General features: G+C 34.0%; 1 protein-coding gene across 1 annotated transcript; it reads right to left on the reverse strand.

Moving 5' to 3' along the window:
* Positions 1-13,387: 13,387 nt before the first annotated feature.
* LOC124352814 (homeobox protein ceh-30-like) lies at positions 13,388-30,010 on the reverse strand. The gene is made up of 3 exons (XM_046802505.1): positions 29,336-30,010; positions 16,429-16,607; positions 13,388-16,328 (listed from the first exon to the last, which is right to left on the reverse strand). The coding sequence occupies exons 1-3, from the start codon at positions 29,568-29,570 to the stop codon at positions 16,149-16,151; spliced, it is 594 nt and encodes a 197-aa protein (XP_046658461.1). The 5' UTR covers positions 29,571-30,010; the 3' UTR covers positions 13,388-16,148.
* Between the last annotated feature and the right edge of the window lie 42,079 nt (positions 30,011-72,089).

A 72,089-nucleotide genomic window follows, 5' to 3' on the forward strand; every position in this document is an offset into this window, starting at 1 on the left:
GCAAAGATCTGGTGAGGTCTGAAACCACGTTGAACCAGATACCTGAGACGTACGAGGCTTCCAAAACACTATGTTTATAAAGTTTTACATATATCAACATTTCCCTTTTTTAAAAGAGCTATTTTGTGAATTACAAAATTATACTGTTGTAAGCTTAGTTTACTAAAAACATAATGGCTTTATCTAGCAATGGTCAAGTGCATGTAAGATTAACACTACCGTTATTTATTTGTGTTATATTATTATTTATTTTATCTGAAGCAGATTTTGCAACATTCTTGATTCAGTTGTTTTTCGTTGATTCCAGGCAAACGATTCAACACATTTTATAGAGATTATTCAGTTTTTTAACAGATGTTTTTATTAATTTTTAACATATTCCCTTTTGTTATTGTTATGGTCCTCTGAACAGTATTTTACGTTGATTTTCTGTCGGCTCCACAAGGGCGCAAGGAACCGCATATTAATATTTACTTATATATATTCGCAACCCTGTTACTCGTCACTGGTTAATATTATTTTTCTCCGTCGTTATTGGAACTACATTCTTGGCGGAATAATAACCTAATTAGCACGCGTAGTAATTTTTCTCTCTTGAACTAGCCGATCTACAGCTCAACGGTTACGCACTTTGTAATAACCCATGAAAAAATGTAATTAACATGAAAGCGAGACATCTGTTTTGAATGTATTATAAAGTAAATTTGTAAATACTGTAGTAAAGTTTTCTACCTTCTGACGAGACCACGTTCTCGTAATTATAAGTTGTCTTGATAAATGGCTAATCCCGTTGCTATTTTGTTTCAGTTAAGTTCTAGTATTACAAATTCGAGCCCAAGTACATTTTCTCTTCCAGTACTATTTCGCATTCATGTTCTAATCTTCTAGTTTTGTAATCTTCCTTTCTGCGACTACAGCTGCAATGTCGAGTCAAGCTGCTGACGCCGCGCGTGTGAGTCGAGATCGACGTAAATGGAAGTGAATTTTAAAGATTCTTTAAATGATTAAGTCAATAGGTAAAATTCCGAAGACCATATGAACCATTTGCCCCTCCCCCTCCAGATATAATTTTAGTTTTATTACTCTGTTTGGGGCAACGTGGAATTTTTTTATTTTTATTGTTTATTTCACATCTAGAAGTGGTGCTTGTAAGTTTTATTTACCATAGTTAAACTTATAAGTAAACTTTGTATATCGAGTATTTATTAGTTAGACCTCAGAGATCTCCACCCCATGTGATTCATCAATTCGGTATGTTTTAGAAACAAACATGTACCTACTACAGATTTAAAAGCCATCCGAAGCAAACAGAAATAACTTATAAAACTTATTGGCACATTGGTGTATTACCAGACATGAGACTTTTGGTAGTCAAAGTGTTAAATTTAGTCTAATAGTTTGGTGACAAATTCCATACTTTAGGTAACCAAATGTAACCCAGCCTTTTATGTATCCATGAGTGGACCTCTTGTGAGTAAAAAGAACTCCGTCTTGTGATGAAAGATTGAAGCGGTGCTAAACGAGTGAATGATTAGTCAAAATTCACAGACCTATGCCACTATAGATTACTCTTGATGGATTTTTATAGATTACAGTAGGAATCGACGAACCAGTGGTTGATTAGTCAAAAATCACAGACCTATGCCACTATAGATTACTCCTGATGGATTTTTATAGATTACAGTAGGAATCGACGAACCAGTGGTTGATTAGTCAAAAACAACAGACTTATGCCACTATAGATTACTCCTGATGGATATTTATAGATTACAGTAGGAATCGACGAACCATGGTGATTAGTCAAAAAAATCACTGACCTTATGCCACTATAGATTACTCTGATGGAATTTTTATAGATTACAGTAGGAATCGACGAAACCAGTGCATTGATTGTCAAAAAAAACACAGACTTATGCCACTATAGATTACTCCTGATGAATTTTTTATAGATTACAGTAGGAATCGACGAACCAGTGCTTTGATTAGTCAAAAAGTCACTGACTTATGCACTATAGGATTACTCCTGATAGATTTTTATAGATTACAGTAGGAATCGAACGAACCAGTGTTGATTAGATCAAAAACACAGACTTATGCCACTATAGATTACTCCTGATGTATTTTGTATAGATTACAGTAGGGAATCGACGAACCAGTGGTTGATTAGTCAAAAATCACAGGTGACTTATGCCACTATAGATTACTCCTGGATGTATTTTGTATAGATTACAGTAAGGAATCGACGAACCAGTGGTTGATTAGTCAAAAAGCACTGACTTATGGCCACTATAGATTACTCCTGATGGATTTTTATAGATTACAGTAGGAATCGACGAACCAGTGGTTGATTAGTCAAAAAAAATGCCACTAGACTTGGATTTTTATGCCACAGTGGTTGATTAGATCACTGACTTATGCACTATAGAGTACTCCTAACAAAAAAGGTCTAAACCATGATACACCTATTTACAGCTGGTGAGTTTTAATGACTTCTTTGTAAATATTAATGATATTGTAAATAGAAAAAATAGTGATAGTGTAAGCACTGCTTGTCCTATAGATGTATTGAAATCAGCGGGTATTAAATCACCCAATTCACCATCATTCACTTGGTCTGAAGTGAGCATTGCTGACGTGTGTAATACTGTAAATAAGCTAAGCAATTCTAAATCTGAGGACGTCTTTGGCCTCTCGAATTTTGTGCTAAAAAAAAATTATTGAAAAACATATCCTGTCCATTAACGTATTTAATTAATTTTATTCTTAGCCATAGGCATTTACCCTCAATGTCTAAAAGTTACTGTCACTGTTCCTATCCACAAGAAAGGAGATAGGTCAAATATAAGCAATTATCGTCCAATCGCCCTTGTGGCTGTTATATCTAAAATAATTGAAAGTATTATGAAAAAGAAAATTGTGAATTTTTTTGAGCATAACCACTTGTTTACACCTGCTCAGTACGGATTCAGGAATAACTTGACAACTGTTAAGGCAGTGGAAAAATGTTGTATCTCATGTATTAGAAAGTTTTGAAAACAAGGGAAGAAGCCTGTGCACTACTTTTAGACTTAAGTAAAGCATTCGATATGGTACCTCATAATGAACTCATAGAAAAGCTAAGTTACTATGGTGTTGAGCACAAGGAACTGTCTCTGTTCATTTCTTACCTGACTGATCGTTTGCAGTATGTGAGGGTGGGCGCAGACCTGTCTAGTCTTTAAGCATGTTACTGTGGAGTGCCTCAGGGCTCCGTCCTGGGCCCCTTCTTGTTTACTGTTTTTGTAAATGACTTGCCTGCCTTTGTGCCTAACAAAACCATACTCTATGCAGACGACACAACTCTGTTAACATCAGGTAAGATTTCGTAACCTGAATAAATGTAATTTTGAATTACATGAAAGAAAGATCCCACATAATGGTTTCATGCAAACAAATTAAAGGTTAACCAAGAAAAAACAGAAAACATTGTATTTAGTTTAAGTAGTAGACCTTAAAGGCTCTGAAAATAAATCTGTGAAACTTCTAGGAATTAATCTAGATTCTAGCCTTACTTGGGGTGTTCATACCAACTCAACTCTGCTCTCGCCTTTCTAGAGTTATCTTTTGTTTAAAGAAACTCAAGTTATGTACCAAGTCCTAGTATACTTATCAATGCCTACTTTTCACTTTTTCACTCTCACCTTTTGTATGGCACTATTCTTTGGGGCAACTGCTGTGGTGCAAAGGAAGTATTTAAATGTCAAAAAAAAGCTATTCGATGCCTTGTGAACATAAGTGAAACAGATTCTTGTAAACCTTTTTTTATAGAGCTAGGCATACTAACGCTGCCAAGTATTTACATTTTGCAAAGCCTGGTTTTTATCAAAGAAAATCTGACTTCGTTTAGCCTAAGGAAACTCTGTACATTCTTATAATACCAGATCTGTAAACTTAATTGATGCGTAAATATACTAGGCTGAGCAAATCCCAACATAGCTATATCTACATTGGTACAAAACTATTTAATAAGTTACCTCTCAACGCCAAAACAATGAGCACTAAGAACTTTAAGAATATGTTAATTAAGTGGCTAAAAGTGAAAGCCTTTTATTCAGTTGAGGAAGTTTATTTAAGTGATTTTAATAACATTGAATGTTGAATTTAAACTAGTTTTAAGGAATTTTAATTAGTTGTAAATGTTGAATTTTAAACTGGTTTTAAGGAATTTTAATTAGTTATAAGAAATGTGACAATTGATGTGGCCTAACTCATACCAACTCTGACATTGTTAATACTTTTAAGTGGGACAACAATAAAGATTCTTGATTTCTTGATTTCCTGATGAATTTTTATAGTTTACAGTAGGAATCAACGAACCAGTATAAAAAAAAACACAGACATATGCCACTATAGATTACTCCTGATGGATTTTTATAGATTACAGTAGGAATCGACGAACCAGTGCTTGATTAGTCAATAAAGCACAGATTATGCCACTATAGGTTACTCCTGATGGATTTTTATAGATTACAGTAGGAATCGACGAACCAGTGTCAAAAATATCACATACTTATGCCACTATAGGTTACTCCTGATGGATTTTTATAGATTACAGTAGGAGTCGACGAACCAGTGGTTGATTAGTCAAAAACAACAGACTTATGCTACTATAGATTACTCCTGATGGATTTTTATAGATTGCAGTAGGAATCGACGAACCAGTGTCAAAAATTACATACTTATGCCACTATAGATTAATCCTGATGTATTTTTATAGATTACAGTAGGAATCGACGAACCAGTGGTTGATTAGTCAAAAATCACAGACCTATGCCACTATAGATTACTCCTGAGGGATTATAGATAACAGCAGTACTCCACGACTGATTAATTAGTCTGAAATCAAGCACTATGCCATTATAGATTACTTCAGAGGCGACAGATTACAGTAGTACTCCAAGAGTGTTTACTTAATTTGAAATTATAGTAATACCCGATACGTATATTAAAAACTGGTAATAATGTGTCACCGCTAAAAATCTTATGCATAAATCGTTATTCCGGGAGCCAAAAGCCAATATGCATTTTGTTAGCACACAACCTGGGTTTTCTTGAAATCGATAGAGAAACATACTCTAAGTAAGAAACTGAGCCGCGGTAGTTTGTGGCTGACACAATGTGATATCATTAAAAGGGTTATATGAAATGCTCATTATACTACAGTTCATACATTCTCTAGCTTGACACACTTCATACTAACAGTCAGACAATGTTATAACCTTTAAATCAGTGACAGCCAACCACATACAGACTCGGAATGTGACGACTGTCAGTCTCTTTATCTAGTTATCTGATAGTGATATATTGCGTATTGGTCTAAGGTCAGTTTTAAAGCTGTGAAGTATATAATTTGAGAACAAAATTATTGTTTCATAACTATAACCCTTTTGATTCATTTTCATTTTGACTTCCATTAAATCTAGCGCAGCTGACGATTGAAATTTTTCTTAGAAAAAAATATTACCGATTTTAAAAAAAAACCGATCTTTTAAATCGATATAAAGAAATCTGATGCTGTTACTTATTGCACAATCTTGACAGATGAGACAATGAGAATACCTCTTCACCTAGATTGCACTACTTTTTATTGCCTGGGCGTCTCTGATGTCAGGGGGGGAGGGTCGTTTTAAGCTTCTTCGTCGCCAACTCTTTTTGGATCCCTTCAGAAGAACATGACTCCAGATTTCAGGAGTCAAGTCTGCAACAGTATCATATTTCAGATGCTGCACGTAAGAGGAAAATTAACTCAACTCAACATTCGCTTGAATCAGTCCTTCTCAACATAGCTGTTTTATGTATAGACTACTGTCTTATAATAGCCAAATTAAACAACGTCGTTTATAAACTATCTGCTGGTAAAGTGTCGTTTTACGAGTAGAGTAAAAGTGACGTGAGTTGTTCACTCACCCACAAATTAGAAAATCCTGTACAACGCTTCATCTAAAATGCTTGCTTGTAATGGAGATGAATGTATGTCACATGACTAACATGGGAATAAACATCTTTACAATACGACGGCAAGGATTGGCGCCATTCCTGATCTCCTGATCCCATGGTAGCACTCAGCTAGTGGAGCTCCAGACTTCATTCTGCTAACCTGATTGCCCCAATTAGATAGTAGCCGCAGACGTCGCTAATTTGTCTGCAGTTTACAGCCAGCAGTTAGCCCCTCGCCGCTCCAGGGCCGTAGCCAACTAGTCATTTTGGGGCCCCATGGTAACTATATATGAATATCTATAAAGTTTTAGTTCAAAGAAAATATTTTCAATAACAACTGTCATTATAGCAGATTTATTATTACCTATTCGAACTCCACCTTTAACAATTGGAACTTAAACAGTGATAATGATAAATTAGGTCACTCTTAAGTAGCCTACAAACAAATCTGAGCAATTTCTTGTTTCTACTATTTGTATAGCAATAAAAACACTCAGAGAGAAGCGAAAGGTTTTGGAATTTTAAATTTCGTTTGTTAACAGTGGTTTTCGATATTAGATTAAACATCCACTCAAAATATAAACCACACCGATCTCCTTATGACATACAGTATATTCTATCCCAACAGTCAAGAATGTAGACGATTTCCATGAACTAACTAAAAAAGAAGACCGGGAGAGAGACTTTCACAAGACGAACTCAGTATTAAGTATAATTAGTTCCGCTAAATTATTATACAGATCCAGTGTACACAATTTTAGAACAATCGAAAAGGTGATAATTATCGCTATCAATAAACTGATACAATATTTTAATAACACGACGCTGTATTCGATTATTAAGCTATTTCTGTCTTCAGAAGAACGTTTACACTCACTGTAATAAAGACTTATTCATTCGTAACAATGAATCAACACTCTCAAAAGCCACTTTAAACCACGTTATTACAAGGATACTGTCGGATTCCAAGTCTTAGCAGATCCCGGAAGGAAATCGGGTGTTGGGCCACCTTCGTAGAAAGAAACCGAACCAGGAAGGATGAAATGTGTACCGATCTTGACCCCAAGAACAGGTTTTATGTAGGTTTAAAAAACATGTTTGTGTAGGGAACGGTATTGTACTTGCCGCGATTTTGAATGTGGGAGCAATATTCTTTTCTAAAATGTCTCAAAGAGTTCACGAAGCAGTAAAATTTAACTACGTATATAATGTTTGAGAGAATTTCTTGACAAAACTTGCATTTTTGAGGAATTTGGTTGTTTGAGCAACAGCTTTGTACTTGAAGAGAGAAATCATGTTGAGTGTTTTCTTAAGGGGAGATGTGAATGAAAGGCCTGCCACAAGGAATACATGTAATACTAAGGTACATACAGGGTGATTCTCATGAAGTTCTCCCCCCACTTCTACAAGCACATTGTACTAGTAAAAATAATGAAAAAAATGTTATATAAACATAGGTCCGAAAAACGCTTCGTTAGCGAGTTACAGCTAGCGAAAGATTTCGCCTGAATTCCTGGGTTTAAAGAGTAAAATAAAGCCATACTGAACTTTTGGAAAGGTTAATTAAGTAAGAAATATCGTGGATTCTTATGTATTTTTACCTGATAAAGCTAATAAAATAGGTTTCAGAACTGTACCTGTAGTAGTTTTTGAGGGATTCAGGGTTAAATGCAAAAAATTGGGCACGAAACAATGTTTTTTTAAGTTTGATGTACAATAACTTTGTTAAATTGGTAATAAATACATAAAATCAACAAACATTAATTGTAGAGAATTTAATTCTGAGAAAATTGATATAATCAAAGTCTAAAATAACACAGAAATAAGTACCAAAAAAATCGATTTTATTCAGTATAATACATTACTAGCTGTAAAGAAATACCGTACGGTATTTAGTTAAAATAAAACAAAAAACAAAATGTTTGTTCCTTAATGATGAGATAAATTGAGGAAAACAAGATTAAATGTTAAATAAATTTATTTGTAAATAATAATATCATGTTTTATTACGTTGTATTTTTTTTTTTTTATAAAAATTTACATCCAATGTTCGAAAATAAATGAAGCAAACATTTTCCCATTATTGTTTACTAATCATCGAAATGGCAGTTTTTTGTTTTATTAATTTCTAAAGTTGGTAAACGCACGAATAACAGCTGATCGACAATGGTATTCTGTACTGTTACGTTAGAACTGCGTATTAGTGGTGTTTTGCAAGCTACAGCAGGAGATCGGGTTCTGTGATTGTGTTATTAAATGCAATTTTTCTGTGAGTTATAATTCGATTGTTTATTCAGCGAAAAAATGCCTTACTTATTTACATCAGAGGAATACGCTGATATGGTTTTTATTTTGGGTTCTGTAATGGTAATAATGCTAGAGCTGCTTTAGAAGAATATGAACTACGTTACCCTAATAGGAGGATTCCAGATACCAAAACAATTTCAGGAACTTTTCGTACTCTTCGGGAAACAGGATCACTACCAAGTACTAGAACCAATTATGAACGAGCTGTCCAACTTGATGATGATATTGTTATTTAATGCTGTTCATCGCAGTCCAGGTGTAAGTACACGACGTATTTCTAGGCGGATAGGAGTTTCGCAGTCAACGGTGTGAAGGTCACTTAATCGAAACAAATTTTATCCGTTTCATAAAACAAAAGGTTCAACATCTACAGCTAGGGGATGGTCCGCTTCGCTTGGAGTTTTGCAACTTTTTAAATATTAATAATCAACTCTACAAGCGTATTTTGTTTTACGGATGAGGCACAATTCACTCGGGATGGTGTCAATAACTTGCACAATGAACACTCATGGGCAGAAAGAAATCCACATGAGGTCGTGGAACAGAACTTTCAACACACCGATTTTAGCGTCAATGTCTGGTGTGGCCTTTTGCACAATCGGCTGATTGGACCTTTCATATTACCCTGGACGCCTAAATGCTGTGTTCTATTTGCATTTCTTCAAGAAGAGTTGCCGCAGCTGTTAGAGAATGTTCCTTTACATCTCAGAACAAAATTTGTACTTCCAGCATGACGGAGCACCTCCCCACTTTTCACGTGCGTTTCTGCTTACTTAAATCATCAATTTCCTGGACACTGGATTGGTCGTGGAGGGCCTCACCCTTAGCCACCAAGATCACCAGATCTATCTCCATTGGATTATTGCATCTGGGGATGGATGAAAAAACATTGTATACAAGACAAAAAGTGAATTCTCGTGATGAATTAATTGCCCGTATTATGGATTCGGCTGTGCAGATACAGGGAAGTCCTGAAAAAATTAAGAAACGCAACAAAAGCAATACACAAACGTGCTGCAAAATGTATTTGATAATGATGGCCTCATTTTCGAACATCTATTATAAAAAGGTGCGTACGGTTGGCCCAACCTGATTAATTTTGCTTAAAACTAGTAATGTATTATACTGAATAAAATCGATTTTTTGGTACTTATTTTGTTTTATTTTAGACTTTGATTATATCAATTTTCTCAGAATTAATTCTCTACAATTAATGTTTGTTGATTTTATGTATTTATTACCAATTTAACAAAGTTATTGTACATCAAACTTAAAAAAAACAATTGTTTCGTGCCCCAATTTTTTGCATTTAACCCTGAATCCCTAAAAACTACTACAGGTACAGTTCTCTGAAACCTATTTTATTAGCTTTATCAGATAAAAATACATAAGAATTCACGATATTTCTTACTTAATTAACCTTTCCAAAAGTTCAGTTATGGCTTTATTTTACTCTTTACCCAGGAATTCAGGCGAAAATCTTTCGCTAGCTGTAACTCGCTAACGAAGCGTTTTCGGACCTATGTTTATATAACATTTTTTCATTATTTTTACTAGTACAATGTGCTGTAGAAGTGGGGGGAGAACTTCATGAATCACCCTGTATATCTTGGGAATGAATTGAGCTATCCCACTTGTAATTTTTACCAGGTATATAGTGTGCAATACTAATATTGAGTAAAAAAAATTAATGCCTTGCAATAATCATAAATTAAAATATAAAATATTTAAAAAATTAAAAAAACAAAAAAAATTTAAAGTTTTTTCTTTGTGTTATTTTTTTAATTATTTTATTTCTTAAGAGAGGTCGATCTCTATTAAGCCTTATTCTGCCCGTCCTCATGGGCCAGTGGCCTGTGTGAGGATCTTATCAAGCAGAATAAGAGGAAGTCGATACAGTGCAAGGTCGATGGTGACTACAAATAGTGCTACGGTTACATTTGAGCTATTTATAAGATTCGAGGTCACATTTGTGTTATCTATAAGATTCAAGGTCACATTTGTCCTATCTATAAGATTCAAAGTCCGCGTTTAGAATGCTCGGCTATCGGCACTCCCCAAAACCCATAAGTTGACCTGGTACAAAGCATTGCAGGCTGTGTGGTTGTATTATAAAAAAACCGTTGCATAGTTAACTAATTACATTATATTTCAAACAACGGACTATGTTCCACAATATAATAAATCATTGGACTCCAGTCTGTATATATAGCTACGCCCAGGGGAAGTATCGATCTACTGCTTAAAACTCTACTGCTGGTATCCAAGCCTTGTGTTTCATTACCCCTGAAGAGCTCTATTTGACTATGGATGCAGCGATAAGATGTAATGGACAATAAACGTGGTTTGAAACCAAAGCAATTATCCGTTATAACAAGAGATATACAAAGGTCTGAAAAGAGCTTTACTAAACTGTTAAATTTAAACTGAAATAATTTGAATATAACTGTTGGGTAAATTACTTAAAATAGACATAATCGTAGCATTTCATTGTTTGCTGTATATACTTAATGGTTTAAAACTATCCCCTACTTTCCGCAATTCATTCTTTAAAACAAACCTCTACAGTTTCAAAAAATGTATCCGATTTTTTGCTGTACTTATAAATCTTTGGCAACAACTAGTTTCATGAAAAAGATCATATTACATTAATTAACCTTTCGGATTGATAAATAAGTTTACTAAACAATGCAGAGTTGATTGTTACTATTTTAAGTAATTTAAACAACAATATATTTAGTACAGTCTAATTAACATTAGGGTTGAAGTAATCGTATAGCAAATAATAGGTTAGATAAGTGTTCGAATAAGATTAATACATTTTATGTCTCGATACCTGTATAGCGTCATTTAAGAGCTGGAGTGAAACAACATTGCGTATTTACATTTATAATAACGTTTTATACGTTTATAAATACATTTGTGCTCTCATGCATTTTTACGCCTTTATTTTAGATCGCAACGTTATAAGAGGTGTCTACATTTAAATGATATAACTAATACGCATAAAAATGCTTTTTGGTCTTTTTATAGCGTATAATTTTGAGTATGTTAACAGTAAAGAAAAAAAGATTTGAAATGGGTTAACCCATTAAAAATATATTCAAACCTAATTTAGGGATTGGATTCATATTAATTATACTTTAAAGACATCTCCCGTGAATAATTTAATAACCAAAAATAAGGCCGTAAAAGTGCATGAAGTTTAACTTGTTCTAACGGGACTATAATAAAAATGGCCACTAGAACAGCCGGTTCTTAAAATTGTGTATCATAATTTGGGATTGGGATTACATTATGAGTTGATCTCCATCCTTCCCCTAGCCCCTTGTCAGTCCAAACTAATTGGCCTACTATTATATACACCACTTTAGACATATACATGTGGTAAATACCACCTGTTATAATATGTTTTAATTGTCAGTAAAATAATTTCATTGTTATTATATGTGTTAATAAATGTTAAAATATCTTCAACTACCGTAACTAACTGTACTATTATAGAGAAGAATGCGTTATTGAAACAATTGATAATGAATTGGCACAGACTGATAACCGCCCTGACAACAGATTATATCTAAATGAATTCCAAAAGTTCCCAAAGCTAAAATTTAATTTTTACAATCAAACTAATAGTTTCAACAGATCTGCCCAGGGCACTAAAATAACTAACTACAGCACTGACGTCTCGCAGTTTTGGCACCGTTGCTCTCTTAACAAGTCAGCAATTAACCTCGCCCGCTCCAATCACGAGCTGTAATTTGGCTCATCTGATGTGGTTTGGGATCATTCACATTTTTAGCACAGTTGTTGGACTAAATATTGCAATAAGTCGCAGATACCACCTGCCAAGGCTTATGTAGCAAACGTATTTCTCATAAATTCTATTGGGAGGAGTTAAGAAACCGTTACGATTATTATACAGGGTGTAAATTAAATCCTGACGGTTTGATATATCGATGTACAACCTTCACCATACTTATTAAATTATGTTTTTAGATTTTGTTGAGGGTAAACAATTTTACCCCACTTTTTCACAAATGGGGGTTGAAGAGGGTAAAATAAAAAATTGTCAAATTGCAACCTTGTGACATGTCATATTAAAGGTCTATTAAATAGAAACACATTGACACTAAGAAAACACCTCTACGCCGTTTCTAGCAAAAGTTATGTGCGAATATCGCAAAAACAAAAATCTGTAGGGACTATGCTAATTTCTTACGCATATCAACAAAATGCATGCTTGGCACAGTTTAGTAAGACTTTAATGGGCCCAGCCTATCCCCATTACATGTATCAAACGTTTCTGGTGTGCGTAGTTTTGGTAAGAGGTGTCTTTTTCTAGGGGGCCATTAGAATGTAAGGGATTATTTGCCCTTAACGTTTGTTAGTATCGTCGTAAAGATGTTTTGTTCATGGCATTGTGTTTCCATTGAATAGACCTTTAACATGACATGTTACAAGATAGGGGTTGCAATTTGAACATTTAAAGTTATCCCTTCATACCCCCTTTTGAAAAGGGGTGTGATATTTTTAACCCTCAAAAAATCCCAAAAAATAATTTAATAAGTATGGTGAAGGTTTTACATTGATATCTCAATTGGTTTGGAATATATCCAGGTGTACCAGGACTTAATTTACAACCTGTATGTGAGAAACCCCGATATTTTTTGTGCTCATAATATTATTTATCTTTTTAGTGGAAACCAATTTTTTTATTTCTCTTCAAATCTCTTTACTGATAGCTGTTGGGAACAGTTGCTAATATGTGTACACAAAATACAAAACACTATTATCATGATTGATTCCAATTGAAAGACAAGCTGAGAAGTTAAGATATTTTATTTTAAATCGTGGTAGCACTGCATCCACGTGGAGGAAGTACGGCTACTCTTCCTTCAGTTGTCACAACATAATTTTCACTCGACGTTGTGCATTTCTTACCATGAAGACTCTCCTACTAAATGTTGACGATAAACCCCCCTCCCCCGCCACACCTACATCAGAGTTGAGCAGGTTCGGCCGGTTGAAATTTCGGTCGCTTGATGAGCTCGCTTATCAATAATCACTTAATGAAATAAAGGTAAAAAGAACTGTGTTCGTCTAAAGATATTTGACATTTTTATTGTAGTGTACTACTATTTACAACGTACAACAATTATAAGCGTATTAACACACAATAAACTAATTTATAGACAGTGAAATAATGTCTTTACATTGAAAACGTCAAAATGAATTTCTCAATATTTGATAACACTTGAAGTATTGTTACTTGAATTAATTATTAGTCTATGAACAATTGCTTTATAACCATCGTTTAAAATAAACTGCTATGTTAGAACATTGTTCTAATTACTTTCTAATTATATTTTTACAAACATGACAAGTCCGTGTGCATACATATATAGGTTACTTACAAATTTTCAACTTTTATTAGAAAAACAATTTTGTAATTAATAAACGAACAATCGTATTAACACTACGAAATCTTATTGTATTATAAGCCCCACATAAAAAATTACTTACTGATAATAGAATTTATAAAATATCAAATTATACTATGCACTTCAAAAGTTAACTCAATCTTAACAGTATATTAAAACGGTGTATATTTCTATACATAAGTGCATATTTCTTAACATCTAACCTCAACGTTATACAATTGAAAGGAAGTAGTATACATTGTCGCAACTGTTTTGTTACCAAAATCTAAATAATTGATTGTGACCTTATATGCAGGTATTTTTGTCAATTTTCCAGGGTAAACTAAGTACACGCATTGCTTAGAAATATAATTATCCGTAGTATTAAAAAAAATCGCAAATTACGCTGTAATGTTTAAAAAAATACAAAAAAGTACACAGATTTTGTAACCCTTTGAAATAAACTGTAAAATAATTTTTTCTGGTTTTAATAAGGTGTTCATTTTCAACCAGATTTACATTAAGTATATTCCAAAATAGGTATAAAATTATTTTTAATGCAGCAATTATAAAATAAATTAAAATTGTTATTTTTTACTCACCACAACGATTATAGTCAGATTGTAGCCATGTGTTGAGCAGCTCATAAGAATTTAATGGCTGTATCATTAAAAACTTTTGAGATATTAAGAAAACATCTATTAAAAACAATAGTATATACAAACAACAAAAAAAACAACAGAACACAATTATTTTTTTTAAAAACGGGTAAAATGTTTTTGGTAACTACATACTGTAATTAGTTTACCCTGCAAAAATTGACTAAAATACCTGTATTTAAAGTCATAATAAAGTTATTTAGTTTTTGGTGGTAAAACAGTTGCGACAAAACTACTTTACAGACACTTTTGCTGAATTTTAATGACACCAAATGTATGTGTTTGTTGAATTGAATAATCAAAACAATTATGTGTCATAAACAAAGATTCATGTAATAGTAAGACGATTACATAACTATATTTAACTACTTAAAACTATACAATAAAACTGAAAAATAAGGAACTTCGATCTTGTTATATGAATAGTTAATTTAGGGCTTACTGTGTATTTTTCAAAAAATAATTTCCATTGTTTTTATTTCCTAGTAAAACAAGTTTTAAAACCATATATTATTACGGTAAATACAGTCCTACTAATTATTTCATTGAAAAATTACACAGTTGTTTAATACTTGCTTCCTAATAAGTAATTCGTTCAGGAAATGTAAAACACTCTTATCTTAAAACGACCATACCCTTCTCAATGATATGGAACTATTAACATACAGCCATAATAAGTAAGTAGATACTTTAATATAGTTAGTACAACAGCGTTTGCATAATTCAGTATTATACAGTAGTACAATTGCATATGTACATAATTACAAAAATAATAACAGATGAAATTAATAGAATGTATTAGATAAATTTTCATATTTTTTCCGAAAGAATAGGCTAATTATTTCTCCAATCCAATCAGTAACTTTTCATTAATAATAATTTGTTTTTAAAAGTAGCAAAATCTGTTTGTGAACTTTACATCTTTAGAAATAAATCATTCATATTTCATTATTAAAAAGTAATAATTTTATATTTATAACATTGAGTACTAAATTAGCACGCATTGTATTTCTTGTAAAGGTCTTTCTGTGACCTTACTGCGTGAATTTACTGATATTAAATACTTTTATAAAGTTCATAGAACTAATTTTAGTGGATATTGAATCGTAGCACTATGACAATAATTTAAAACAACAGAAAAAGAGAGAAAAACAACAGAAGAACCTAAATATATACATTAATACAATAACTTACTTAAACACATATACACTGTTTAGAAGGTCTGTACATAAAATTAGTTGACAAAGCTCATAATAAACATTTTCACAAGTTATGATACATATAAACATTCAACGATAGTAGTAAAATCACCGAGTCTGCAGGATCGTAACCTACTCAAGAGTCTCTATTATAGTTGAACACCATAATCAAAGAGTACAATGTTTACATTATAATTAACTATTAAGTTTTACAAATTTAAATTGGATATGTTTGCTACAATAATGTACAGTTTCCAAAAGTCTAAACAGCACTGCTTTTTAAATAGGGCGGAGAGGACCTGTCGAAAGATCTCTTTGATAATCGTGTCTATAGTCCAAAAAAACAAATAGCGGTTTAAAATATATAACAAAGTATATATTTCCAGATTTAGGATGAATTTTGTATATTAAAATCCATATAGTCTATCAAAAATTATGATCTGTTACGTTTTTTACAAAAACAATAACTTTTCAAAGTACTACGCCTTGGAATTTCAAATCTGGTCCAGCATCATATCCAAAACTTTGATAGCACTCCGCCCTTAAAGCTCGTCACCTTGCAGCCACTATCGCTCTGTCCTCGTCTATTCCTGAGCCACCATAAAATGTTGCTGCTCCCCTCTGCTGTTCTCCTGATCACTCTCCAGCTCTTGGTCGTGCTGAAGCAAGTGTTGCTGCTGCTTCAGCGCCGCCAGCCTCTGCTGTTGCAGTTCCAGGTGCTGTTTCCTCCACTTTATCCTTCTGTTCTGGAACCACACCTTCACCTGGAAGAGAATTTTGTGTAAGGCACACGAGATCCCACGGTAATTACAGTTAGAGAAATCAGTTGATCATAAGCATTTTTTTGTAATTTACACAACTTACCTGGGCTTCTGTAAGTTGCAGGGCGTGGGCGAGATACAGTCGCTCTGGTCCCACCATGTACTGCTGTCTCTCGAACTCTGCTTCCAGCCTCTCCAGTTGCTCGGGTGTGAAGATGGTCCTGACCCTCTTGGACTTCCCGCTCTTCCTCCCGCCAGATGTGCAGTCTCCACTTTTATCCTCTGCAACATGCCCATCGGTCATATTACTTACAGTTCACATTTGTGGAACTACCTTCATGCCACTATTCCTTTTCAGTATTCAGTTGCAGAGTTTTCTGATTATCACTCGAGGTACAAGACCAACGTGGTGTCCTTCTGCTACCAGACAGGCACAACACACAAGTGAGAGACTTGTAATACAACTCTTTCTAATAGTGGATAAGTTATTATCTCCGAAACACTTATATGATTAGATTCAAATCGAACGTTGTTGTAACTGAAAGTAATGTAAGAAAATTAAGATTGCTTATGACAAAATTATTTTTTAATAATTTGTATTTAATTTCATATCATCTAATTTTCACCTTCGTAACATCAACTTCGATAGAAAATGTACTATTAAACTAAACCTGAAGTTGCTTCTACTGAAGTTTTTTACAAAAGCTGGAAAACAAATTCAACTAATACCACTAGTGAATTACAAAACCAATTCCAAAAATAATTTAATTTTGCGAGGCCTTTCAAAATCGAGGATTCCATAGTCAGGCAACATTGTTTGAAGTTGCCTGAAGATGCAATCCTCGATCTGAAAAGCCTCGCAAAATTAAATTGAAAAATTTCCAATGCTCCAAGAATCTTCCTTAAAATTCAACTAACATTTTTTTATTGTATATGTTAGGGAATTTAGTTTCAAGAATTCTTAAATACGGTGACTGAGACGCACTACCGCGTCACACTACGTACTTGTAGTAAAGGTCCCTATAGTACAGTATAGAGCAGATAGTGTTAACACTTTGTCGTAGGCATAACACTATATTTCCTCAACAAATTAATATTAGTCTCCAAAGTGTGTTTTTTATACACATCGGTTTCTCCGAGGAGTAGTATATCGGTTAGGAATCGGGACTTTGGAGGTTATCGGGTGTATACCTATATTACAACGTGTACACATTATAAAACTACTTATCGAGGGAAAGAATGCAGGGTAAGCGTCGTCGATTCAAAGTCAAAGTCGGTGGCAAAGCGGAAACAGAATCACTCAATGAAACCACACACTTTGACCTGTAAGGGGAGAGCACACGTTATGAATTAATCACACAATACTTGCCATCTCTAACAAAGATGTCGGCCTCTATTACTGCGGCTACAATGTACAAAGCACACACGAACAGCAGCAGTGGCGGTAGTGGCTGCTTGCACGTGCGAATTGCTGTTTTAATTATGCGTTTTATCATTTTCCACCACATTAGCTCCTTTGAAAACACATGTAAAACTAATATGCGGTCGGGACGTAGCATCCGGTCCGGCGAATCGGCCACTTCCGGTCCACTGCTTTCATTAGCCTTGATTAATTGTTGTCAGGGTAAAGGGTTGGGGCTCGGTACGCGGCGCGGTGGGCCTTCCACCCCATTTCTTGCGGTAATTCACTATTCACCGTCCCCCCACTTAGCACCATTTGCTGGTCGATTTGTAACTGCAACGGTTTGTATTAGGTGTAATTCGCTCTCACCCGCTAGTGTTAGGGTGATATATTTAGCTTTTTGTTGTTTTGTTTGGCTCCTCCATTAATCTAACGTGAGGGTGTTCTATTTGAGATTACAGGATGTAAAGCCATACTTCAAGTAGCAGGGTGATTTAATTAATAATAAAACAAACACCAAATTTTCCTGAATTATATAATTGTATATGCCTTCGCCGATGAGTTCAGCTGCGTTCTGCATAAAATATGATTACTCCAGTAGAAGCCCATGGCTACGGAACAAACTGACAATGAACTCTAGAACTCCTCAGTTAGTTTAAAATCTCCACCTTTCACATCACCAGGCTCATTAGCTTTCATTAGCTCTGGCCTTAGAAATCACAAGTGGAGAACTCATAAGGCCTTAGAACTCCTTTTCTTTAGAGACAACTACCCTGTGAAACCATCTGAATTTTAGGGATATCCGGTATCTCGATGCTCTATATCTCTGAGACTACTTGCCTTTAGGTTCTCTCAGCCTTTGGAGTTTCCTGCCCATAGAGATTATCAGAGATAAAAGCCCCTATATTTTTAAACTATTATTTCGATGTCTGAAAAGATTGGTTTAGGTCTGTCAAAGTAAGATAAATTTTGTTATGAGAAAATTGTATCATTTGTAAATTTACTCATTATTTTTCTATCAGTTTTTATACTTAACCCGTTATTAGTTTAATAAAAAAACTGGGCTCTTTATACATCAAATTAGATCAGATCTGAACTAATTAGACATTGAAACCGGTTAGGTAGGAAATCGCGCTTATCTCGGAGATCCGCCTTCTGGGAACCTAAGTGTACATACAAACACACTCTCGGTTAACATTTCAACCATAGAAAGAGGGATTACTTCTACTTTATAGTCGCCATTAATTTTGCAGACCCCTCTTCAAAGATAATAAAATTCTTGTCCAAACAAAAATAAAATGTCCTTAGTTGTGTTACTTTTTTCCACAGTATTCAAACCTGTTTTGTAGAAGTTTGGATTTTCTAAAAGTGAAAATAAAAAAGGAATAGAGAATCGTCCCTAAAACTGAGTATTATTTGCAGTCAATTTGTTCTGTTAATTCATACAATATAAGGAGTTATTTATAAAGTAAATTTAATATAAAAATGATCTATATTTGGGTATATTTTGTCGCGCAAACTTTTGTTTAACTTACACTCTGTTTCTAATAAATGATGCCATTAACACTAGAGAGGTATGGGGGTTGTAACTCTCTGATGCCTTAATACAGCAGGCGAGTTGTAACTCAATTCACTAAATATTTTAAACTAGGAAACTAAAGATAAAATATATACAGGATTCATAAAAAATATATTTTAATCGGTCAGTTTGATATCAATGTAATTTTTCTACAACAATGTTTAATGTGTTATAGATTAATTGGAGCGTGTGGAGGAATCTGCAATGTATTGATATATTGCACTTCTTTGAGCAATTCTTTAAAACCTAAATGGGTTATATAATACATTCATTTAGTAGTGCTCAAGGACAATAATCTCGACGAACATTGATTAAATTAAATTAAATTTTATTCCTGAAAATGTCAATAACATAGAAAGATTGCCTCTTTATCTATTCTCTGCACTTCGCTATCCAAGTTTCTAGAGTCAATCGTAATATCCTTATATTGCTAACCAGGCATATAACAATATATAGTGTACATATGGTTTGGTCAATATATTGTTTGGAAAAAAATTACAGTTAATTGGGTGTATTACTTAGTAGAACCGCGGTTGATGTTACCAATTATAGAATACTTTATTATTCTAGGTGCGTTTGAAGTAAAATGTTAAGTGGCAAAAGAACTTTGAAGTAAACTGAAACCAAATTTTGTTATAGAATTAATGTTGTGTATACCAAGAAAGGGCTGAGTAATAAATTTAGGTTGTTTTGAATACAGATCCTAAAAAGTCATACGATTGGATTAATAATACAAATCTTTTAGGATACTTTTGGATTGTGAATTTGATTTTTGACCATTCCTCAGGGTAGTGCAAATTTTTGAATGTTTTATCACTATAGGTTTATAATATCAAATTGGATGCTGCATAATTTCTTTGGTCTTGCCGACAAACTTTTCGGAATTGATGTTTTGGTATATATAGGATAGCATCTGGAAAACTGTAGATAATCCATAGTAATGGTTAATTTAGTAAAATGAAAATCCGGATTCGACATAAACATATTCAATAAACCTAATTGTTACTTTGGATTTTGGATAATTTCGTTAAAATTATAGCAGAGTGAATTTTTGAAAATCTCGAAAATAATTGTGTAAAACACATTTACTTCAAGGTCTTTGACAAAAATGTGTAGGCTGTACACCCCGGGCATTTATGAACAATTTTAATTGATCAAAGACATTGAGGAAAAAAGATTTAAATAGACCCCAGTTTAGTATTAGTCTATGGAGTAGCAAATATTAATTTAAACATGCCATATAAAAATCTAAGTTAAATCATAATAAATTATATGAGTAATGAAGATAAGTATTTGTTTCAGCTATAGTAGTTATTATAATAATAATTCTGTTGACGTATTCCTATAAATTATCCTTGTGGTTATGATGTAATGTTACTTAATCATAGCTTTATTGAGCATGACTACATATAGGCCTACATATATATTCCTATTTCCTTGTAGCAAAATGGTATTATTACACTGTTGAATCGAAAACACCAGTCTGTAAAAATTGTAAATTGATGACACTTTCGAAGAATAATTTATAAAATTTGAGATTTAACATTTATTGTAGTGGCATTCCTGATATATAACCAATAATACGGCCTTACCCTACCAATCTCTTCTAAAAAGTAGTTTAAAATAACGGAATACTCTTAAACCAAGTAAATAAGATCAGTTCGTGTTTCCCGTAAATTCGTAACCGAACAAAAATGTATACTTTATTATTTTATTAATTTTAACGCTATATATCAATATACTGTCTATTATTTTCACAAATTTTCAAAATCTAGAAAACTTGGTTCACCAAATCTCTCAGAAAACGTCACAATGCCTCCCCTCTTCCATTTTTCTCAAAGTGTAAACAAACTAAATTTCTATCAATGAAACCCTACATACGGAGATAAAGCGCTCATTACATTTATAGAAGGCATCCAGTACACAGTAAGTTACATCATTGAATAAAGCCGATTTGACTCGCAACAGGACATTTAACATGGGTTTACAAATTTTTTACATTTTATCCGGAGCTCTTTACAATAGGGAGTTTTTATTTACATTTGAACTCTACTATTAGTATTCAGTACATCTACGATTCACACATGTACAATGAGTGTCCACGACAACAAAATCGTATATAATAAGTACTGTTGATTGCTGCATTTTCTTGATCAAATCGTGTCGAAAAATTGCTATCACAATTAAATTATTGAAATATTTCAGTCTCGCTGTGAATATCTGTCTTTAGTCAACATATAGTATTTTGTTTGAAGCTGGAGAAATAAATCAGAACTAAATCACTCATAGTGTAATGTCAATATTATTTTACGATTTTATTTCTAAATATTGTTAAATACATGATTATTACTTTGAAATACCTATTGACTCTGATAACAAACAAACGAAATCACTCAAAACTCGTTAAAAGTTTAGGCTTATTGTGTTTAATGATATACAAACTTAATAAATGTTTTAATTAGATAGGGGCTAAAATGTTTTATTTGTCCTATTTATTTCAGCTGTTAAACATTTTATATTTTACCACAATTAGTCTTGCCATTTGAATTAAAATTACTTGGTTTCAGTTGACGACTTTATACAATCATAATTATCAACGAGTTTTCATTTGGACCATCATCAAAATTTTAGAGATCGGATGTCTTAGTTTCTCTATGAGATTACTAATTAGATGTGTTGTAGTATATTATTGCATGTTTTACTTTGTTTGTTGTTCTCTTTTTATCAAGTTTATTATTTATTAATGCATTATTTAATTCTAAAATCTTATAACTTATACAGTTACTTAGTTTATCATAATTGCTCAGTCTCATATTTATTATAATTATTGTTGTTCACATTGTTATATTACTGTTTTACATTTTTTATTGTTGTTTCAAATTCTATTATTGATCTACTTTATAAGCCATTCAAAGATCAATCAAATTTAAGGCACACTATCAATAGTCTACTACTAATTATTTATATACAATATTTAATGGTTTTTACTTTTTTTATAAAGAATCTTCATTTTCCAATGGTAGCATATAGCTTGCAACGCCAATTATATAGCAGCATTAACACAATAGTCACTCAAATAATTTAACATGCAAGCAAATCAAACTAAACATTAAATCCCTCCAGCAAGATATTCAATGAGACATTTACATGCTAGGTCATCTTCATAATTTGAAACAGTAAAAATTGATATTATTATCGATTGTTTTTGTTGAAAGTCTATATGAATGTATAATTTGTATAATGGTACAATGCCATATAGATAAACATATGAAAAGATCATACATTCAGGAGATATTATATAAAAGTTGTAATCAGCCTGATAAGTATAACCATAATTTACATCGTGTCCATTATCGATTTCTCATTTTCCACCAATAGCGAGCGATAAACTCTGGACTGTGCAGCTAAAACTAAATGGGGCCGATGAATAAAACGCTACCCAATCTGTCAACCGCGCAGAAAGAATTTTAATGATCGGGTAAAAACGCGGCTATACCGAGCGAATAGCAGTGAATCAACATCGGGCGCTGCCACGCCAGTTCTTTATCCTGCAACAACGGCACGAAGCGGGCCACAACAAACAGTGTAATGGGCTATTGTGCATTTTAGCCGACCGGTTTTGATAAATGATGAGAGATCGGCGCAGTAGTGAACTTTACAATTAGCTTTAGACGTCGGGTCGAGGCCGCCATTGAACATTGGATAGCTGTACCAGGTCATTCATTGGTCAGTCTGCTGTATCCGCGCTCCGCTCTAGACAATCGAGAATCGTGCATTCGACTCAATGACCGATACGTTGGTGCTCACTTTTTATAGGTTAATCAAATCCACCAGCGCTGTTCGTTACGAAATTTAGCGTTCCACGGAATTCTGATTCGAAATACAAATTGGTTAACTATCCTCACCGACCTAACCTCATTTTAAAAGTCACGCCCGAATGAGCGTGAATATTTCACGAATTATCAAGGTTTGCCTTGAAGCGGTTTAGTTTTGAAAACCATATAGTCTAACGACTATATTACACACAGTTTGAAATGCTCATAAAATGATAAAACTCTTTAGTTTTAGCAGTGAGTTTTATCTGGTCGCCTGATTATCTCAAATATTCCCAAACTGGTTCTACAGTATCAGTAACTTATTTGTATGAAAGATACAAGTTAGTGTTGATTGTAACATTAGGTTTTTGTAATGTTAAAGTTCAAAGTATTGTTTAAACGTAAATGGTATTTGTATAGTTTGATTAATTTAGTAATTTACTACACTGTTAATTGTATTTGATAACTAAAACATACGAATAAAAATTATAAAAATCATGATTCCATTACGTTTTAAATTATTCTCTACTATTCCAATAAAACTGAAATTTTCGGCTCTACGCTTTTTGGGAGGAATTTAAGGTTTGATGTAATTAGAATAGCCGTATTTTTAAGGTTAATAACTAATAAAATAGACATGTTTTTGGAAATTATGAGTGAGAAAAAATTTTTAAGATTTTTAATTTTGATTTGCTTACAAATACTTTAAGATTGTTGAAAATTTCACGTTTTCTAACATTCAATTATTTTTCAAAACGCGGATATATGTATGGTGAAAAATTTATAATCGTCAGATACATTTACCAGTCGGGTAGTTTTGAAAAAACAATTCCAGATATTATCTTAACTATTTACATGGGTATAAGCTAAAGGTAATGAGTTATAACAGTCAAGAGTTTAGTAAAAAAAGCACACACAAATATTAATAACTCGAAAACTAAAAAAAATCGTATACCTACATATTTAAAAAGAAGGTACATTTGAGTACCTTTAGGGCCCTCTATCGCATAGGCTTTAGCTTGACATTAATTTTTGGGACACACTGTATATACAATGGTATATATAAATTAATGAGTGTATATGGGCAAATATTTATTGGTTTTACAAAAATTACATTTTCCTCTTCTTTCTTCTATTTCCATGTAATTTTTTAAACTTATTTGTATTACCGTAGTTAAAACTAATGTTTGTTTGTTAATTATTTTTAGCATTAACTGCAGTCATAATAGTGCCAAACAGACAGACGGTCGAAATTACTATTATATTTAGAGCTTGATATTTGTCAACAGATTTGGACTAAATATTACAAATTTACTTATAGAGAGCTGAAAGCTCATTCTTTGTTAAGGTTAGTGAGGGCAGTATTTCGTTCTTTTGTTTATTGTTACTACTACCCAGACCTCCACACAAATGCAATGACTAATGATTGGCGTAACAGTAAGAGATTAGGATTCACCACAGACCACAATATGAGCTTTACTCATAAATAATACGACTATAGAAACCGCTACCGCAGCAGATAAAATATGAAGTCATAAGAAAGGATTAGATCATTGTAAATTACATTCCTTTAAATAGTGTGAGGCTAGTTATTAAATTCGGTCGTGTTGGTGACAAGAACGTAGCTAGGAAAAATTTGGGGGTGGAGGGTCCCCAGCACAGGCAGATATGTTCCCGTAGTGGACAGAGAGCAAGGCCCTATTTTGTTCCTTAAAATGTTCTTGACCCGTTTCTTTGTTGAGAACGATCTTTCAGCAGTGCATATCAGTAATACTGAATTATTTAAATAATAATAATCGTTTACTAAAATATTGGAGGTGTTCTGGAACCCTTGGACCTCCTTGCTGGGTACGTCCTTGGGTGGTGATGTGAGCTTTGGGAACGTGCAACAGTGATTCTTGGAATTTTAGTTTGTGAAACAATAATCACACCAAACTTTTCTTGATGGAGGATGACAAGTATTTCCAGTGATTCCCGTCTAATTCCCAGCAACGCCGTTAGCCTCCCTTTATCTCCAGCAATTAGTGGGTTCCAGTGCTTAACAATATAATAATTGAGAACTGGACTACAAAATTGGCTTCAGCCCTCACCCTTTCATGCTGCACTTGTCGCTTTGTTTCTTAGTTTCATACGAGTTAATCGGAGCTTTACATATGCCCTGTTCGAAGAATTACTTAGATAGACCAGCTGGAAAGCGAATATTCTTAGCTGCTCGTTTTTCCATGATCAGCGGCATGACTAATTTATCCGGGTTATACCGTATCGAAACACTTCATACAATTCAAATCCATCTCAAGATACTTCAACCTCTCGCTGGAAAGCAATTTCCAGCTAAGAGATTTTAAACTTAAACTAAAGTTTTCTGTTTCATTTCAACACCTCTTGACTGAAGATGAGACTTCACGGCGAGGCCCAGATATCTCGACATAGTAGGTCTAATTGTGTTAGCAATGCTTCGACCCGAAATTATTCAGAACTTGCAGACATTCTGTAATTGGTAGGCTTACCTGATATGACATCTTGGTCTCAAATCGGAATTACAACAGTTTCTTAGAATTACACGGTTCTTATTTTGTGAAGCTCTTATCTTTTAATTTATTTATTACTTTTAATCTTTCGGTGCTTACGGGCGCTGCTAGTTTCATAACAAAATCTTTTTAAATCTTTTATACACAAAGTAACCTACAATTGGTTTAAGAGATGGACTGAAGGAACTAGAATGATTCTAATAAACTGGAAGACACTCACGAAGAAGTTATCAATAATGTTTCTAAAGGTAGTTTATACTATGATGAAGAACAGAATACCTAGAATGAAGAAATTTAATGGCGCTGATGAAGAAATGAAATGACACTAATGAAGACTTGTAATGCCGCCCATAGAGGAAAGGACTGATGAACAACTATATTTACATTGTAGAATGCCTGAATGCCAACGATGAAGAACCGACATGGTACTGAGGATTTGTTCTGATAAAGAATTAAAACGTGGGATTTGCACTGATTTGGAATATCGCATATTAGAGTGGTTGGGAACTTGATTCTTGCTGATAAATACTAAAAAGGCTCAGATGAAGAATAATTATGATGTGGCCAAGCAAAAAACTTCAGAGGTGCTTTTTGCCAAGCAAAATGTCTTAGGTACGTATGCCCTGTTACGCTTAATTAATTAATTACCTTGGAGTTGAACATTATTTAATAACTTACATTATTATTGTAAAACATAGCTGTTATTTTATGTAGGACTAGATCATGGAATTTATTAAAACACTTTCGCTGTTTATGATAATTAAAAATTACACTCTACATTGGTAAGTTTAATCCATGGATACAATTAATTTTAAACGCATTTTCACAGGTTTGGCCCTCTTCACATATTGGGTATAAATTGTATGATCCTTTTTTGTAGCTATACTGAGTTTGACACACGGTATGTTCAAAACATAAAATATATTTCTTCCAGTATTTGCACTAGATTTTTAAATGTCATAATTTTGTTTATAACTCATTAGTCCCCTATTAATATCGTAGTCTACTTCAATAGAAAATATCCTATTGATGTTTCTCAAAGTATTTGCTTGGTTTGTGTGAGCAAAGTACCAAGATTTAGTATACAATTACACAGATTTACAAATTTAGTATACAATTACTATACAATTGTGGATAAGGAGTTACCACATTCCGACCGTCAGCATTGTCATGAAACAAGTATATTCCAGAATAGATTCGTTAAACTTTGTCCAATTACAAAAGTATAGTTCTGTCCAAGGAATATAATAGGTCTAACATATGAATATATCTTTCCATCAAAGTTTAGCTTATAAACAAAACTTCTTTGTTTTAAAATATATATGTGCGGTCCAGATGGAAATATGTGTACAGTATATTCTTTACTGAAGTGCAATTTAGTACTGAACGTTATACTGTATATTCAACTCAACAATGACATCTAATCAATTAACTAGTTAGGCTCCCTTAAGGATTAAAGAAGTTATAATTTAAAAACATTATTTAACACGTGTATGAGCTAACAATGTATAAAATTGTATGTACAATATTATAGATAATGTCTTACTCTAATTATATTATACATACACTCTACGGTAGCCAATATGAGTTGGTAATGTAATGTGCTGATAATGTTACGAACTAAACCTAGTACCTCAAATTCAAAGTTTTGAATATTTCTAAAAATAACCATCCATCAGTTCCGCAGTTGTACCAAAGTGGACGTCGCATACTTAGCCTACAGATCGTGTAGATAAAAAGGGAAAGTAGGCCTAATTTGTTAATGGGACATCAATGATAACATTCAGTGGTTAAGGAGCTATTCGGCTAATCGTTAGTTAATTGATACATGGCCCAATGTAGAGACCAAGTAATTAAGAAACCTAAGTAACGATAATTGACTTACGATAAGGATCAACGAGGATCATTAATGGGTTTGATTTGAACACTGCGACTCTGTCGGGTCATGTATATTTGCATTATTTTAAAAACATTTCTTTAGTTCCAAAAATACACGATAATGAACTTAATTAACCAGGAACTTAATCATCAGTCGTTCCCAAAGCCTATAGGCTATTAAATACAAACCTCCAATAATTGAAGAATGAGTAGAAAAATGTGCTATATGTTTTTATTGAATTGAGAACCAAATGGGAAGATTGAACCAAAAGTCTAACGCCAACATATGGTCTAACAACTACTTTAAATAACACAATGCACAAAGCAGATTAAATTAATTAAAATGCCGCTGTTACATATTGTTTGTTTCATTTCCAAAACCCTTAAGCTAAAATACTGATTTTGTTTTCATTAAATCTCTACAAGATTTACGTTTAATTTGTTCATACAATGTTCAAAACAACAAACACCTACACTACTCTTGATTATGAAACCTTAGGTTTCATAATGAAATACAGTACAGTGTTAAATTACATTCAGTGATCAATTATTGAGTAATTGTTATTTTAAATTGGCAAATATTACTCGATCGACTGATTTAAGTGGTCGGAAGTATTCTATAAAATAACTGAAAAACGTCACTTAAATAACAGTTCATTATAAATCGTTTTAATACATCTCAGCGTTGGACTATATTGTGCAGGGCATTGATAATAATGTTAATGTTATAATGTTAAGTTGTTTACATTTGTACAAAAATAAAAGATCAATAATACGTATACGCTAACGATTTTCAGGAAAAGACTTTTGATGTATTTAATATCCACAAAACATATCTTGACACGTAGCATTGCGTTCGTCCTAAGCTCAACGTTTCCCAAAAGCCACATGATTGGGAATTTTACTTTTTCGGTTGTTCATTTGTTTACCTAAGTTCGTACAGAAAGTGAGATTAGAGATCAGGGCTCACAATCTGATAAGGGGTGCCTTATTATTGTTTGTATTGCGTTTCAATGAAGTCGTTCCTATAGTCAATTAACCAATTAAACCAGGAAATCTGGTGGTGGCGACCAGTCAAAGGCGTTGGACTTTTGAGAGAGCACGGGTTCAAATCCAGACCAGACTAGAAATATTAGTGAATCCATTAGCTAAGCCCTTCACATTTGGGGGAAATTACCGTTTTGATTGTACTGTAGCTCTGTAGTACTATTTGGTAACATTAAATTGTTATCTGCATCAAATATGAAAGGTCTAATAATCAACAAAGACAGTTTTAACCATTTGTCATTCGAAAAATATAGTATAATTGATAATTGTTACTCGCAATTTTACGTTTTATTGTGTGGCTCCATTAGCAGCGTTGTTTCTTTCATAAGGGCAGCAGATAATAAAGAACGCACGCACCATTAACATTACAAGTGCACAGAAGATGCCTATCACACAAGCCATTAATTTATCTGCTAGTTTTGGGGTAAAAAGTAGAAGCGATTATTATTTTAGAATATTCCTAGTCTATATCTTGGAAGAGTTGCCGATATTTGTTATTTTACTAATACCTAAAAAAATATATTTAAAACAGCTACATGTATGTTAATTTTTGAGGCTTCACATACTCAACTTCATGACAATATAGATTTTTTGTTATAATTTGGACTATTGATAATTAAAACTATTTAGTACCGGTAATTGATTTATTGCTTATTCGTGTGTCTTCAATTTCTTAAATGATAACGTTGGACTTCTCCACGATTAGTAACCTATTTTTCATTCGTTTACGATAGTAGTGACAAAAACGTTTGTGGACTCACCGGCTATAGATCTGCTGCTGTAGTCTATGGCAGAATTTGTGGAATTGTTGTGAAGGCCGAGGATGGCATCGATGGTGAACGATTTCCCGGGAGTTACTGGAGGGCTGGGGGAGCCGCTGTCACTTCCGGAGGAGCTGGGGGCGCCGCCCGCCATCAGCAGCATGGGAGCACCCAGGAACTGCAAGGGTTTGTAGCCCAACAAGGGGTTCTGCATCATCCTGAACAAGTCCGTCATGGGGAAGGCTGATTTAGCACATTGGACCGAAACTGATGCAGGTGCTCTCTCCAGAGGTTCCGGACTAACTCTCTCAGAGTCCTTTGGGAACGATAGTCCTTAACACTCTAGAAGATGAAGATTAAGACATGAACCAGAAGACCCAAAAATGGCTAACAAATAACACTGTCAAACAGTTCTGCAACACTTCTACTAAATTCAGAAATTGAAGGAACAACGTATCCACAGCAGGTTCTATCCAAGTCCAACCAATTTCAGCACAAGTTTAAACTCAGTATAATCAGTCTACTATGAACAGAATTTCACTTTGGGAACAACTGTCTTAATAGGCAAGCATCTATTGATGAAACACACGAAACCACTCGTTGTCACAGTGTAGATAACCGAGAGCACTAATATTCACGGGTCTACAAGTGGACCTGCAGCTGAAGACTAAACTAAATGAGCGCCGATGGCTATGAAGTGAGACAGCTGTGGGGGAGTGGGGGGCGCCCCTTCCCTGGCCCCGCCCCTCGCCACGCCCCTCCCTCTTAATTATACCCCCCTCCACCGCAACAATGCAGCAACAATCTTAAGGTTGCGGCCGTTCTGATGAACCCTTTCTCATAGTGACCCTGTCATCTTCATTCTGTCCAGTCTCCTTATCTACTGTTTATAGTGTCTTCCCTCTCCGTTTTAGAGCTTTACAGTTTCTTATCTTCTTTACTCGTGTAGCCTACTTCTTTTAGGTTCCGTCTCGTCAGGTGCTATCATTTCGCTTTCGTCGTTACTGTCTACTTCGACATTGGGTAGGCCTAATTACGTCTGGAGATTTCTACAGCCCAGAGTGACTTTTATGTGCTACGTTTACGTTGAATCTCAGCACACAAAAAAGTACATATCTTATTCCGAATCATAAATCGCAGCAGCTTCTCATTCAATTTTTTTTAAATAATGATTACAGTTAAAATAACATTATATTCTGTTTATACTTACATATACTGCTATACATTTTTTTTAATGTGCGATCTTTTCGTTACTTTTTAGTTCACGTTCAGTAAAAATTGTGGGTTTTTACTTTTAGCGTTTTATGTGGTATCTTGTGCTCAATACAGCCAGAACATAAATATGTGGTTCTCCAAATAAGTCAATAATATTTTATTAGTCATGCATTTCCCCCAAAAATGTACCGTAGGCTAGCTACATGGGAACAAAAGAGCACAAGAAATTCTAAAAATTCGATTGGAAAGATTTGAACTAGCTATAATTTAATTAAATGGTGTTTAGAAAAAGTAACTTTAGTTTTACATTTATAAGTGAATATTTTAATAATGCTGTACTGAATACCAGATATGGAGCTGAAGTCAAAACATGGTAAGACTTCAAATATTTTAAAAATGGGTTATGTATAAGACATACCGTTTTTTACAGCACATGCCAAACCGTCCATCGCATTGACACACTGGTGCAATAACGTGTTCATTGATTACGTAACACTTCCAACTGATTTTTGACAATGGATAACATCAGCAACCTTGGGATAAGGAAGTTATACAATATCATAACATGATCTGGCGAAAATAAAAAGTTGAAAGTAACAAATGTACTTTGGTATTATCAGGATGGCACTCTGTTTCTATATACTAGGCTATTTTTTATTGGGTTATATAAGTAAATTAGGTAAATACATACGCACGTATTATAAATAGAAAAAGTCAAAGTTCTAGTCTATTTCTAAGGATACTTACAACTCAGAACGACCAACTTTTTCGACGTCAGATCATGTTGGGTGTTCTGGCACGTGATCTAGTCAGAAAAGTACGGATCGAAAATGACCCTGGCCATCAGTGTGACCTTTGGTGGCGCCTTCGAAAAAAGAAAAACATCCCTTGAGATAGTACCCAAATTCTAGGTCAGATCACGTGCTGAGCACTCATACATGATAACTATAACTTAGGTACTCCTAGTAACATATTTATGATAACCTGATCTAAACCTACTTATATTGAGCAATAAACAATAATTAGTAGATAGATACAGTGTGTTCTCCGGATAATATCAAAGTACCTATATACATTATAAAAGCCGTATTTACTCACATTTCTATTCGTTTGCAAGTTATTTTACCTGTGGTTACAATAACAGGAGACTTGTAGTGCAGTAAATAAGATACAAAAAATTAAAGTATATGTTTAATTTAGTCTACAACATTAATTACGTAGGAATTTAAAATTAATAGCGTGTATATTTGTGTATACTTAACATAACGATTAAAACATTACACTCTTATTTAGTAATTAAATGAAAGAGAAATATGTTTTCATTGTAATCTTACGTAGGACTGACTCATCAGGTTGTCGGTTCATGCCGCGCCACTCGAAACAATGATCACACAATAAATAGGCTATTTAGACTTAGCTGTGGGAATCCATCTTAGTCAACAAATGTTCTACTGAACTGATAGACATTCAGTTTGACATCACTGTTGACTAAAGCACAAGTCGCTATATGGCTTAGATATAATAAATAAACCTTGGAACGGCGGGAAGGGCGTTGTTTTTGCTCAAGGCTCAAGCTCAGTAAAGTTAAGTGGAAATTTTTATTGAGTATCACCATGAGGACAATAGCAATAGACTTAAGGCTGATTATGTATACAAAATCCACCTATAATGGCCTCTAAAAACAATTTTGTTATTTATTTAATTATTTCATAAATTATTTGTTTGTGTCAATTTCGTCCATAAAACCGCTCCGGCAAAAGCTCTTAAAATGGTGATTTTAAAAAATTCTCTAGGCTTTGGTTAATTGTTTTGTAGTAAAGGAAATTTAAATTGCAGGGCAATGCATACTTCAAGGGCGGTTTCTACCAGAGAGGATTTACTGCACACATGTAGTATTATGTTACAGGGGTTGTTATGGAGTTGTTATTCGATGTTATTGCGGTTTGGTTTGTTACAGAATCTTTTCTTGTTGATGCTTACAGATGATTTACGTTACTGTTATGGTTTAATTATATTTTTTTTAATTATTATGGTTATTGCTATTGTCATCGTATTGATATTGCACTCGATTTTTTGACTTAGATGCATCAGTTGTTTAACATGGATAGTTGTTGTGCATGATTGATGTTGTTGACAACTCCCATCCGTGTACCATGTGTAATTGTAGATAACCAAATCAAGCAACGTCGACCGTGGCCGCTGCTTGGATAGGTGACCGCTGAGCGATCCTGTCCTTGCAAGCGGCCCGCCTGCCCGGCCATTGGTGGTGGTTCGGAAGTCACCTTTAAGCCGTTGGTCCCCAGGTTAAGTGTTAGAAAGGGCTTCTTAGCCCTAACTTCGCCTGGTAAAATAAGACATTCTTTACTTTCCTTTTTTTAATTGTTTTAAATATTGAATGCATATTGTGACGTACTCGCGGGTAATGGTTTTCCGTTTAATAAATAAACGGGCATTAAAAATTTAAGGGTTATTTGCACTACAAGTTAATTTGTTATTAACTAATTAATTTGTTGCAATGACTGTTGGTGCTGCAGCTCATGTTATACTGCAAAAGATTTGTATACTCCAAAACTCGTTTAGCCTATGTTGAAATTACTGTTAAAATATGTTCCCAGACTCTTGTTGGGAAATCGCTTCACAGTGTCCATGAACTGGACAGCTATTAGAGACATGTTTCTGATATCTTATTAATGTTAATTTAATAAACATTGAATCACAAAATGTTTATTAAATGTAATGGTAGCACATTCACCCGGCAAGTGAGAGATCCGGGTTCGAGTCCCGGCGGAGCAAGTACTTTTTGTGATTCAATGTTTATTGAAAAAATTAAATAAGGCTATTGCCATGTATACAAATTTGATTAATGTAAGTTTAAGTTACTGTACAACAATTTACCGAAATGGCATTTTGTTAACTACCACAAGGTTATAAATTTTATTTGAAATGTCTATAAAATGCCGTAGATATCAATAACATTTTCTAAGTTTGAATACCGTAGTACTGCACTTTGTTTACACCGCAAAAACTATTTGGAATGTTTACACTAAAAACCTGTTTTTTAGTGAGAGGCATTTATGCTACAATTGCTTTTTATACTATGTCTACTGTTATAGCGCAAAACACGTTTATGCAGCAGCGTATGTTTATACTACCTTTATTTACATTGCAATTTCTTCATGCTAAAAAGTTTTATTTATTTCAAAGATTCTTTTATATTACAATGTTTTTTTATACTGTTTTTAGTTCACATAGGCCTATCTGCCAGAGTTATTTCAGACTCCCCCAAATGGGAAAGCTGCTCCACGAGTTGAGGGAGAGTACGATATAGCTCTTACAATAAATACCCCAAGCTGACCAGAACTGTAATAACACATTTTTCCAGGGGGTGGTACAGTGTTGTGGTGTGAGGCTATTATGACAAATGCCCCATCCCCCCCCCCCGCCAGACCCACAGCACCGTCACCCCTCGGTATCGACCAATCGTGGGGCGGCCCTGCTCCTCGCATCCCTCTCTTGGTCTGGACCACACAATTATCTTGTATGGCCTCTCTCGCTCTCTCCCTCACCCTCTCCCCGTCTCGCTCTCTCGCTCTCTTCCTGCCTTGACGTCCCCACTGTGTGTACATACAACATAACTGAGTCGGATTTACCAGAATCAGACTCTTCTAAGGAAAGTGAATAGTTTTCTTCGTTGTTTGTAAGTTACCCCCACTAAATATTTTCCAATCACACAAAAGGAATAAATAATAATTTTAAACCGACAGGCAAACAGATTTCAACATGCAATCAACATTAATGCTTGTTATCTAACTAAGTAGAAATCAACACCAACCGTTTACAATTTGATCCTAAGATGTTTTACATTATTTACTTAGTTTTTACGTGTTCGTGACAAGTATACGCATTGTAGGTGCAATATATATTTTAATATTAATTACCACTGTTGTAAACCTCCATTGATACAAATGTGCAAGGTTTATTTGTAACTTCCGTTAAACAGTAAGTATGCTACTCGTAATCGAATCATGTATCATTGTTAGTTTTTATTTGTATTTTGGTCAAGTTCCGTTATTTCACCCCATGTTTTTAAATCGCTACTATAGCCACGGAATTGATTGTTTGAGGTGAACTAATCATTTCAATTTATATTTCTGATCAGCCCCTCTAGAATTTTATATTTTACTGATAGGTACTATCTCGAGGGATGCCGAAGTCCGCGCTGATGGCCGGAGGCACTCGTCTCATTTCGATAACAAGAACAGTCTGGGCATGCCTGATGCTGATAAGATAAGACGTCGTCAAGGAAAACAAACAGTGTCTATCTAGTTTAGTACCTCCGTACTCATCTATGATCATAAATAGTTAAAACAATCAATTCCGTGGCTATAGTAGCGATTTAAAAACATAGGTTGAAATAACGGAACCTGACCTGTATTTTAATTGATATTTTAACTATGACTATACATATAGTAAAACACAAGACTCTTCCCTAGTAATTTTTTCGGAATGATGGATTCGTCTGCGATCCGTAGGGGTGTACATATATATTACAGTCACTGTCGCTTCCACGCTTCAAGCGAGAGTGTGATAGCCATGTACACTATCCGGTCACCCTTTGAACCACTAATTCGTAATAGTCTTAACATAGTTCTCATCGCTTGCGTTGTTGGCGCTACTCGTGTATTAGTGACTTTTGTTAATAATGAATATCGATAGTAGTAGCAGTAATAAAACAATAAAAGTACAAAACCTTTGCCGATTTGACTATTTTAACATATTTTATTTCTTAAAAGTAATTAAATTTCACTTGCTGTTACTGTTAGGTACCTACTTCTCGGTTATGTTTCAACCAAAATTGTCATATAACTTAGATAATTATATGCTTATTGAAACGTGTTTTATAGTTGACCTACCTATAAAAATAAAATAATGAACTTTCAACCCTTTGGCGGCGAACTTCTGATGTATCGGAAGTTACGCAATACCCATTACATTGTATAATATATTTTAATCAAACTTTAACAAAACCTTGTACCAAAGTAAAGAAATATTGTAGTAGGTACTTTAAATAATATCTGACTTGAGGTTCTTATTGTTTTAATTTTTTTACACGCTAGAACATTTTTTGTTTACATCCATTCTCTGAATAAAATATAAATTACTAATAATAAATTACTAAATAACAAATTATTTTTCGGAAGTTAACGTTAAGCTCGTTTTAAAATAGGCTAAACTCGAAACCTTCAGGCAAGCAGTAAAATCTCTTTCCGACCAGACACTAATTTTTAATATTTAAATATTGTAGGACCAAATTAAAGAATTCAATTTTTATAAATGTGTAACTTTGCCAATTTTTTGTTTTCTATTGCTGGAGATATATTATAGAATAAACCATTGTTGTTAAATTAACATTGAAGGGAATGTTAAGATACTATTTGACGGAAAATATTCTCTGGAACTTTCTCGCGGTCCGAGACCCCAGACGACCAGCAAGTCCACGCGGAACCAGCATTTTATTAAAGTTCAGAAAAAGAAAATCTCTGAAAAATTATTTCATATCTCAGTCTATACTCAAATTCTCCCCATAAAGCTATTCCAAGAGACTCGTGGTCGACAAAGTCAAATGCCTTAATTAAATCGAAAAAGAGAGTAAGTAAAATTATGCTTATTTGACTCAACGGACATCACTGTTTTTATAAACAAATACAGAAACTGTGGAAAGATTATGATGGAACCCAGATCCAGATAAATATTGGTTTCAAGAAAGTAGTACAGTACTACATCAATTCACATTACAATTTAAGTTATGCAGAAATGTACCATTACTCAAATATGCTTTTCAAATTTTAGTAGGCCTAATTGATATGAGCCATAATCCATCAAAGTTAAAATTTTATTTTTTAAATTACTATGGCTTTACTAATCTTCAAATCATTTGAGAACACAACTGAGTTTTCGAAGATTTGAACAAAACAGTCCAGTAAGGGAATAGCTCAAATACATATTGTTTGAATAGTGGGGAAAACACAACAGATCGGTTGTAATATTCTTGTTAAGAGAGCTGGATATATAAAGTTAACCAAATCACTGGATTTAAATTGAAGTAAATTGAATGAAATACATACAAAATTTCTTGGATATGTTGTTAAATAATAGCGTTCATTTTGAATTGACCTATCTCACGTTTAGACGACAAAAATTATAAATTAAAATTGGTGATAATTTTCTAGATTGCCTTCAAGGGCCGGCAACAATCAAGCCCGGATTTTACTCTAGAAATACGTTTTATGTTCAAACTTGATAGGGTGGGTCATTGATCTATAAAATATAAGTATCTTGGAATTCTTGTCTAATTTTATGATTATAATAACAACTTTAGCTTTGGCAAGGGAACTTTCTGTTTGAAAAGTCTATAAAAACTTAATGAACAACATCAACAACATCTGTTTAATTAAAAACACCATTTCAATTTGAATGTTGCAATATTTTATTTTTATAGTTTGTAAACTAAAATTCGTCAAAAACTGTTTTATTTTTATAGTTTCAGCGTATTTGCTTCTTACAAACTGCTACATTTGTTGTGTGGAAAATTAACAAAAGAGTTGTATACATGTCCTTCTTGTCAGACATTAGGTTGATGCTTGTAATAGTTTGTATAAAACTGTGACCAAAAAGAATATCTAATAGTATGGCATTGTTACTAGTAGGATGGCATTGAAATCGGCAACAAACAAAATATATTTATTTCATGTACGTTCATTAATTATTATGATAGTTGTACTATACCGATCGCTATAACGTGTTTCTGTCACACTTTGTGTATGAAATCGGCAACAAACAAAATGTATTTATTTCATGTACGTTCATTAATTATTATGATAGTTTTACTATACCGATCGCTATAACGTGTTTCTGTCACACTTTGTGTATGAAAACCATAAATTAGATAACCGAAGTAACGAGATATTGTGCTTTGGAAACAATATTTAACTCTAAGTTCATATTTCCTATGTCAATATTTGTTCATCGCCGAGCGTCTGCCGCGTCTATACGCAATGGACATCAAATGCTCAGCGGCGGTAAAAAAACAAAGCACACAATTACTAATTTCATGTATCAAAATGTGTGTATTTCCATACACAGTAAATATATTCTTTCTAAAAAATACATATAAATATTTTTATCAGGGATGGCATGTTTTTCAGTTTTAAAATATTTAAATATAAAATACATACGTATAAATTAAGCAATACAAAGAATTAAACGGCCAAATTTTTAAGTAAAAGGTATGCATCCTAGAATTCATTTAAAATGTATAAATTATTGGTAGACGGTGAAGGGCGTATCTTGTAGTTATTAATATATAGCCATTTCCCCGAACCTCTGTTATTCTCTTTAATATAGCATCGTCTTCTTGCATTTTTGAGTTATTGAGCGACCTAAAAAAGGTTAAATTTTCGTCTAAGTTATAGCCGTTTTTGTAAAGCATAAAATAAGAATAATAATCACTCAGTTGGCTGTAAAACTATAACATTTTAAAAATTATTAGCATTTAACATTATTCGGAGGAGTGTTCCCTTAACCCTAGCTTGACTGGAAGGTATAGAAAATGTGTAGGGCTACTAGTAACCCCCCCCCCCCAAATTTGGTCATCCTAGATACGCCTATGCCTGTATTTGTATCTTTTACCTTACCAACTTCACTTTCTTTGAATAACAAAGTTCTATTATACAATTAAATAGCTATAACTGCAATGGAATTGTATATTATTATGAATGTAGTGTACTTGAGGCATGCATGCAATATAATAATTGTTGACGCAATAAAGATTATTATTACTATTATTTTATTATTATTAATAAGGTGTTTTAAAAGTTAAATTCTAATATTCAATTGTCAGAACAAATATTATAATTATTAAAATTACATTTACAATCAATATTGTAATTACAATTATCGAAATGTTTTTACGATTGTTAGAATTTTTTAACTATAATTTGTACTGTGTTATTTTTATATAAATTAATGTATGTAACAATTCATGTAATTTAACAAATTAGATTTGAACACAGTAAATAGGTGTGGTCAGAGATGGATATTCTGAATAGAAGTGTAGACGACATCACGATTCTCGTAACAGGTTTCGGTAAGGTTGTATGCAAAATAAAAAAGTGTATAGTTCATTTAATTCTGATGTTTTTGAAGTTTATTTTCCCATAATTAATTTGTTATGATTAATAATTAATTAATTTTTTTTCATAGTTAATTTTTTATTCTAATATCAAGATCTGACATGACTGTAATTAGTTTGTTTACAAATTTGTTTATTCTGCTATACTGTATTTCATTGGCACCATAGTTTGTTATCGTACCCGCAATGTGCAACCGAGTTTTTTACAAATAACAAAGCTAAGAAGGGAAAGCTTGATTCATTGCGAATTTAGTTTAGTCTCTACAGGACTCTTATAATACAAACAATTAATGGGTGATGGAATTTTAAAGAGGTCGTATTAGCACACAGTTCATTTAACGACTGGGATCCTGCTCAAATAAACTTTTGTTGATGCACTATCCGATTTCAGGAGACATTCACTCGATAGAGCAACCCTTCCACTACTCTCCCAATAGCGCTTACAACAACTCTGTCACACTTCTAGTAAATAATGGATGATGCAGTCTATTAGTCCTACCGAGAACTGCCCATCTACCGTTAGCCCCAGACAAAACACACAGTCCCGTTACCGTGTTCCCACACGACTCGGTCGACCGTACGACCTATTACCCTTCTTAAGACCCGGGCTAGTAAGGTCGGAGGACCCACCCCCACCGACTTCTGGGAGCTTGTTTACTTTGCTTTGTTGTTGTTTAACTCCTAAAGAGGCGGCACTTTGAAGTCTGCGTGGACAGGCTTATTAAACGGTCTCCTACTGTCCGTTAGTGAATGACAAATGACGCCTCTAGGACGTCGTCTGGCCCGTCCCTCGTCGTTGGTTTTGTGATTTTTCCCAACGCGGAAACGGGATTCCCGAAATGAACGGTTCTCATATTTTGAGGGAAGGCGCCAATACACGGTTTTCTTTATTATGGGGTGTTTATTAAATTACACATATTTTATAATCATTTGTAATGCACACTACCAATTGGTTCGGGATATCGTGTTAGTAAATTTGTTATGAATACATAAATAAACGCAATCACTATACAACTGTATAATTTAAGTCTACTTAGAATAGACTTCATTACAAAAAATCAGCACTATTAAACTGAAACCGTTATCAATTATTTTAATATAAAAATACTCTCTGATTTTTAAGTTCCAAGACAAAAAAAGCATTTCCGTTTTAATATACCCAACCAACAGTTGATCATAAAAGATTCCAGAGTGACCTACAAATAGCCAGTGTTGAATGTAGTTATTAAATAATGGTAGTCTGAGATAATTCAGATAAAGGATAACGGGTTTTCGGGTATTTGCCATCGTTATATAGACTGTCTATTAAAAGTTTAACACTATACGTCAATGTTGGAATCTCTCGTCTGTTTCATGTATAAGAAAACCTTAATAGTCAATACATCAAAATTAAAAACTAATTACTGTAGAGCGTTGAACTTAGTGAAGTCAAAATTGAATGTCAAAATTCACTCATATTACTTTGGTGCAGATTGATTAGAATGAATGAATTGGTATTATTATTTCCTCTTATAAACACAAATTAAGACAGCATTTATTGTACAAAATACAGGAAATGATCTCCTCAGGGGCGTAGCCTGAGATTGGAAATCCAGGCGCAATCAGCAGCATAGATTTATGTAACTATAATTAAATGATAAAAGTAGATTCTTAAGAGAGAAAACCACTTTTTAGTGCATAGTGGAATTTACACTATTAAATTTATTTCCGTAACGTAACTAAATATTTTAGAATAAACAAAAACATCGTATCACAAAACATGACACTGCAAAAAACTAATGTACTGAACAACACATGCCGCCCATGACAATAGAACCCCAACAAGAATAATTGTGAGTTTGTAGAAAGATACGGTTATTTGCTTAGGCAAGGACAAAATTCACACTGCAAAAATCAATTTGTATTTAAACACATAGATTGTATAATTGCGTCTTCATATTTGTAGAAGTACTGGAAGTATCGGTAACATAGTATATATAATGATAGTTACAATGGCAAGAATCTATATAACCTCTGTTACACATTATTGATTTATTTTTATTTTTTATTTTGTTAGGAGAGGCTGATCCACGTTAAGCCTTATTCCGCCCGTCCTCATAGGCCACTGGCCTGTACGAGGATGTTATCAAACAGATTAAAGGGGAAAGTCGATAAAACACAAGGCCGATGGTACTGATAAAAGTCCTTCGTTCACAGACAGGATTTGAACCTGCGCTATCTCTAACTCAGGCCACGGCAATCGACACTCCCAAAGATACACGTTTTATAACTATTACAAAATAATTCAGTCACGTGACTAACGTAACTAGTACATGTTTTTCCAGGTAACATTTTGCAATAAACTAATTGTCCAGTGTATTACTGGGCAATAAACTCTTGCACTCTTTAATGGCACTTCTGCAACAACATCTCTGTCTTTTTGCTAGCTGCCTTCAGTTTAGGTTATCTGGCAGGGAATTAAACAGCCATATTTCACTACAACACAACTACCTCTCAAAGAAATTTGTATTAAAGGGAAAGAGGAAAATCGTTGTTGCTGGCGAGGAGATGGTATTATCTTACCTTTATGACATAAAAACTAGTTTTTTCTGAAATGCTCGTGACAGTTGCCATCAATATATATAAATTAAAGTAATATAATATAAATTTATATATATATATATATATATTTCTGTAATAACTTTAAATTATGTACTAAATTACATTAACACGTACAATTTAAATTCCATTACTTCATGTGGGATTAGTTGTTTTATCAATATCTGTAAATTAATGTACTAAATTACACTAACGCGTACAATTTAATTTCCACAAATCCATGTGGAATTAGTTGTTTTATCAATATCTGTAAAATGAATGTACTAAATTACACTAACGCGTACAATTCAATTTTCATAAATCCATGTGGAATTAGTTGTTTTTATCAACATCTGTAAATGAATGTACTAAATTACACTAAAGCGTACAATTCTATTTTCATAAATCCATGTGGAATTAGTTGTTTTATCAATATATGTAAATGAATGTACTAAATTACACTAACGCGTACAATTCAATTTCCACAAATCCATGTGGAATTAGTTGTTTTATCAACATCTGTAAATGAATGTACTAAATTACACTAAAGCGTACAATTCAATTTTCATAAATCCATGTGGAATTAGTTGTATTATCAATATCTGTAAATGAATGTACTAAATTACACTAACGTGTACAATTTAATTTCCACAAATCCATGTGGAATTAGTTGTTTTATCAATATCTGTAAATGAATGTACTAAATTACACTAAAGCGTACAATTTCAATTTTCATAAATCCATGTGGAATTAGTTGTATTATCAATATCTGTAAATGAATGTACTAAATTACACTAACGCGTACAATTTAATTTCCATAAATCCATGTGGGATTAGTTGTTTTATCAATATCTGTAAATGAATGTACTAAATTACACTAAAGCGTACAATTTAATTTTCATAAATCCATGTGGAATTAGTTGTATTATCAATATCTGTAAATGAATGTACTAAATTACACTAACGCGTACAATTTAATTTCCATAAATCCATGTGGGATTAGTTGTTTTATCAATATCTGTAAATGAATGTACTAAATTACACTAAAGCGTACAATTCAATTTTCATAAATACACGTGGGTCGCATTTAAGTAGGTCTACCAATTGATACGTGTCGTACAAGAGCATAAACGCACATTTCCACGTATTCTTTTTAATAGCTCTCTCAAACCATCGGGCATGACATAACTACCATTAACTTATTTTATTTACAATTAATATTCGCTCTAGTCATCCAAATGTTATTTACATTACAAATAGCCTAATGTTTATAGTTAATATTTTTGTGCCATAAATTCCTTTTATGAAGATGTACAGAAATTGGGGGTTTAATGGACCATTTGGAAGATTATGAAATATATAGATGATCTGTATATTCCATTTCACTGACAAACGATATCAACATTATTAGAGTACTACTGAAAGCTAATTTGTAACATCGTTTCTTGAAAAACGTATATTACTAAGTAGTAATAATTGTAGCATTCTTGTAACGCATTATGATTTCAACGTATGTTAACCAGCATACATTTTATTTTAAAATTAAATGAAATTGGTTATGTATTTTTAATATTGTAGATATTTAGTGGAAAAGTTCACTAACTAGAACTTGCGAGTCGGAAACGTGGCGCGGAAGTACACTCCACAACTGATAGTATTTCCACAATGTGTGACAGTTGAAATACTGTATTGATATGATTTATTCTAGGAATACATGATTCTAACTAAATTCGTAGATTAACAATTTTTTTCTATCTATAACCAACAAATGTTTTTTTTTTATTTGAACGACCACTATATTGGAAGTTGGCCTACATATATGTAATAGCCGATTAATTTATAATAGCCGAAATATTTATAACATCGATCTGTTTTGGCTTTTATTACGCCAGTTTTATCGGATTACACGTAATTGATATCTCGGCGAAAATTCAAGATGCAAAATGTTAATTACTAAATGTTTAGTGCATGATATAAGGTATAAGTACGCCACACCACGTGACGTAATAGCTTGCTGAGCATGAAACATTTCAAATCTACAGCTCATTTTACAGCTGTGATGTCCTCCAGACAGAAAAATTAACACGAAAATAGCGCATCATACAATTTATTCATTCATGTAGAAATGAAGTTTCATACCAAATTTAATGTCTACATTCATAGTTTTGTAATCTTTCTCGACATATCTTGCTACATGATACATTCATAGTTTTCTTTTATATAAATAGGATTTCATATCAATTTTTAAAGAATAAAAGTCTACACACTACACTATAAAATTATGTATATGTTGGAATAGTTAAGCTACACGTTAATATTTCTTTAAAATAATAAATACTTTTGACTCTCTTAGGAACGTATTAAATTTGTTTAAAGATTTATTTCTTCTGCCATTTTCTATTTGCCGTCATGGTTGCCCGTAACACCAATGTATAAATATTCACTAGCCTAACCCTCAGTAATAATATAATATTTCATGGAGTGACATGCGCCATCATTGAACTCAGTGTTCCTCATATATAGAAATAAAGCTTGATGCACAATTTATAGCTTATAGGTCTGTGAGGTTTCGAGATATCGTGCGTACAGACAGACAGACAGAAATGAAATTGTTCCAGCCCCACGAGTAGCCTAATATGCTTCTCTAAAGCTCAGGCAATAGGCATTCCAGTAGCCTAATGATATGAGATAGATTTTGACACGCAACTTTAGCGATGCCTATTACGCGGCACGTGGTACGGTGATCCCCTACCGTGTCTTTAATCCGGAAACGTGTAAAAAGATTTATTAAATCCTTGTCCATAAGTTTCTTTTTGGAATAGACGATTGCATATTAATGCACGGTACATAATTGTCCTTTATAATTAAATAAATACATTTTCGGTGTTCTAACATTTATCATTGAATCTTTTGTCAAGTGGCAACAAGGAATGCTTGATTCTTCATTGTTATAGGTACAATTGTATTTTATCGTGCGGCATTGTATTTTGTCAAGTGGCAACAATTAATGCTTGATTCTTCATTGTTATATGTACAATTGTACTTTATCGTGCGGCATTGTATTTTGTTGGCAACAAGGAATGCTTGATTCTTCATTGTTATAGGTACAATAATTGTATTTTATCGTGCGGCATTGTATTTTGTCAAGTGGCAACAAGGAATGGCTTGATTCTTCATTGTTATAGGTACAATTGTATTTTATCGTGCGGCATTGTATTTTTTCAAGTGGCAACAAGGAATGCTTGATTCTTCATTGTTATGGGTACAATTGTATTTTATCGTGCGGCATTGTATTTTGTCAAGTTGTAACAAGGAATGCTTGATTCTTCATTGTTATGGGTACAATTGTATTTTATATACTTCTAAGTATTAACGCTAGAAGCTAAGAACAATAATCGAACCGCTTTACCCTCAAGCGGAATAACTGATTAGTCAACTTATATCAAAATTATTTTTACCTATGACATAATTCCAACTTTAAGATGGACACATCCAATGGTGTGCATACAATATTATTATGTACGGCTCTCTATCCAACACAGCACACGAGGGTTTAGGAGTATTAAATACACCCAGAAGACAGGGTCGTCCGAAGATCCTACCCAGGAAAATCGTTGACTCTTAAGGCTTCACAAATATATTTTAGGACCGTGTATAAACGCATCTGTAAATCAATCATATGAACTCTGGATCATCCTTTTACTGGCAATACCTGTAAACTTCCGTAGGTATTATTAGCACCCTCTCAGGTTTTCACTGTCTCTGGAGGGTGCGGATGTGTTGATCTGTGCAGTGGCATGGTTGGTACTTGATCTAGTCTCTCTGGGCTCTCAAGATGTTTCAGTTTTTGGCGTACAGCTTGTTCTGTTGGTAACCATGACGAGTGGGGTCATCACAGCTATTGATTAATTTTTAATTTTTGTGTATTATACAGCCGAATCGATTGAAACAGTTGTCGCATCGTTTCGCCACTCTCAGCAGAAACCCCGCGTATATGTAGCAACCATCGACCACTGCAGGCCGTCTTGCCAACTTCCAGTAAAAACCTACTGGGTGAAATAATTAATATGTGCCTTTCTGAATTTCAGGATTGACTTGGATTTCCCCTTATATACGCATCAGTGCCTCCAAAAACGGAACTATTCCTAAAATAATACATATATAATTCATATTAGAAATGTAGCCTCGAAAAGTGTTTGATATAAATATACAATAATACAACTTTTAACACTTTTAATATATTTTATTATACAATGTACATTTCAAATTCAATGAATTCGTCATCAGGTGCTTGTAGGTTAAGGTAGATGAAGTAAATAAATAATTGAAACCAAATTGTCATATGCTTTTGGTGGCTACATTTTTGTATTTAAATTTATATGTGATCAATTTATATCGTTTAAAAGTCCATCGAATTAAAAGATTTATATCATAAAGTGTATTATTTTACCCTAAGCCATTGCAAATATTTGAAATGGAACAAATGAACATTAGAATTTAGCAAACAATGAAACATGCATTAACTCCCAATACCGATCCCTACCTGATCCCACCAAATGCTGATCATCACCTTCGATCCATGAATGTTTTTCTTTGCAGTCGATGTTCATGCGTGCCCCGATCTTCACCATGATATCTTTCGCTTTGGATTATGGCATTGAATCCAATTTTCATCTCCAGTCACTAAGCAATGCAAAAAACCTGTTCTTCTTTGCCTTTGGAGCAGCTGACAGCAGGAGAAAACTCGCCTTTCGACATCTCTTGGCTTTAACATGAGTGAGGTCCCAAGTTCCTTGTTTCCGGATGATGCCCATGGCTTTTAGACGTACCGCAATGGTTTGTTGAGTTACTCTCAATGTTGCCACAAGTTCTTCTTGTGTTTGGCAAGAATCTTCTTTCTATGTATTCTGCAATTCTTCATCTTCTGACCTCTCTTGACATTCTTTATCCGCGTGTCAAAACCCGCCTAAACCAAAACGCACCCTTGCCACTCTTGTGAACCTCGCCCTTTCGAGGAACTCAGCCCGAGCCTGCATGTGGCGGTTTGTATGTTTTTCATAAAACATAATAGATTAAATTATACCAAATTTGACTCAAATGGTGTATGTGAAACATAACGTTTTATTTAAACAATAAACTAATTTGAAAATGATATTATAAAATAGATAGTTGGCCGTTATTTCACCCTATTCCGTACAAAATGTCTAATGAGTAATATTCTTTTTTTAATTTCAGTTCCAGTAGATGGAATATAATATTTTTTTTATTTGAAAACCATTTATGAAGTTCATCATTCATTAAACATGATCATTTACAACAATTGAGTAAATGTGAATAAAATGAGAGCTACAACAGTAGCAATGTGCCGAATGTCAAAATGTATGAAAACTGCGTAAAGGATACGGCAAAATAAAACAAAAATGTATCTATCTGCGTTTTATCTTTTCTCCCAAAAAACGTAAAATACAAACGTAAAACATTATGTCTAACAAAAGTATGTGTGGAAATCATGTTGTGATTAACACTTGAATTAAAACTTCTTTACTAATGTTAAACATTGGTATGTATGTTACTATCTATCACTAGAATTTTATTGCACTTTTAATTTATAAAATACTCTGGTTTGTGACAACAAAAATTTACTTAATTAAATGTATTGTTCCGTTTCAGAGAGTATCTCATACTCCAGATTACTTTTTATGGTAGTCTACGTTTTCTTTCGTAATAAATAACTGAGCTATCACAATTATTTAGAAAGTAGAATTGCCTAAGGTTTACTCGTGTAACCTTTATTTCCAGGGTTCATTTCTGGCAGGTAAAGCTTCCAGATGAACCTACACTGGTGACAGCAAAAAACCGACGTGTCACTTAAATCTGGGCAGTCCTGTTAATGTCCAGTAGCGGCATACCTCTCACCTGACGCACAGCATATGTCGAGATATGGGGTGAAAGTGTAGATCTTCCTATCGTCGACCTAATCAATCATCGTGGAGTAAAGTATTACTTTATATTACATTATCTTCAACATGCTCGTAGGCTACTTAAACCTGAAAGATTTTAATTCCTTCACTTCATTGAATTTTTCTGATGGCTGTGTTCAACAGAAAATATACCTCCAGAATAAGTTTACTTCTGGCTGGTTTATACCTTCATGCTGAACCTACTCTGGGCACACTAAAAACCAATGTGTCACTTTTATCTGGGCAACTCCATGAATGTCTATGAGCGGCACACCAAACGTTAATGTCAAGATATGGGAGTGGAAAGTCTAGCTCTACTGTGGAGGATGACTGAAGAGTGGGTAAATTTTCCTTAGTATTAAAGGCTATTGCTAACTTAACCATGAGGGAGTACTCTCCCCAATCCACTTTGACTGGAACAGAGCTGCCTCTTCCAAGATGACATGACTGTGCTCATGTTGTTCCTGCCTTATGGTATCTCGACAGGAATAATCCCTATTCCCAACCTTACCCATCCTGAATATCCTGTCACTCCGGAAGCAACTGCAAAGGCCCTTTCAGGACTAAGTGCAACGATAGGTTTCTCAGATTCTTGCCCTAAGAGAACAAAAACCAATTAATTTGAGTTTTGTACCAAATTGACACCACCCTACCCAATCGTGTTGTTCCATAACACACGAAGCCTCAAGGAAATATAGATTTGTGCTTGATCACGATTGATATTTATTACTTAGTAACAGTCAGTATTAATGTTAGTACTAATAGTATTTTAGTTCTTTCTTTTTAAATTTGAGTTTAATTTGAATGCATTTGATTAACTGTTTGTCTAGTGGATTATATGACCTACTGTTGCTTCTTTTCCTTACGAATGTCTTTAATCTAGTATGGTTGGCTGCTGTTATGTATTTAAATTTTCCATTCTTCGTTTGTTTGTAGTGCCAATAATTTGATAGTCTTAATTAACTTATTGCTCATCTGATATTAAAATTAATAGTCATACAGCATAATTACATGTCTGTTATAATATTTATTATTTGTTGTTGTATTGTTTGTTGTATTGAGTTGTTGTTAGAATATTATTATCTGTTATTATGTTTTTATTATTATTGATTTGCATGTTACTTTCAATAATCTAATAATTTTATTGTTTACTTAGCATTAATTTTAGTATTAGGTTAACTCAATATTAGCTTTAAATTACTGGCCAATAGCCATAATTGCATTGTATTGATCTGTATTGTAAATGATGAATCTGTGAATAAGTAAACAAATAACAAGTTCTCTGTTCGTTAAATGTTATTTTAATTAAATTCTACAAGAGTCCTTGATAAGTAAATTGAATAATACCGTACATACGTTTAATCATCAGGTGTACTGATATAAACATTTTTAAATTATCCCTAGGCTACTTTGGCTCTACTTACTATTTGTGTTAAGTCATATGAATAGGCTAGGTAAATACATACATACATACTTATATTAAATAGAAAACGTTACGCGCTTGCGTGATCAGTGCTTTAATGTAGGTATTATCTCGAGGGATTTTTTTCAGTTTTTCACCAGAAGTGCGGGAGCGACGCCACCTAAGCCCGCACTGCTGATGGCCAGGAGCATTTCCGATTGGTTCTTTTTCGACCTCAGATCACGTCCCAGATCGTCTAACTTTTCCGATGTCAGATCATATTGGACGATCTAGTTCGTAATCTGAGGTCGAGAAAGTAGTAATTACGCTTTTACCCATGATCATCAGTGCGAGCTTCGGCCACCCCATACATGTGTCAAAAGTTGCATTTCTTCATCTTTTGAATTGAAGAATTGTATGGCTATTAAAAGTTGTTGCATAAAAGTTAATTATTGTAGGCCATCCTAAGGGGTTATTCCATCTTTATAAATGTTTACTTGGTTTAAAAAATAATACATTTTTAAGCAAATTTATAATCTGAAAAATGTGATTACGTAGTCATTAAAATAACTACGTTCAGATCATTAAAATGTACAAATGAACGGACCGGACCTTTCAATCTAGTCCAGTCGGAGTGGAAATCGTCTCTAAACCGGGTTGGAATGGACAACCCCCGTTATTGTAAATATAACAAACACAATCGTTTGTGCTCCCCCTTGGCCCCGCCCCACCCCGCCGCCCTCTAGCCGTGGTTTAATAACATTGATAGCTTTGCTTTAATCAAGGCATATCGGTAACAATGTCCATCTGTAATGCGCTTAGCGCCATTAGGAACAAAGCTGGCCGGCTCGGTCCGTCAAAGCCGGGGAATATCCACGCCACTGGTCGGTATTAATTAATTAATGCACCAATTAGTAATTCGCTGAGCTCACATTGGAGCATGGCATGATTATGTTCTACGGTCCTCATAGAAAACCTATTTATGACTTAAAGTTATTTGTGTTACAACTAATTAAGCTAATATGAGTTTGAATGTACGATATCAGGGTACTATGATGTAAGCGGGAGACGACTCTGTCCCCATCTATTACTTCTTATTAGGCGATATAAGTAGGTTTAGATTAGGTTATCAGAAATATGTTGCTAGTAGTACCAAAGTTAAACGTAATTTCAGATTGAATTTGGGTATTATCTCGAGGGACGTTGTTATTGAAATCAAAATTAAAATTAATTTAAATTTTCTTTCGTATAGGGCCTACCGATCAAATCCACTGAGTTATGTAACGCTAACATCTTATCGACTGTAAAATATTGAATTATATGCTCATTATTGCGGGCTGAGGAAATTGGTTTGTTCAGTTGTCTGGTCGGACCTTATGGACTCTATAAATGATCATTCCTAACCTTAAGGGCTATCTCAATGGCTACAACAGACCGTAAGGACTGTCTTGATTGTTTGGGGTCCCTCAATGGTCATATCTGACATCACGGTTACTTGAGAGCATCTTATCGTTATGGTAAAGGTCAAGATGATATCACTATGTTCAATACACTGATGCAACAATGTAGGAAGGAGAGCATGTGTTTCCTCGCTATTACCAGCACTGATTCGTATTTAGACAGGAATATTTCACTGTCAATTAATGATGATCAATTAAGTTCACGACGTTACAGCCCTTCTTCTAACGAAATCAAATGAAGGGCTTTTGCCGCCTATAGCTATCTTAAATTATTCAGATGTCCATATAAGGGTTTTTATAATCTTTCTGAAGCCTACTATTTACAAACGTAGAAGAATTAACTATTATTAATTAGTTATTTACTCTCGAAATTCAATAGGGTGATATAAACGATTCAGCTTTTAGTTATTCTTGTACATTTGCAACCCTTTTCTCATGGTCAAAGCAGCTATATGTCAGCGAGTATAACAAATTTACAGTGGTTTTAATTTTGAACAAAACCCACTAGGCCTACTATTACGATTCTTGCGCGGTTATTGGTGGTGCATTTCTACCATAATGGAATGAGATGTGTGATTTCATAATTTGGAATACAAGTTCAATAATATTCCTTGAGCAATGGTCCCTAATCCTCCAAGATTACGATCATGGGGGTATGTGTTCATGTTAATGTCGCTCTTGCGGAGACGGCAAATTGTTTATAATTTCATTATAAATTATGACAAATTTAAATCCTTGATTAGTACATTTAATTTTTTTAGGTATAGGGGTAGGTGAATGAGTAATATAAATAGTTGTGGCGTTATCACGATAAAACACATTTGTATTACCGTAACTACTTTTCAGAATTTTGAGATTTCCATAACTGAGTTCAATGTTGCTTAAAAAGATTTCTCCTTTCAGGCAAAATCCAAATGCAATATTTTTTTAGTTCTTAAAAAGGACTATTCCCTACTCCACTGGCCTGTGCGAAGATCTAATGAAACACAATAAGGGGGTGCGTCGGTCGACAGTGGTGATAAGTGATTTCGTTTGGACAGAATTTCAACCTGAACGTCAGATGCCTTGACCTTTATCACATTATCAATAAATTGTTCAGGCATGCGCTACTGACAATAGAAAATAACAAACATTTTAGTATAAATAGAGTAGTCTACTGAACAATTTTGAATGTAAACTTTGTTTATAACATGGATTGTATAATAAGTAATACTAGTATTCAAAATAAAGTGCGCATGGTTCTGGTGCTCAGTTGAAGAAGTGGCTAGCTTTAACTAACTTGCATGGTGTGGGGTTGTGTATTAACTATTGGGGTATAAAATGTGCACTATTCTTGTACAGTAATCAATATGCCATTGATATAACAGGTATTTCAGAATTATTATTTACTCTCACAACTTGAGATATAGAAACATCCGCGCACGTACAACATTGTAAGTAGGCCTACAATCCCTTGTCAAAAACGTAGCCTGGAAAGAAATAGGGGATGGGGGGGTCCAGACAACTGATATTTTCTCATAGTGGACAGAGAGTAAGGCCCCATTTTGTTCCTTAAAAAGTTCTTGTCGCGTTTTTTTTTTTTTTTGTTTTTTTGTTTTTTTTGTTTTTTTGTTGAGAAGGATCTTTCAGCATTACATATGTGTAATACTGAATTATTTCAAAAATAATAATCGTTTACTGAAAATGTAATTGAAAATATTGAAAATTGGGGGAGGGGATACGGACCCCTTGGACCCCCTCGTCCAACGGCACTAACTACGTTCGTGTCCCTTGTCAACCCAACGTCAAAAGAAACCCTTGAGTCGGACTGGGGTCTCAGGCTGAGCCCCTTAAGAAGTAGGTAAGAAATATATCTGACAATTTTACGACGTGGACCTACAGTCCGTTTACCAGCTGTCTCTATTTGCATCTAATGAAAATATTTTCTCATTCTTGTGGATATTTTACACTTTGCAAATATTAATTATTAACTAAAAATACAACGAGCGAACTCTTTGTTTTTGAATATTTCTTACATGCAATATTCTTAAAAAAAACAAAAACACGAATACAAGTACTAAATACAATACAAGAAAAGTGTTATTAGTCAATACCATTATAAATGTATTAAGTAACCTAGAGCCATGCTATTCAAATATAATTTTTTTTATTTTACTTACTTTCAACAAACTGTTTAAGGATAATGAGGAAATCGGTTAGTTCTACCGTTCTTATATGGCGCCTTACGTTCGCGACTACATGAACACATAGGCATAATGATGCAGTGATAAAGTTGAGAGAAGTCTGTCTTCTGTAATCTAGTAGCGGCTATCAGTACTTCAGGATTTGAAAGTTTCTTCTTATGAAAATACAAAGGATACAAGTAAATAGGTTACAATATTTAATCGGTTGAAGGAAAAATACCACTGCAACACAGCAGTGGTAAATTTTCCGCAAAAAATTATGAATGAATATACAATCACAGTCCGTTTTACAGGACCTGACCTAAAATCGACTTATAAACTTGTTTTAATGATTTCCATATTACCATAGATAAACCATCAAAATTTCACTCTTTTTCTCAAAATTGCGTGTTTTGTAATAGTATCAACAAGTCGGTTAAAATTATAAAATATTAATCCAGTTTAAATGCAATTTACCATAGTTTCATTTTAATTTTAAGACAATTTAATATATTAAAGATATAAAAAATGCAATATATAAAACACATTTCTTAAAATGTTTAAATATAATTCTATCCTTAGAATCAATTCAGTAGTAAACTCGAAACTTTATTAGTGGACCTGTAAGAGTAAATTACATATATTAGTCATAAGACCATTTTATATTGCTCTACCTAATTTAACAACTAAAAACGTACAAAAGCTGGTAGCATTACACGGTAAGCATAAATTAAAGGTCTGCAGACAATAAGTTTGCACTGTATAAGCTTATAACCTGGTTGTTCATGAAATTTATAGAGGAATTGTCCTAAGAAAGGAGTCAATCGTCTGATTCGTTAATTTTAGTTGAGGGTCGAAATGACAGGATAACGATAAGAGTTGTAAATGTAAATTGAGTAATCTTTTCACATGCCATACTTTATTAGTATGGAACAATTAAAACAATCCAACTCGTAGGACATTAATAAAAATTATAGCGGCCTCAGCTATCGAGGTAGAGACCGATTATTTAGCTACTATAGCGATGTCCAGTCTATTTTTAGTTGGCTCATATGAGTTGTCTGTCATTTAGATGATTGGTTGGTCATAAATGTGTAAATACAGCATGTGTAAATGAATGGTTTGGTGTTTAGCCCTCTTGATGCTACCCCATCAAAGCTCTACAAAACCATTCAAATCAAATCAAAATCGTTTATCCTCAGAAATAGTAACAAAAGATACGTACTATTAATTAATATATTCACTGTCTTAAAAAATATATAATTAAATTAAATATTTGGGTTTTAAAGTGTAATGTGTAAAATAAACTTATATTTGTTGATAAAATTATTGATAAAACAAATTTATCGTCTATTCAAAGAATAGTTTACAAAATATACATTTTAATATATCCATTGTCTTAAAAAATATATAATTAAATTAAATTTTTGGTTTTAAAAGTGTAATGAGGAAAATAAATTTATATTTCTAAGTTACTTATTTGAGAAATATTCTCACGTGGGCTACTAAATACTAAAGCCTGTGTTATAACAGCCACCAATCGAGGCTGCTGTCGACTCTTCTTAATGGAAATTCGTGTCAATTTTCCGAAAAACTACCTAGATTGTCTGGATTTCCCATTCAAATCCGCTGACGGCTACGGACCTCAAGCAGACTTTGCGCCGTACCTTCAACACACGTGAATCTGTGGCAGTGAAAGTGGGCAGCACGAGTTATTACGCCGCGCCGTTGAAGGCTAAGTCTTTGTGTTTAGCGCGTAGTATTACTGCGCGTATCGCATCACACGATATCAGTGGTCAGTGCAGGCAGTGACAGTATGAGTGTGGGAAGAAACCAGAGCGCAGCAGCATCACTGTCCGTGGCGCCGCTTCCGTTTCCTGTCAGTTCGTCTGTCTCATGGGGTGACCGCCTGACCGGAGTTCTGCTCTCAGACCATCTGACCTCCATCCTACTTCCTCTAGGTCCTGAGCATGGACCAACACCCGAGTAGGTTTGTTGCGCGATAATTATGACTCACAAAATGTGGCTAAACAAAATACTACTACAACACCGAACAACAAATGATCAAATGTAATCCAAACCGGAAATAAGTAAGTATGATCCGAACTGAATAGCGGCGTGCTAGGTTTAATCAAATGCTCTACTAGATCTTGCCTTAGGATCGCGCTGTGTCCAGTTTATCTCACCCTCCAGTGAGACTTCTGTGATCAAAATTAGTTTCTATGATAAAGGCATACATTGCATGTTGTTAACAGTGAGATGTAATAAATTATTGCTACTGATGGAAGTTGAAACAGTAAAAATTGAGCAGGAAAGATGTTCGAACTTTGTGTGAAAAGATTGGTTTATTAAACCCTGGGGACAGCGATGTCAAAGAAAACCAAGCTTACAGAAGCAGTGAAGAAAACAAATATTTCATGACAACCGATTTATTGCTAAAAACAAATTCAGAAGAAAATAAATTAGACCGAAGGAAAATAATCAACATTTGAGTTACACAACTTTTCAATATCAAAAGTTTCTACATTGCCTGTTGTTAACAGTGAGATGTAATAAATCTATATATATAAAAATGAAACTGTTCGTGTGTAACAGCATCACTCACAAACGGCTGGACGGATTCGCCTAATTTTTTTTTTAATTTGTTCGTCTTGATCTGTAGAAGGTTATAGGATACTTTTTATCCCTTTCCCGATTCAGGATTCCGCCCCACTGGTTACAGAAATACCCGTAAGAAATGCATTGCAGCAAACATATGTTATTAAGTGAAAGAGTCTTTTCAAATTTTTAATCAGCTGTTCTTTGTAAACATATATAATGCGACAAAAAATATATTTATATATAATTTAATTACTACACTTATAGTTTTAAAGCATAGAGTAAGCTTAAGAGAAACGACAAATTTTGTTTAAACTGTTTCTGCAATCACTGTTAAACATAGACTTTACTATCCAGATAATACAATTCAAATTTGACGTAAAAATTCACCTTTAACTGCAATATTTATTTAATATAAACCATGCTCATGCTTGATCAGAAGAGCAATGCAGATATCATAATTACTATCTTACGTTGGCTACAAATATAAAGAATGTTATAAAATCAACCTTAGTTGTTTTTTTTTGACAGAAGTATCAGGAATGTGGTACATACCTTCATAATGCGCCCAAGAAGCTCACGAAGGAACGACTATCAATTATCTCAGCAATGTTTAGAATGTGATAGAAAATGAATAAGTGAATATAGTGTACTGTTTTCAACGGGAAATTGCGTGCGAAGCCGCGGGAAACTTATTGAAATGCGCAGCGAAGCGCGCCGGGTCCGCTAGTTATTACTACTGATGGAAGTTGAAACAGTAACAATTGAGCAGGAAAAATGTTCGAACTGTGTGTGAAAAGATTGGTTTATTAGACCCTGGGGACAGCGGTGTCAAAGAAAACCAAGCTTACAGAAGCAGTGAAGAAAACAAATATTTCATGACAACCGATTTATTTGCTAAAAACAAATTCAGAAGAAAATAAATTAGACCGAAGGAAAAAAAAATCAACATCTGAGTTACACAACTTTTCAATATCAAAAGAGACACCTAAGCCTGACCAATAAACGGGAAAACGAAAAAATAAATTATTACAGACAAATAAACGAAGTCATGAAAAAAGAAAGAATATTGTATTACAACTCGAAATGAAATAATGATTTTATTCCACAAGAAACCCGTAACTACAGCGCATACAAGGAATTACACTGCCTCTGTGGGTAGTTGCGTAGTAGTGCTATGTAGTATAATAGACAAACTAAAAAACTGTGATAGCTAATAAGACTAGCTCTATAGTATGCACGTCTGATCAAAAACACATCGTTTATACTACAGGATACAAAAAATTAAATAAAAGATCCTTCAAAATAATACAATTTAAAAAAAGGAAAACTTTAACTATCATAATAAATTTTAATTCGATATATTTTAGAATGAAAAGTGATAAAATGAAAAAAAAATATATAACATAGAGTATTTTATTTCATATAAAATAAATCAACCCACTACCACCAAGTTGCAGTGTTCGAAGAAAAGTTGTATTGTTCATTGCGATATATAAAACAGTTAGTTTATTGTTTTAATGCCATTTCTTATGTATGAAAGGTGCACTTAACATATACAAAAATATGTTGCACTAGTAATATTTTTAGGTTACAGAATAATAAATATGGCCTTTTACTTCCTTGTTTACTTACAAACATCTTTATGAAGTGATTTTTGTACTATTCCTAATTTTACAAAATGGAACGGAACAGTTCCTCCCCAACAATAAATTCCATATATCTGAATCCATTTGTGCAAGATATAACATTCTTGACAAGCTCTTATTACAAATGTTCTTAAAAGAATCGAAATTTTCTAGTTAATATTTAGAATGTTTTTTTTTTCAATTTAGGGTTCATCAATTAAACATTCCTAAATACCTACAATCTTTTACTGATTTATTAATAAACACGATTGCTAAATAAGATATCACCCATCGGTGTGTTGTTTAAATCCGATTTGGAATTAAGTCTTAAAAATTAAAATAGGATTTTTCACGTCACGCCAACGTCAATTTTGTTATACTAAGGAGGTCATCTCGTAATTAAACCCAAAGACCATTGTTGTTTTTTTTTTTAGAATAAAAAATTGAAATGTCACCAGCAAAAGTTCATCCCCTGAACATAAGATTGACTTCCGCTCCAGAAGTGCATTCTGTGCAGTGACATCGCCTGGGTTCATATTCTCCTGTCTGGACTACAAGCAGTTTTTGAGTATATTTGATCCCTTTTCTTTTTCTTATTTTCTTTCTTTCTTATTTCAGGTATTAATTATATTATCGTTTCTGGCGAAGAGGATAGATTTCAATCCTATAAACAATGTCATGCATTGTTACAAATTTAATTATGGTAAATGTCCCAAATTCTATAATCCTTTCAACACCAAACTGTAGGCTAATAGGCCTAATCGCCAATACGGGGAAATATTGGGAATTCGAGAATGCCTTACAAAAAGATAGGAACGTTGTACTAGAAGATAACACAAATAAAAACTGAATAAAAATTCAGAAAAAGCAAAGATCCAGATATCAGAAAGAAAGTGGGGAGCATACCGGCTAAACGAGTCAGCGAACGGACTGAATAATATACTATGCACTACGGTATAATGTAGGTTCATTATAGTTCGGTGACTATAACTTGATAAGCAGCGTAGGTGTAAATTTAGAACTCTTAGCGGAAACTAAATTAAGCCTCGGACATAGTATTAGTCGTACGGTAATTAGCAATGTCTAAGTTTAACGATAAAGACGTGTCAGACAAACTTGTCCAACGTATAATTGCCAATCCCTGGGCAAATACGTTTCTATTTTGATAGAGAGCTGTATTAATTAGGGAATCCCAGATTATTATCACAATAATTGTACAGGAAATAACATGACCCGAAGTTGAGGTAAAATCTTGTAATATTTTTACACCTGTATGTTATCGGCGATATATTTAAATTATATAATAAACATGAGGGATGGTTTGATCAACTCATAAACAATATACGAGCTATTAAATATTTCATAAGTTTTACTAAATATTTGGCCTATATCCTTTCTGATATTAATGTTGATATTTTGTGTGTGTTTTATTGGTTATTAGAATTCATGTTGTTTATTTTTAGTTATTTTTCACGATATAACAAATATATGTTTGGCTTAGGCTATACCAGGAGAATTTTAATACGCTTTATTCAATAATAATAATTAGAAATTTTGGCCCACGTACACATGTACAGTCTTTGTGGTGGAATATTCTTCTCTGTAATCTTTGTATTATAGCATACATGTTGGATTTTTTTAAAGAATAAACTAATTTTATTTGATTTTACCCGTAACACTAATGGCCTGTGATTCAGAAATAATAAAAACCTCAACAAAAAACCGTTGCACCATCTTTAATATCTTAAAGGTATAGTACTTATTGTAATATTCAACATACACACAATAACCGTAAAATTTAAAATAATAAAAAAGTGCCCATGTGGTCAGCTATGAGCTTGGAGCCTAGTGAGTGAATGTAGCCTATCAAAGAGTCGTCAGTGCTGCGGCAGCCTCTCGACAAGACACGATAAAACTTATCTACTAAGACAAAGACGGCGGCTGACTGCTGTGCTAAAAGCATCGGCCAATAAAATGTTGTAAACGGCAGGCGAGTCGCGGCGGCGATCATCTAATAGACTCGGCTGATTAACAGTGCTTATCTTTATCACCATTATGATAACAGAGTGTGGTCATGCTTAACGTCATCGGTCTGTGTGGACGTGACGCGGCGGCGATCATCTAATAGACTCGGCTGATTAACAGTGCTTATCTCTACCACCATGATGATAACAGAGTGTGGTCATGCTCAACGTCATCGGTCTGTGTGGACGTGACGCGGCGGCGATCATCTAATAGACTCGGCTGATTAAGGGTACGCGCATAGTGAGGAGGTGAAGGTGGAGGTGTAGCTGGATGTGTAGGTGCAGGTGGAGGTACAGATGGAGGTAGCATCGTATAGTGCAGGAGGTTTTACCTCGCCGTCTAGCTCGCCGCCTCGCAGCTCTTTCCCCCTCCCCAAACACGCGTCAACACAAGCAGTCGAGTGTTTGTTTCTATCCATTAATCACAGTGGTAGCTTTTTTGCCTATTGCAACAATTTTCTCTGTCAGTGATGATAAGTGAAGATAGTGATGATAGCGATGATATGTCTTCAGCATGTAAGTGGTGGGCTTACGGGAACGTTAAGTAATCGAACATTTAGTGCACATCCTGTTAATCAAGTGCGACAGGAACTAGTGAATATCATCATCTTTTTCATGAACTAAAAAATTATCCTGAGAAGTTTCAAAATTATTTGCGAATGACTCCTGAAACGTTTAAGTACATATGTGAAACCATTTCTCCAAAGTTGGAGAGTTGTACAAAATACTGCAACTTGCATGTTAACCCTATCGGTCCAAAAGAACAGCTTGTACTGACTATAAGGTAAGTTACAGTACCTTCTGCCTGCAATTGCACATGTTCTGTAAGTTAAAAAGTATATGCTTTGTTAAAGATAAACAGTGTAAATTTAAAATAAAAAATATATATGTATTGAAGTAAAATCAATAAAATTGTGCCAGAAATAAATTTCATATATATTCTTCTGTTATTTAATTCTCGAATATGTTTGTTGTATGTAAAAATGAGTTGGTAATAAGAAAGCAATTCCAGTTCATGAAAAATACAATTTATTGGTAAAATGATAGTAACTAACAGGGATCTTTTCAAAGTAAAATACAAACGAAAGATATTAATGTACGCTACATAAAAATGCTGCAAATGTTTTTGAAAATGTTATAATAGTAGGCCTAACATAATCTTAAAAAAATGGTATTATTAAGTAAATTGCGCAAAGGAAAAATAGTAGTACTTATAAAAAAACGTAAAGAACTATTAAACTGTCATTAATTTATCGCCAGCTGAACGGCATTACAAAGACATTTTTAAAAGTGAGTGTACTCGGGAACATATGTTTCGCCGCCATCCTGGTTGTAGTTCAATGGTGAAGTCACGTCGCGGACCAGCTGTGCGAAGGTGACTGGTGATGGTGATGCCATGGTACTAGGAGAGGAACTGTCGTAGGGACTGTAGCGATGAGAGCTTGTACTGTGGTCTACTGACGTAGGTCTAGTGACAGTTGATGTTGTTGAGAATGATGATGGTGGTTCGGGTGAGTATGCCATGTCAAAAAGAATTTTCTTGAACTTTCATCCTGAACAACATTTTCTTTCTAGGATTCAGGTTTTTAACATGGGGTAGCAGTGAGTTGAAGAACCCAACATCCTCGTCATTTGCCCTGTCCTCACTTTTCTGTTGCTTTAACTTCAACTTTTCTTTCTCCAACTGTTTTGGAAAATTGTTTTCTGAATTCTTGCCTCAAGTTCTTTCCAAATTTGCTTCACAACTTTATCTGGAACAAAACACGAAAAACGTAAACGACTAATATTTTTAATATTATGTTTTTGGTTATATTGTGTTCTTTGGTTGCAGGTACTTGGCAAACTGGAAAGCAGTTTTTAAAACTCTTGGATTTTCATTTTCGAATGGGAGACAATACAGTGGGCAAAATCGTTAAGAATGTGTGCAAACTGTTATGGGAGACGTTCCAACCAGAGCATATGCCAGTTCCAACTATTGAAGATTATGAGCAAGTTGCAAAAAAGATTCTATGAGATTTGGAAATTCCCCCACTGTATCGGAGCGTTGGACGGTAAAACACTGTCGAATAAAATGCCCAGCGCATTCAGGGTCTATGTACTTCAATTATAAGAAGACTTTTTCAATTGTTCTACAGGGTGTTGCGGATGACCATTACAAGTTTATATTTATTGATGTTGGCGGTTTCGGCAAACAAAGCGATGGGGGAACCTTGAGGGCGTCAGATTTTGGAAGGTTGTTGGAACAAAACAAATTGTGTATTCCCGAAGAAAAGTGTTTGCCTGACAGCAATATAAAAGTTTCCACACGTTTTTATTGCAGATGAAGCGTATCCCTTGCGCGAGAATCTCATGAAACCTTATTCGAAAAAAGCTCTTGGGGATGCAGAAGAAGTGTATAAAATAAACGGCTATCAAGTGCTAGAAAAAACCATTGAGTGTGCCTTTGGCATTCTGTTTGCTAAGTGGCGGATATTAAGTGGTTACATTGAAACCTTGCCTGAGACTGCAGACGATATAATAAAAGGCTGCATGCGTTTTACACAATATAATCATAAAAACAAAGACGGATACTGCGGTGTACATGAGTCAGAACTCCTGCCTTCCCTACTGAAACTGAACTTACAACCATTGGGTAGATCTGGAAATGCTACATCTAATCGAGCCAAAGAAGTTAGAAATAGTTTCAAGGAATATTTTGTAAACAAATCCGTAATCAAGATAATACTTAGTTGCAACTGTGTGTCCTTGTTTATAGTTCATTAAAGATTTTCATTCGCAAGTTTCTAATTTTTACCTTATTTCAAACCTTTTACTTACTAATGTTAGATAAAAAATATATTAATTAATTAGAAAGTCTGCTATGGATACTTTTACATTACACTTTAAACTGAATATCCACATAAAACAGCAAAGCTGGTTTAAGTTTAAATTTTAAAGTTTTTAGTTACCTGTAAACTTTTAGTTCTTTCGCAATTTCCTTCCATTCCTGTCCAGAACGTGACGATTGTGATGTTGCTTGTGTCTCTTGTCCCACAAGGCTGGACGATTTTGGACAGCAATAATAATAATCTTCCTTCATTTCGGATAACAGGTTATCAAAAACTAACAGAAACCAACAAGCGGAACTAAACGTTGACTTGGGTGAAAGCAGACTGAAGGGAGTGGCGGGGTGTACCGGGAGAGGGGGTTGGGGGAGTGCGTGGCCTTGAGTGGACCAATCACGTTAAAGCAGCGAGCAAAGCCGCGCGAGCTAGGCAGCGAGGTAAATCAAACTAGTTTGTTTTCGAAAAACATCCTGCTAGGCCTCCTTGTAAGTGGCGAGCTACACCTCTACCGCGACCTGCTCACCATTGCGCGCACGCATTTAACCTAATGAAATTGTTTTACCTCGCCGTTTAACGGCGACCTGCACCTACACCTACACCTCCACCTTCACCTCCTCACTATGCGCGTACCCTAACAGTGCTTATCTCTATCGCCATTATGATAACAGAGTGTGGTCAAGCTTAACGTCATCGGTCTGTGTGGACGTGACGCGGCGGCGATCATCTAATAGACTCGGCTGATTAACAGTGCTTATCTCTACCACCATGATGATAACAGAGTGTGGTCATGCTCAACGTCATCGGTCTGTGTGGACGTGACGCGGCGGCGATCATCTAATAGACTCGGCTGATTAACAGTGCTTATCTCTATCGCCATTATGATAACAGAGTGTGGTCAAGCTTAACGTCATCGGTCTGTGTGGACGTGACGCGGCGGCGATCATCTAATAGACTCGGCTGATTAACAGTGCTTATCTCTACCACCATTGATGATAACAGAGTGTGGTCATGCTCAACGTCATCGGTCTGTGTGGACGTGACGCGGCGGCGATCATCTAATAGACTTGGCTGATTAACAGTGCTTATCTCTATCACCATTATGATAACAGAGTGTGGTCATGCTTAACGTCATCGGTCTGTGTGGACGTGACGCGGCGGCGATCATCTAATAGACGGCTGATTAACAGTGCTTATCTCTATCACCATTATGATAACAGAGTGTGGTCATGTTATCGTCATCAGTCTGTGTGGACGTGACGCGGCGGCGATCATATAATAGACTCGACTGATTAACAGTGCTTATCTCTACCACCATGATAACAGATCGTCGTCAGTTGCTCCACGCTATCAGTTTGGGTGAACTGAGGTTAGCACTCCAAGACGTCAATTGGATCCAGGGAAACTCGAGATAAGTCTTGATAACATATCAGACTTTATCATTTTACGACGGAGCTTCGGCGAATCTATTGGTTATACATCTGGAGAATTCCATCGAAATATGACCTGGAGATCAAAAGATATGTTTAGAAAGAGAATTTTCTTATGGGGAGGGGGATTCTGTAATGGTCTGAGCGGAGGGGGTGAGGACTAGCTTTTATAACGTTAGTCCACACAATATGATTGATATTAAAGTCTTCCGGTCCACACCGCTTTGTACCATTGCTTACAGAATTAACTTCTTGAAGTCAAGTGATGTTAAACCGATTAGTCATTATAACTGCTCCAAGTTTAATTGATAAAAGGCATAACTTATTTTTTTATCAAATGAAACATAACAAAAATTAATGTGTAGTAGGTTTTTTCATGACGAACAAGACTTTTTTTACAAAGTTTATATATTTTTCTCATGAGGGACAGCTTACTTATACAAGGTGAGTCAATTAGTTAAAGATGACATGGATGAATAATGGAAAAACGTTTAGAGCTACACTAAGGAAAATTGCAATATCCCTCAATATCATTCAGGAATTCTATTTACTGAATGTGACTTGTGGGAGGATCAACCCTATATTCGTTTATCTGTAGTGCAGATTACATTTTGTTTTTTTTATAACTCTAAACGTTCTCCAACTACTGTATACATTTTATGACACCTTATCAGAGTTAACACTTGTCAACAGTTCCAAAATGTGTTTTTGGCACTAGTTCAAAGCTAGTGTGTGTTAGAACATTTATGATACGGACAAATCTTATTTGGACATACACACTTACCCTATAAGATCGTTTTTAATGTATGTATATCTTCAAATCATGCCATTTAATTAAGGACATTCATTTACTTACTTATGTTTACTCTCATGATCATAATATGTCCAAAGGAAATAAACAATCACCCTTCGTCTTTATCTTCCTTCTGCCTCCTCCCTGATTCCTCCCACTTCCTGGACATTTGCCTCAGCCTCGTCTTACTTTCTTCATTTAAATCTTCATCCATCAGGCTTTTCGAGCCTTGCTCTCTTCTTTATACGTCCTGTCCATCTCATATCCTTAGTCTTGCAAGTGTTGCGAATTATCTTTGCACAAATTTCTTATTTCCATATTGTTTAATTTTGCAAACTCCATTTTCCTTTGTGAGCAAAGATTTTTACTAAAACTGTATTCTCAAAGACAATTAGTTTTCTTTCTTTTTTATCCAAAAACCGTGTGTCTGCATTGGACAACAGCAAGGTTTGTACGGTAATTTTAATCTCCAGTGATAATTATTTTGAACTAGATATCTTGTTGTGCATACTTGAATATACATTTACTGGTTAAATTTACCATGTTTTTGGTATTAATTTCTTCACTTTTAATATTTGAAATTATTACACCCAGATATTTAAACTGTTGGTCCTTCCACAGTAATTGGATGTGTTGGTGGTCAGTGCTTTAATTTATTTATTTATTTTCAGTTTTATAAATGAAAATTCATATACGTTTTCGAGACTAAAAGATGTTATAATTTGATTATAAATAAACTAGTAGTTCACCATTCAACTTGCATTTTGTTCGTGTCTACTAACTACCTAGTTTCGAATTAGTGATAGTGCCTTCAAATTATAAACCCGCAATCATACTGTACGTATGTAGTACGTTGAACAAACTAGTAACCTGTAGGCGCTATAAACAACATTTAATATCTATTTCCTTTACTATAACGTAAATATTTGAAAAACCTTTTCAAAAAAAACTTTATTGAAAAAAAAACTATTTTATTCACTTTACATCAGCAATATGATTTACGGCATAAATATTACTGCAACATAAAATGGTCTATTCTTTTTAAATTAAGTTTAAAAAACTCAAATTTGGAATTATATATCCTACGTTTTGGTACCAAGAAAGGTAAATCATCTGGACTATAAACCAAGTTCAACACAATAATCCGGGACGATGTAGCCTAGTGATTCATGAATTTTAACTCAAATTGGCATGAACATTGTATAATCCAAAAGCCAATCTTTTGGAGCCTAAAAGCCAAATTAATACTTCACTTATTGTAGCAATACTGTGGGCTTGTTGGGGATTCATTATTTCCGACCAAAATTTATATTTTCATTCTTTGGAATAAATTGTAACTCACAATAATAATGTAAAGCCCTTGGAGTCAAGGGGGGCTCAAGAGCCATAGACATTTTCCGCACACTTATTATAAATATATGCGGTTATCTGAGCGCTGAACGTCGTGTCGCATTCTTGTCTGTGTTTTCAACCGTCTACCGCATTAAAATATACACCTAATTCACCACGGGAATATTATTTTTTTACAATTGGTTAGTATTCACCCATGTATTCGAATGAAAGAAATTTATTTTTTATGTTTATTAAATAATTTTGGATTGTTACAGCCAAACATATGGAGAAAACACAGTGTCTATCTAAAATTTAGGTCTCTCCACTTTACACATCGTTATTCAAAAGATAATGACAGTAAAATCAATTCTGAAACGCCATTTGTTGTATGCCATCAACCTGCATTGTATTGATAAAATATTGGTTCAAATCTCTTAAAAAGCTTACTTTTCCATCTTTGTTCCAATACATCCTATTGGTCATATTTCCATTACGTTATTACTTACTACACAGTTTATGAAAATATGTATAAATAGTCTGTTCTTGAATTATTAAATATTGAAGTTTGAAAGTACTTAATCACTACTTAAACTCACGAATAGTATCTTGGTTTTGTATATGCCCACGGACATAGGCGTATTACCTGATGAGGAAGTTCCCACTTACAAGGAAGTTTGCCAATGGCGCAGTGTAGTGGGTACGGCGGTTATCGCAAGATAACCAGATCAAGCAACGCCGAGCGTGGCTGCTGCTTGGACAGGTGACCGCTGAGCGATCCTGTCCTTGCAAGCGGCCCGCCTGCCCGGCCATTGGTGGTGGTTCGGAAGTCACCTTTAAGCCGTTGGTCCCCAGGTTAAGTGTTAGAGAGGGCTTCTTTAGCCCTAACTTCGCCTGGTAAAATAAGACATTCTTTACTTTTTTACTTTACTTTTACAACTTTTCCGTACATTCCAGTCACGCTGGGATGAGGAAGCACCCCTATCCCTGGAATATGTTAATCCTAATAATATTAAAAACATGCTCAGTTGGTCACTTGTCTGAAACCATTATTATTATTTTATACCCTACAAAAACAGCTATGACTAAAGTAAACATTTAACTGATCGGAGACCACCCGATAACACAGAAGAATTTCAAGGAAACGACACTGTCAATACAGAGAATAATAGAGCTCAGGGAAATTATTATATCTTCTGAACTACAAGACACATTCTCCACCTTTCAACTGGAATTTACATATTGTAAAATGGGTTTCCAGGACACATGTATTTTACTTGGAAACATAGTCGTGTATTCGAATTACTTTAAATAACACGTACTTTACATTTAATTTTGTTTTTGTTTTTTTTTAGTTTAATACTATACCATCCCCGATAAATATGGATGTAATCGACATGTAGTTTAATAGAATATATTTACTATGTGTATATGTACACAAATTTTGAGACATAACATTAATAATTGTTTTTTTTTACCGACGCCGAGCGGTTGACGTCCACTACGTGCATTACGCATAGACGCAGCAGACGCTTTGCGATAAACAAATAATATAAAAATATAAAATGTGAACTTCAAGTTAAATAACATTTAACAAGCACGATATTTAGTTACTTTGTTTTTTATACACAGAAACACATTATATAAATAACTATCATAATAATTCATGAACGTATACGAATATAAATCTACGAAAAATAGATCTATTTTGTTGTCGATTTTAATGTCATCCTACTAGTCATAACAAAGTCTCTATGCCATATTAGATATTCTTTTTGGTTACAGTTTTGGACAAATTAGGCATCAATCTGAGATCTGACAGGAGAGGCAACATTATTGTTAATCTTCCACATAACAAATTAGCCTTTTACTTAGCAGCTTCTTAGAAGCAAATACGCTGAACCTGAAAAATAAAACTGATAATTATTAGCAAAACTATGGGAAAACATTACTACAGAAAAATTGGCATAGTGTTCAATGAAAGAGATGTTGAAGACAAACCATTATTTTTTTATAGACACTGAATACACAAAGTGTTCACTTTAATTCAATAAACAATATCAGTTTATAAGATGCCAAAGTTGTTTGATAAAACAAATAGAAGATTGTTATATAAATTTACTCCATTGTAAACATAACTAGATCATCTGTTATTTTTAAAGAAGATATTAAGTAATTGTTTATACATTTTGATTGAATATCTAAGGTTATCTAGTTGACTTTTGTTGATTAAAGCCTTAGTTTGTAAAAAGGTTTTCTTAGTTTCATTACAATTTAATCAACAATTTTGCTCTATACTAACTTTCAATACTCTGTAATGGAAAAACTACTGAAACCTGAGAAAATTTGCATGCACCCCTGAAACAACAAATGCTTCTAAACAATGGAAACATTGGTTTCAAACGTTCAATACATTCATAGAAAATGCTGAAGTTAAAGAAGATAAGAAACTTGGAGTACTAGTGAACTTTCTAACCTATGAAAACTATGAATTTATCAGTGAGTGTAAAGATTACAACAATGCTATACAAACTTTAGAAACATTATTCATACTCTAATAAAAATATACTTTTTGCTAGACACTTGCTTGCTAATCATAAAAACAAGAAGGAGAATCAATAAAATCACTATTTGCAAACACTTAAATCTCTTAGTAAGGAGTGTGATTTCGTAAATGTCGATGCTAAAAACCTATAGTGATGAGTCTATCAGAGATGCCTTTATTAGTGGTTTAAATTCTTCTCAAATCAGACAACGTATTCTGGAACATAACGTTTTAACCTTGGAAAAAGTTGAAGAAATAGCTCGTTCCTTAGAGTCAGCTCAGAAACATGCGGACGCTTATTCCATGACTTCCGGTGTACCTCAATCATATTGTCACAACGTTGATATGAGTAGTAATTTTAAAGATTCCGTCAGACAAACTAAAAACTCAGGAGACAATTCTACTGCTGCTGCTGTATCATCACACGGGACTCCGACGGAAATGTTATTTTTGTGGAATAGCAAGACATATTTCAAGAGATGACTGCCCTGCAAAAGATGCTATTTGTAAAGGTTGCTCGAAAACTGGTCATTTTCTCAGAGTTTGGTTTATCTAAGAATCTTAAAAAAGGTAAGTAAATTCAGCCTCTTTAACAACATGTCCCGTAATAACTTCAGCAGTGTAACACCCAAAGTATTATCTAAAGCAATTGTATCCGGAAATGTAAACGGAATTTCTGCTAAGTTTTTTAGTTGATACTGGAAGTTCTGATAGTTTTATTGATAGTAGTTTTGTAAAGGCTAACAACCTTAAAACATTTCCAGAAGTCAAACAGGTGTCGATGCATCTACGTCACTCGTTTCACCAATTAAAGGGTATGTGTAGGGTAGATCTGTATGTACAAGACACAATGCTTACAAACAAATCAAAATGCTTGTAATTGAAAGGTTATGTACTGATGTACTGATAGGGACATGATATCATGAAAACTACATACAAATGTTACTGTAGACTTTGGGGGACAAGATCATCTTTCTCAGTTTGTAACGTTGCCTGTGCTAATGTGGAACCACCATCATTATTTCAGCACATGGACTAAAGATTGTCGACCTGTTGTGGACTAAGACAAGGCGGGTTTTTTGGGGAAGATGAAAAATTTTATACAATGTGAAATACAGTCTCTTCTGAAAGATGGTGTTATCGAGGAAAGTGTTTCTCCATAGCGAGCTCAAGTGCTCATTACCAAAATGAAAACCACAAGAAACGACTTGTAATAGACTATTTTCTCAGACAGTAAATAAATTTTACATTATTGGATGCTTATCCTTTGCCAGATATCGAATCACTTGTGTTATAAATTGCTAAAATTTGATACTTTCAGTTTCATTGGATTTGTCTAGTGCTTATCATCAGATACCAATTCCAGAGCATGAAAAACAACTTACCGCTTTTGAAGCTAATGGGCAGTTGTATCAGTTCAAACGCATTCCTTTTGGAGTAACCAACGGCGTGTCCGCTTTCCAAAGGACTATAAATAAGATTATTTCAGAAGAAGGACTCGAAGGTACTTTCGCATATATGGATGATGTTACAATAGGAGGAATGGGGTAAACAAGATCATGATAAAAAATTTAGGAAAGTTTATGGCTGTGGCTAAGAAATACAATCTAACATTGAACCTGAAGAAATGTAAATTTGCTCAAGATACTATATCTATCCTTGGTTATCAAATCAGAAATAGAACTATACGTCCCGACCCAGAGAGATTACAACCACTTTTGGACATGCCTCTGCCTTATGATGCTGCTTCTCTTAAACGAACACTTGGATTGTTATCATACTACTCCAAATGGATACCAAGGTTTTCTGACAAGATTAGAAGTTTAGTAAAACTGTAAGAATTTTCCTATTGAACCAACCTCCATTGCCGCTAGTGATTTTCAAAACATTAAGAAGGATATAGAAAAGATCATTTCTTGTGACTGTTGAACCGGAAAATCAATTGATAGGTCGAAACTGATTGCTTCAGGAGTTGCAATAGCTGCTACACTGAGCAAAATGGGACGTCCTGTTGCCTTCTTTTCTAGGACTTTGTCTGGAAGTGAAAAACAACACTCAACAGTAGAAAGAGAAGCACAGGCCATCGTAGAATCTATTAAGAAATGGAGACATTTTTTGTTAGGGATACAATTTATTCTCTTAACTGATCAAAAAGCTTTGTCATTTATTTTTGACCAAAAACATTCTAGCAGAATTAAAACGACAAAATCATGCGCTGGCGACTAGAGCTTTCTCCTTTCTCGTACGACATTCAATATCGACCTGGTGAAGAAAACGTTTCTGCAGACGCACTCTCTCGGATCTGTAATGCCTCTACGACTGACAACAAACTTTTTGAAATGCACCAGGCTCTCTGTCATCCAGGAATAACGCGTTTCTATCACTGGGTACGCAGCAAGAATTTGCCATATTCTTTGAATGAGATCAAATCAATGACTTTATCTTGTCCTATTTGTTCAGAGGTCAAACCTAGATTCCACAAACAAACAACACATTGATAAAGGCCACTTCACCTTTTGAAATACTCAATATTGATTTTAAAGGACACTACCATCGTCAAGTAGAAATCGTTATATGTTAAATATTGTTGACGAGTACTCTCGCTTCCCATTCTCTTACCCTGCAGAGAGATGACTTCGAGTACTGTGATAGAATGTTTGGAAAACTTGTTCTCTGTTTATGGGATACCAAATTACATCCATTCTGATAGAGGCAAATCATTTTTGTCTGATGAAATAAGGACATATCTTCATCAAAAAAGGGATTGCTACAAGTTTAAACCAGTCCATACAATCCTGCAGGAAATGGACAAAGTGAGAGGTATATAATGGAATTTTATGGAAGACCGTTACCCTGTCACTAAAATCCAAAGGACTGGACCAACGATACTGGGAGTCTGTACTTCCAGAGTCTCTACATTCGATACGCTCTTTACTATGCACAGCAACAAACTGCACTCCACACGAGAGAATGTTCATACATCCCACGCCGATCAACTAAAGGTACTTCACTACCAGCATGGTTACTGCAACCTGGTCCAGTACTAACCAGGCGAAATGTAAGAAGCAGCAAATACGAACCACTAGTTGATGAAGTTGAATTAGTAGAAGCAAATCCACAATACGCACTAATTCGTTACCCCAATGGAAGAGAATCTACTGTTTCACTAAAACACTTAGCTCCCCAAGGTGATAAAAGTCTAATGGTGACAGACTTATCCAAATTGGTCGGAAGAACAGGAGGTGGAGGATGAACATGAAAGATGCATCACAAGGAAATAAGGAAGATTCTTCAAAAGACACTGAAGTTGAATCTGAACAGTGCAATCAAGAAAATAAAATAGTTTCTCCTCGAAGAGGATCAAGAATAAGAAGGATCCCTGAACGTTTCAATGACTACCTCCTAAATTCAGTGGGGGAGAATGTTATATAATTTACTCCATGTAAACATAACTAGATCATCTGTTATTTTTAAAGAAGATATTAAGTAAATTGTTTATACATTCTGATTGAATATCTAAGGTTATCTAGTTGAATTTTGTTGATTAAAGCCTTAGTTTGTAAAAAGGTTTTCTTAGTTTCATTACAGAAATTAACAGTCGAAAACTTAAAGATTATTATATTTTACAGATCAATGGTCTATCAGAGTTACAAGTTATTACAAATTAAAGAAGTTTTAAAATAAAACTTATTCCTAGTGTAAAACTCGACTACGCTAGGGGCTTGATTGTTGACGGTGGCAGCCCTTTGAGAGTCACCAATTCTAATTTATTATCTTCATATAAACGTGTTATGGGTGAATTGAAACTCAACGGGATTATAAACACGATCTAGAAGAAATTTCTATAGTTTTAAAATACTAACTTTATTGACAGCTCTGCTACATTGAAATCTAAATCCTTTTATTCGAGCAAACAGGTCAATCTTACCAGCGTTCGGTCTAAATCTTTAAGTTTTCCCATTATTGGTGTATTTATTAATTTTTTTTAATTTCAGAATATAGCTCCAGCAATAGAATTAGTTTAAAACGGAGAAATTAAAGTTACACACTTGTAAAAATTCAACTCTTTAAATTGCTTTAGTCAAATTATTTAACACCTCCAAACTGGGACGTTATCCGATTGAAAAGGCATTTTACTGCTTGTTTGAAATTCTTGGGTTTATTTTAATAAAAGCTTAATATTTACATTCTAGTAATATTTTGTTATTAATATTTTTTTATATTTTATTCCTGGAATTGATGTAAACAAAACATGTTCTAGTACGTAAAATATTTCAATACTGGAGTCATTCGCAATTGTCTATAATTTGTAACTCGACTAAATGCTCAATATATACCCAAAGTTACCATAATTATACAATATTGCTTAAATAAGTTCATTATCTTAGGTATTTTACACCATAAATCAGATTAACACTTCAAGAAACCTTTATTGTTACTGACTTTCGATAGCTCTTAACGTTTCAAGATGTTGGCCATTTAAAGTTTTAGAAGTATATAATTGCATGGTTTTAAGGGTGAACGTTTTGAAAACATAGTTTTGGAATTTTATTAAATCAAATCGACGTGCCTATTAAAAACTTTATATGTTTATGAAGATTTCTGTCTTGGTTTCACG

Source organism: Homalodisca vitripennis, chromosome 1, assembly GCF_021130785.1.
Source record: "Homalodisca vitripennis isolate AUS2020 chromosome 1, UT_GWSS_2.1, whole genome shotgun sequence".
NCBI lineage: Eukaryota > Metazoa > Arthropoda > Insecta > Hemiptera > Cicadellidae > Homalodisca > Homalodisca vitripennis.

What these genes read in the sequence shown, in the direction of transcription:
- LOC124352814 (XM_046802505.1), bottom strand. Translation starts at nt 29,570, where the DNA reads ATGACGGACTTGTTCAGGATGATGCAGAACCCCTTGTTGGGCTACAAA. An exon ending in CAGCAGCAGATCTATAGCCG is followed by an intron (nt 16,608 to 29,335) that starts GTGAGTCCACAA and finishes GGCATGTTGCAG; the next exon opens with AGGATAAAAGTGGAGACTGC. An exon ending in TGCAACTTACAGAAGCCCAG is followed by an intron (nt 16,329 to 16,428) that starts GTAAGTTGTGTA and finishes ATTCTCTTCCAG; the next exon opens with GTGAAGGTGTGGTTCCAGAA.